Here is a 71,331-nt window from a genome sequence, read left to right as displayed (position 1 = left end):
ATATCCTTACAACTAGTCCTAACTTCTCATTGCCTTTGGTTTGATTGGGGGTGTTTTATCTGTTTGTTTGATTGGTTTCTTTGGGTTGGTTTCTTTGTGTTTTTCTCTCTTTTGCTTGGAGTTTCTTTTCCTTTTTTAGAAATGACTGGTGAAGTTGGCACAACCAAACTCCAGAAAACGTAAAGCAGGCTTGACTTTCCAGAAATTGCTTTTGGCTGGCTTTAGCTGCATTCCCCAGGATCACGATCAGCAGTAGATATTTGCAGGTTTTGCTCTGCATCCTCAGCCTGCCCAGGTGTTGTTCAGTGTTTCAGCAGTGGAGAAGACGATGGATATTTTGCTAAACCTCCTTTCAAACAACAAAACTTGGGTTAGCACGACAGAAAAGAAGAAAAGAAAATCTTTGCCCGTTAGAACAGAGCCAGAGTCCCACCATTTCCCCCTCCACTTTTCTTTCTTTTCTACATTTAGAGGTAAACCTTCCATCTCCAAAAGCTTCCATCTCTCACTTCCTGATGTAGCCATTTGCTACCCTTTAGCCTTGACTGCCACGCATCGGACTGCTGTCCGTGTGGGGCTGGGGATGCTCAGCCTGGAAAGAGAAGGGGGCTGGCGAGGCCTCCCTGCAGCTCTAGGAAAGATGGGCACAGAGAGGAGAAGCCTTTCAAATGCAGGAGTGAGCTTGAAGTTGGATCTAATGAAGCTGCTCTTTTCCACTCCGGCTGCTGGGCCACTGGCCCGGGCTGTGCACAGAGGCTGGGGATGCTCCATCCTTGGCAACATCCAAGGCCAGCTGGGAGCGGGGCTCTGAGCAACCTATTCTGGGCGAAGATTGCTCCGCTTGGAACAAGATGGTCTTTAGGGTCCCTTCCAAGCCCAAGCACCCAGGGATTCCATCATTCATTCTACGGTCTCCGTTGTCCACTTCAGCCTGGGCCTCAACTCCTGGCGGTGATGTCACAGTGCACGCTCCAGCTAGAACTTCCAGCATCCAGCAACGGCCACAACACAACCCTTGGCTCCTTGTGCCAGCACGCTCTTCATTCACCCTGCTCCAAGCCTACCCCTGTCACCTTGTTGCCACCTGCTCCCTGATTCCCCCAGCAGTCCCCAAAGCTCCCCATCGCTTGGATTTTGCTCTCCATCCCTGCAGGATGTCTGCATTTGTTCCAAAAGAGCTATGGTACTATTCCACGGAGGCGGACACCCCGCAGCTGCCTGGCTGGGCTGGAGCTCTGTGGGACAGGGTGGGAAATTTTGCTACCTCTGCAGGCTAGCACAGACGGAGAGGAGACGGACGTCGATACACAGACTGATAGAGAAGAAGCCATGGAAGTGGACGGAGAAAATAGTGGAGAGGAAGACATGGATGTGGATATGTACGAGACAGAGGAAGAGATGGAGGTGGAAACGAAAGATTCTATTGAAGAGATGGATATTGATCTAAAAGACAAGGAGGAAGACATGGTCTTGGGATGAAGACCGATGCCAGCAGCAGAACAGGCAGGTGCTCCCCACAGGCAGAGTGGGGCCCCTGCTGCCAGCCTGGGGCCGGGCTGGGCACTTCCTGCTCAGGGACACGCTAGCCCATGCACTGGATTCTGCTGGCCATCCCTGGCCCGGCCTGGGCTTGCTGTGGGCCACACAAGCCCTGTTCCAGTGCCTGGGCCACAGCCCCCAGCCAGGCTCCCTTCTGGCAGCAGAGTCCCACTGGGCCAGTGTCCCAGCCCGGCAGCACATGCAACACCCTTCCGTGCCTGACTGCACTGACCGTGCTACTTGTTTTTCTTCCAGGACTTAGGGACATCACAGACACAGATGCCACCCTGCTGTACATACGTCTTACAGTTGTTGTGTTCAGGATAGAGGTTTTAGAGTTTGTTTAAGTTGCCTGTAAATACGTTTCATAGAGTTTTGTTAGATCTGTTCTCAGGTAAATAGGTTCTATAGTTTGTTGTTGTTGTTGTTGTTACCAATATTCTTACAGTGTAAATATGTGGTGTAGTTCATTCTTGTTCCTTTTCTTCTACAGATAAACAGTCTTTGATTTTCACACCCCAGTTCTCTTTGCATTTTCTTCGGGCACATTTGCAAAGCTGTGGCTTGTTTCGGGAACAATGTTTGCAGGACTCTAAAAAGAGAATCAAAACCGCTCTGCCACACTCTCAGCTGCTGCTGCTGCCCCAAAGAGCACTGGCTGGCTTTGCTCACACAATCACAGTTGTGGTGGCATTTCTACCACACCACTGGACAGCGATGTTTTCCCTCTTCTCCTGGAAATACCTACAGCACTTGTGGGTAGCAAGGCAAACATGAGCCTCTTTTAGTGGCCCTTGAAATTGGACATGTGAAATGAGGCACACAAAGCCACAGGCCAGCTGAACCTGGCATCTCTGAATGGGTCTTTACATTCTTCCCAGGAAGATGAATGGCAATCACTATTTTGGCAGGGAGGAAAGTGCATCAGCTAGCAATTTGCTGTAGAAAATGTGCTTTCTGCTCCTCTCACAGCCAAAACTCCTAGCCATTTCTTGGAAGTCCTTCTTAGATAAGGACCGTGTTCAACTGAGTGACAGTGAAGCCAAATGGCAATGCCGCAACCAATTGTCCTGTACACAATCTCCTTCATCCACGTGGAAGGTTACTCACGGGCACACAAGAGGACGGAAGAAACCCAAATGCATCGTTGGACATAATAAAGTCAGACGGGTTGAGGGATGAAGAAATCTTGCAGAGATATGGAAAGCTGCCCTGAAAACCCAGTTCGGGGAGAGCCTGAGCTCTTTTGTGCTTCTAGGCCTGAAGATGCTCAGCACCTTTCCCAGATGCTCAGCAGGCAGTAGGATTGTGCCTGAATCTGGCTCTGGAAATGCCAGTGCCTCGACTGAGAGCTGTGGCAGAGTCTTTCAGCAGAGCAAACAGCAGCCTGGAGGGTGGGCAGTGCTGCATCTGGACCACTGCATGCTCATCCTTCACCACAATGCAGAGCTGCCATGGATCACTTTTTCCATTTCTCCTGTTGGATATGTTTTGGAGAAGTTGTTCTAGGTGGCTTTGGATGGTGATCCAAGTAGGAAGCAGCCATTCGCCTGCTGTGATATCCTTACAACTAGTCCTAACTTCTCATTGCCTTTGGTTTGATTGGGGGTGTTTTATCTGTTTGTTTGATTGGTTTCTTTGGGTTGGTTTCTTTGTGTTTTTCTCTCTTTTGCTTGGAGTTTCTTTTCCTTTTTTAGAAATGACTGGTGAAGTTGGCACAACCAAACTCCAGAAAACGTAAAGCAGGCTTGACTTTCCAGAAATTGCTTTTGGCTGGCTTTAGCTGCATTCCCCAGGATCACGATCAGCAGTAGATATTTGCAGGTTTTGCTCTGCATCCTCAGCCTGCCCAGGTGTTGTTCAGTGTTTCAGCAGTGGAGAAGACGATGGATATTTTGCTAAACCTCCTTTCAAACAACAAAACTTGGGTTAGCACGACAGAAAAGAAGAAAAGAAAATCTTTGCCAGTTAGAACAGAGCCAGAGTCCCACCATTTCCCCCTCCACTTTTCTTTCTTTTCTACATTTAGAGGTAAACCTTCCATCTCCAAAAGCTTCCATCTCTCACTTCCTGATGTAGCCATTTGCTACCCTTTAGCCTTGACTGCCACGCATCGGACTGCTGTCCGTGTGGGGCTGGGGATGCTCAGCCTGGAAAGAGAAGGGGGCTGGCGAGGCCTCCCTGCAGCTCTAGGAAAGATGGGCACAGAGAGGAGAAGCCTTTCAAATGCAGGAGTGAGCTTGAAGTTGGATCTAATGAAGCTGCTCTTTTCCACTCCGGCTGCTGGGCCACTGGCCCGGGCTGTGCACAGAGGCTGGGGATGCTCCATCCTTGGCAACATCCAAGGCCAGCTGGGAGCGGGGCTCTGAGCAACCTATTCTGGGCGAAGATTGCTCCGCTTGGAACAAGATGGTCTTTAGGGTCCCTTCCAAGCCCAAGCACCCAGGGATTCCATCATTCATTCTACGGTCTCCGTTGTCCACTTCAGCCTGGGCCTCAACTCCTGGCGGTGATGTCACAGTGCACGCTCCAGCTAGAACTTCCAGCATCCAGCAACGGCCACAACACAACCCTTGGCTCCTTGTGCCAGCACGCTCTTCATTCACCCTGCTCCAAGCCTACCCCTGTCACCTTGTTGCCACCTGCTCCCTGATTCCCCCAGCAGTCCCCAAAGCTCCCCATCGCTTGGATTTTGCTCTCCATCCCTGCAGGATGTCTGCATTTGTTCCAAAAGAGCTATGGTACTATTCCACGGAGGCGGACACCCCGCAGCTGCCTGGCTGGGCTGGAGCTCTGTGGGACAGGGTGGGAAATTTTGCTACCTCTGCAGGCTAGCACAGACGGAGAGGAGACGGACGTCGATACACAGACTGATAGAGAAGAAGCCATGGAAGTGGACGGAGAAAATAGTGGAGAGGAAGACATGGATGTGGATATGTACGAGACAGAGGAAGAGATGGAGGTGGAAACGAAAGATTCTATTGAAGAGATGGATATTGATCTAAAAGACAAGGAGGAAGACATGGTCTTGGGATGAAGACCGATGCCAGCAGCAGAACAGGCAGGTGCTCCCCACAGGCAGAGTGGGGCCCCTGCTGCCAGCCTGGGGCCGGGCTGGGCACTTCCTGCTCAGGGACACGCTAGCCCATGCACTGGATTCTGCTGGCCATCCCTGGCCTGGCCTGGGCTTGCTGTGGGCCACACAAGCCCTGTTCCAGTGCCTGGGCCACAGCCCCCAGCCAGGCTCCCTTCTGGCAGCAGAGTCCCACTGGGCCAGTGTCCCAGCCCGGCAGCACATGGAACACCCTTCCGTGCCTGACTGCACTGACCGTGCTACTTGTTTTTCTTCCAGGACTTAGGGACATCACAGACACAGATGCCACCCTGCTGTACATACGTCTTACAGTTGTTGTGTTCAGGATAGAGGTTTTAGAGTTTGTTTAAGTTGCCTGTAAATACGTTTCATAGAGTTTTGTTAGATCTGTTCTCAGGTAAATAGGTTCTATAGTTTGTTGTTGTTGTTGTTGTTACCAATATTCTTACAGTGTAAATATGTGGTGTAGTTCATTCTTGTTCCTTTTCTTCTACAGATAAACAGTCTTTGATTTTCACACCCCAGTTCTCTTTGCATTTTCTTCGGGCACATTTGCAAAGCTGTGGCTTGTTTCGGGAACAATGTTTGCAGGACTCTAAAAAGAGAATCAAAACCGCTCTGCCACACTCTCAGCTGCTGCTGCTGCCCCAAAGAGCACTGGCTGGCTTTGCTCACACAATCACAGTTGTGGTGGCATTTCTACCACACCACTGGACAGCGATGTTTTCCCTCTTCTCCTGGAAATACCTACAGCACTTGTGGGTAGCAAGGCAAACATGAGCCTCTTTTAGTGGCCCTTGAAATTGGACATGTGAAATGAGGCACACAAAGCCACAGGCCAGCTGAACCTGGCATCTCTGAATGGGTCTTTACATTCTTCCCAGGAAGATGAATGGCAATCACTATTTTGGCAGGGAGGAAAGTGCATCAGCTAGCAATTTGCTGTAGAAAATGTGCTTTCTGCTCCTCTCACAGCCAAAACTCCTAGCCATTTCTTGGAAGTCCTTCTTAGATAAGGACCGTGTTCAACTGAGTGACAGTGAAGCCAAATGGCAATGCCGCAACCAATTGTCCTGTACACAATCTCCTTCATCCACGTGGAAGGTTACTCACGGGCACACAAGAGGACGGAAGAAACCCAAATGCATCGTTGGACATAATAAAGTCAGACGGGTTGAGGGATGAAGAAATCTTGCAGAGATATGGAAAGCTGCCCTGAAAACCCAGTTCGGGGAGAGCCTGAGCTCTTTTGTGCTTCTAGGCCTGAAGATGCTCAGCACCTTTCCCAGATGCTCAGCAGGCAGTAGGATTGTGCCTGAATCTGGCTCTGGAAATGCCAGTGCCTCGACTGAGAGCTGTGGCAGAGTCTTTCAGCAGAGCAAACAGCAGCCTGGAGGGTGGGCAGTGCTGCATCTGGACCACTGCATGCTCATCCTTCACCACAATGCAGAGCTGCCATGGATCACTTTTTCCATTTCTCCTGTTGGATATGTTTTGGAGAAGTTGTTCTAGGTGGCTTTGGATGGTGATCCAAGTAGGAAGCAGCCATTCGCCTGCTGTGATATCCTTACAACTAGTCCTAACTTCTCATTGCCTTTGGTTTGATTGGGGGTGTTTTATCTGTTTGTTTGATTGGTTTCTTTGGGTTGGTTTCTTTGTGTTTTTCTCTCTTTTGCTTGGAGTTTCTTTTCCTTTTTTAGAAATGACTGGTGAAGTTGGCACAAGCAAACTCCAGAAAACGTAAAGCAGGCTTGACTTTCCAGAAATTGCTTTTGGCTGGCTTTAGCTGCATTCCCCAGGATCACGATCAGCAGTAGATATTTGCAGGTTTTGCTCTGCATCCTCAGCCTGCCCAGGTGTTGTTCAGTGTTTCAGCAGTGGAGAAGACGATGGATATTTTGCTAAACCTCCTTTCAAACAACAAAACTTGGGTTAGCACGACAGAAAAGAAGAAAAGAAAATCTTTGCCAGTTAGAACAGAGCCAGAGTCCCACCATTTCCCCCTCCACTTTTCTTTCTTTTCTACATTTAGAGGTAAACCTTCCATCTCCAAAAGCTTCCATCTCTCACTTCCTGATGTAGCCATTTGCTACCCTTTAGCCTTGACTGCCACGCATCGGACTGCTGTCCGTGTGGGGCTGGGGATGCTCAGCCTGGAAAGAGAAGGGGGCTGGCGAGGCCTCCCTGCAGCTCTAGGAAAGATGGGCACAGAGAGGAGAAGCCTTTCAAATGCAGGAGTGAGCTTGAAGTTGGATCTAATGAAGCTGCTCTTTTCCACTCCGGCTGCTGGGCCACTGGCCCGGGCTGTGCACAGAGGCTGGGGATGCTCCATCCTTGGCAACATCCAAGGCCAGCTGGGAGCGGGGCTCTGAGCAACCTATTCTGGGCGAAGATTGCTCCGCTTGGAACAAGATGGTCTTTAGGGTCCCTTCCAAGCCCAAGCACCCAGGGATTCCATCATTCATTCTACGGTCTCCGTTGTCCACTTCAGCCTGGGCCTGAACTCCTGGCGGTGATGTCACAGTGCACGCTCCAGCTAGAACTTCCAGCATCCAGCAACGGCCACAACACAACCCTTGGCTCCTTGTGCCAGCACGCTCTTCATTCACCCTGCTCCAAGCCTACCCCTGTCACCTTGTTGCCACCTGCTCCCTGATTCCCCCAGCAGTCCCCAAAGCTCCCCATCGCTTGGATTTTGCTCTCCATCCCTGCAGGATGTCTGCATTTGTTCCAAAAGAGCTATGGTACTATTCCACGGAGGCGGACACCCCGCAGCTGCCTGGCTGGGCTGGAGCTCTGTGGGACAGGGTGGGAAATTTTGCTACCTCTGCAGGCTAGCACAGACGGAGAGGAGACGGACGTCGATACACAGACTGATAGAGAAGAAGCCATGGAAGTGGACGGAGAAAATAGTGGAGAGGAAGACATGGATGTGGATATGTACGAGACAGAGGAAGAGATGGAGGTGGAAACGAAAGATTCTATTGAAGAGATGGATATTGATCTAAAAGACAAGGAGGAAGACATGGTCTTGGGATGAAGACCGATGCCAGCAGCAGAACAGGCAGGTGCTCCCCACAGGCAGAGTGGGGCCCCTGCTGCCAGCCTGGGGCCGGGCTGGGCACTTCCTGCTCAGGGACACGCTAGCCCATGCACTGGATTCTGCTGGCCATCCCTGGCCTGGCCTGGGCTTGCTGTGGGCCACACAAGCCCTGTTCCAGTGCCTGGGCCACAGCCCCCAGCCAGGCTCCCTTCTGGCAGCAGAGTCCCACTGGGCCAGTGTCCCAGCCCGGCAGCACATGGAACACCCTTCCGTGCCTGACTGCACTGACCGTGCTACTTGTTTTTCTTCCAGGACTTAGGGACATCACAGACACAGATGCCACCCTGCTGTACATACGTCTTACAGTTGTTGTGTTCAGGATAGAGGTTTTAGAGTTTGTTTAAGTTGCCTGTAAATACGTTTCATAGAGTTTTGTTAGATCTGTTCTCAGGTAAATAGGTTCTATAGTTTGTTGTTGTTGTTGTTGTTACCAATATTCTTACAGTGTAAATATGTGGTGTAGTTCATTCTTGTTCCTTTTCTTCTACAGATAAACAGTCTTTGATTTTCACACCCCAGTTCTCTTTGCATTTTCTTCGGGCACATTTGCAAAGCTGTGGCTTGTTTCGGGAACAATGTTTGCAGGACTCTAAAAAGAGAATCAAAACCGCTCTGCCACACTCTCAGCTGCTGCTGCTGCCCCAAAGAGCACTGGCTGGCTTTGCTCACACAATCACAGTTGTGGTGGCATTTCTACCACACCACTGGACAGCGATGTTTTCCCTCTTCTCCTGGAAATACCTACAGCACTTGTGGGTAGCAAGGCAAACATGAGCCTCTTTTAGTGGCCCTTGAAATTGGACATGTGAAATGAGGCACACAAAGCCACAGGCCAGCTGAACCTGGCATCTCTGAATGGGTCTTTACATTCTTCCCAGGAAGATGAATGGCAATCACTATTTTGGCAGGGAGGAAAGTGCATCAGCTAGCAATTTGCTGTAGAAAATGTGCTTTCTGCTCCTCTCACAGCCAAAACTCCTAGCCATTTCTTGGAAGTCCTTCTTAGATAAGGACCGTGTTCAACTGAGTGACAGTGAAGCCAAATGGCAATGCCGCAACCAATTGTCCTGTACACAATCTCCTTCATCCACGTGGAAGGTTACTCACGGGCACACAAGAGGACGGAAGAAACCCAAATGCATCGTTGGACATAATAAAGTCAGACGGGTTGAGGGATGAAGAAATCTTGCAGAGATATGGAAAGCTGCCCTGAAAACCCAGTTCGGGGAGAGCCTGAGCTCTTTTGTGCTTCTAGGCCTGAAGATGCTCAGCAGCTTTCCCAGATGCTCAGCAGGCAGTAGGATTGTGCCTGAATCTGGCTCTGGAAATGCCAGTGCCTCGACTGAGAGCTGTGGCAGAGTCTTTCAGCAGAGCAAACAGCAGCCTGGAGGGTGGGCAGTGCTGCATCTGGACCACTGCATGCTCATCCTTCACCACAATGCAGAGCTGCCATGGATCACTTTTTCCATTTGTCCTGTTGGATATGTTTTGGAGAAGTTGTTCTAGGTGGTTTTGGATGGTGATCCAAGTAGGAAGCAGCCATTCGCCTGCTGTGATATCCTTACAACTAGTCCTAACTTCTCATTGCCTTTGGTTTGATTGGGGGTGTTTTATCTGTTTGTTTGATTGGTTTCTTTGGGTTGGTTTCTTTGTGTTTTTCTCTCTTTTGCTTGGAGTTTCTTTTCCTTTTTTAGAAATGACTGGTGAAGTTGGCACAACCAAACTCCAGAAAACGTAAAGCAGGCTTGACTTTCCAGAAATTGCTTTTGGCTGGCTTTAGCTGCATTCCCCAGGATCACGATCAGCAGTAGATATTTGCAGGTTTTGCTCTGCATCCTCAGCCTGCCCAGGTGTTGTTCAGTGTTTCAGCAGTGGAGAAGACGATGGATATTTTGCTAAACCTCCTTTCAAACAACAAAACTTGGGTTAGCACGACAGAAAAGAAGAAAAGAAAATCTTTGCCAGTTAGAACAGAGCCAGAGTCCCACCATTTCCCCCTCCACTTCTCTTTCTTTTCTACATTTAGAGGTAAAGCTTCCATCTCCAAAAGCTTCCATCTCTCACTTCCTGATGTAGCCATTTGCTACCCTTTAGCCTTGACTGCCACGCATCGGACTGCTGTCCGTGTGGGGCTGGGGATGCTCAGCCTGGAAAGAGAAGGGGGCTGGCGAGGCCTCCCTGCAGCTCTAGGAAAGATGGGCACAGAGAGGAGAAGCCTTTCAAATGCAGGAGTGAGCTTGAAGTTGGATCTAATGAAGCTGCTCTTTTCCACTCCGGCTGCTGGGCCACTGGCCCGGGCTGTGCACAGAGGCTGGGGATGCTCCATCCTTGGCAACATCCAAGGCCAGCTGGGAGCGGGGCTCTGAGCAACCTATTCTGGGCGAAGATTGCTCCGCTTGGAACAAGATGGTCTTTAGGGTCCCTTCCAAGCCCAAGCACCCAGGGATTCCATCATTCATTCTACGGTCTCCGTTGTCCACTTCAGCCTGGGCCTGAACTCCTGGCGGTGATGTCACAGTGCACGCTCCAGCTAGAACTTCCAGCATCCAGCAACGGCCACAACACAACCCTTGGCTCCTTGTGCCAGCACGCTCTTCATTCACCCTGCTCCAAGCCTACCCCTGTCACCTTGTTGCCACCTGCTCCCTGATTCCCCCAGCAGTCCCCAAAGCTCCCCATCGCTTGGATTTTGCTCTCCATCCCTGCAGGATGTCTGCATTTGTTCCAAAAGAGCTATGGTACTATTCCACGGAGGCGGACACCCCGCAGCTGCCTGGCTGGGCTGGAGCTCTGTGGGACAGGGTGGGAAATTTTGCTACCTCTGCAGGCTAGCACAGACGGAGAGGAGACGGACGTCGATACACAGACTGATAGAGAAGAAGCCATGGAAGTGGACGGAGAAAATAGTGGAGAGGAAGACATGGATGTGGATATGTACGAGACAGAGGAAGAGATGGAGGTGGAAACGAAAGATTCTATTGAAGAGATGGATATTGATCTAAAAGACAAGGAGGAAGACATGGTCTTGGGATGAAGACCGATGCCAGCAGCAGAACAGGCAGGTGCTCCCCACAGGCAGAGTGGGGCCCCTGCTGCCAGCCTGGGGCCGGGCTGGGCACTTCCTGCTCAGGGACACGCTAGCCCATGCACTGGATTCTGCTGGCCATCCCTGGCCCGGCCTGGGCTTGCTGTGGGCCACACAAGCCCTGTTCCAGTGCCTGGGCCACAGCCCCCAGCCAGGCTCCCTTCTGGCAGCAGAGTCCCACTGGGCCAGTGTCCCAGCCCGGCAGCACATGCAACACCCTTCCGTGCCTGACTGCACTGACCGTGCTACTTGTTTTTCTTCCAGGACTTAGGGACATCACAGACACAGATGCCACCCTGCTGTACATACGTCTTACAGTTGTTGTGTTCAGGATAGAGGTTTTAGAGTTTGTTTAAGTTGCCTGTAAATACGTTTCATAGAGTTTTGTTAGATCTGTTCTCAGGTAAATAGGTTCTATAGTTTGTTGTTGTTGTTGTTGTTACCAATATTCTTACAGTGTAAATATGTGGTGTAGTTCATTCTTGTTCCTTTTCTTCTACAGATAAACAGTCTTTGATTTTCACACCCCAGTTCTCTTTGCATTTTCTTCGGGCACATTTGCAAAGCTGTGGCTTGTTTCGGGAACAATGTTTGCAGGACTCTAAAAAGAGAATCAAAACCGCTCTGCCACACTCTCAGCTGCTGCTGCTGCCCCAAAGAGCACTGGCTGGCTTTGCTCACACAATCACAGTTGTGGTGGCATTTCTACCACACCACAGGACAGCGATGTTTTCCCTCTTCTCCTGGAAATACCTACAGCACTTGTGGGTAGCAAGGCAAACATGAGCCTCTTTTAGTGGCCCTTGAAATTGGACATGTGAAATGAGGCACACAAAGCCACAGGCCAGCTGAACCTGGCATCTCTGAATGGGTCTTTACATTCTTCCCAGGAAGATGAATGGCAATCACTATTTTGGCAGGGAGGAAAGTGCATCAGCTAGCAATTTGCTGTAGAAAATGTGCTTTCTGCTCCTCTCACAGCCAAAACTCCTAGCCATTTCTTGGAAGTCCTTCTTAGATAAGGACCGTGTTCAACTGAGTGACAGTGAAGCCAAATGGCAATGCCGCAACCAATTGTCCTGTACACAATCTCCTTCATCCACGTGGAAGGTTACTCACGGGCACACAAGAGGACGGAAGAAACCCAAATGCATCGTTGGACATAATAAAGTCAGACGGGTTGAGGGATGAAGAAATCTTGCAGAGATATGGAAAGCTGCCCTGAAAACCCAGTTCGGGGAGAGCCTGAGCTCTTTTGTGCTTCTAGGCCTGAAGATGCTCAGCAGCTTTCCCAGATGCTCAGCAGGCAGTAGGATTGTGCCTGAATCTGGCTCTGGAAATGCCAGTGCCTCGACTGAGAGCTGTGGCAGAGTCTTTCAGCAGAGCAAACAGCAGCCTGGAGGGTGGGCAGTGCTGCATCTGGACCACTGCATGCTCATCCTTCACCACAATGCAGAGCTGCCATGGATCACTTTTTCCATTTGTCCTGTTGGATATGTTTTGGAGAAGTTGTTCTAGGTGGTTTTGGATGGTGATCCAAGTAGGAAGCAGCCATTCGCCTGCTGTGATATCCTTACAACTAGTCCTAACTTCTCATTGCCTTTGGTTTGATTGGGGGTGTTTTATCTGTTTGTTTGATTGGTTTCTTTGGGTTGGTTTCTTTGTGTTTTTCTCTCTTTTGCTTGGAGTTTCTTTTCCTTTTTTAGAAATGACTGGTGAAGTTGGCACAACCAAACTCCAGAAAACGTAAAGCAGGCTTGACTTTCCAGAAATTGCTTTTGGCTGGCTTTAGCTGCATTCCCCAGGATCACGATCAGCAGTAGATATTTGCAGGTTTTGCTCTGCATCCTCAGCCTGCCCAGGTGTTGTTCAGTGTTTCAGCAGTGGAGAAGACGATGGATATTTTGCTAAACCTCCTTTCAAACAACAAAACTTGGGTTAGCACGACAGAAAAGAAGAAAAGAAAATCTTTGCCAGTTAGAACAGAGCCAGAGTCCCACCATTTCCCCCTCCACTTTTCTTTCTTTTCTACATTTAGAGGTAAAGCTTCCATCTCCAAAAGCTTCCATCTCTCACTTCCTGATGTAGCCATTTGCTACCCTTTAGCCTTGACTGCCACGCATCGGACTGCTGTCCGTGTGGGGCTGGGGATGCTCAGCCTGGAAAGAGAAGGGGGCTGGCGAGGCCTCCCTGCAGCTCTAGGAAAGATGGGCACAGAGAGGAGAAGCCTTTCAAATGCAGGAGTGAGCTTGAAGTTGGATCTAATGAAGCTGCTCTTTTCCACTCCGGCTGCTGGGCCACTGGCCCGGGCTGTGCACAGAGGCTGGGGATGCTCCATCCTTGGCAACATCCAAGGCCAGCTGGGAGCGGGGCTCTGAGCAACCTATTCTGGGCGAAGATTGCTCCGCTTGGAACAAGATGGTCTTTAGGGTCCCTTCCAAGCCCAAGCACCCAGGGATTCCATCATTCATTCTACGGTCTCCGTTGTCCACTTCAGCCTGGGCCTCAACTCCTGGCGGTGATGTCACAGTGCACGCTCCAGCTAGAACTTCCAGCATCCAGCAACGGCCACAACACAACCCTTGGCTCCTTGTGCCAGCACGCTCTTCATTCACCCTGCTCCAAGCCTACCCCTGTCACCTTGTTGCCACCTGCTCCCTGATTCCCCCAGCAGTCCCCAAAGCTCCCCATCGCTTGGATTTTGCTCTCCATCCCTGCAGGATGTCTGCATTTGTTCCAAAAGAGCTATGGTACTATTCCACGGAGGCGGACACCCCGCAGCTGCCTGGCTGGGCTGGAGCTCTGTGGGACAGGGTGGGAAATTTTGCTACCTCTGCAGGCTAGCACAGACGGAGAGGAGACGGACGTCGATACACAGACTGATAGAGAAGAAGCCATGGAAGTGGACGGAGAAAATAGTGGAGAGGAAGACATGGATGTGGATATGTACGAGACAGAGGAAGAGATGGAGGTGGAAACGAAAGATTCTATTGAAGAGATGGATATTGATCTAAAAGACAAGGAGGAAGACATGGTCTTGGGATGAAGACCGATGCCAGCAGCAGAACAGGCAGGTGCTCCCCACAGGCAGAGTGGGGCCCCTGCTGCCAGCCTGGGGCCGGGCTGGGCACTTCCTGCTCAGGGACACGCTAGCCCATGCACTGGATTCTGCTGGCCATCCCTGGCCCGGCCTGGGCTTGCTGTGGGCCACACAAGCCCTGTTCCAGTGCCTGGGCCACAGCCCCCAGCCAGGCTCCCTTCTGGCAGCAGAGTCCCACTGGGCCAGTGTCCCAGCCCGGCAGCACATGCAACATCCTTCCGTGCCTGACTGCACTGACCGTGCTACTTGTTTTTCTTCCAGGACTTAGGGACATCACAGACACAGATGCCACCCTGCTGTACATACGTCTTACAGTTGTTGTGTTCAGGATAGAGGTTTTAGAGTTTGTTTAAGTTGCCTGTAAATACGTTTCATAGAGTTTTGTTAGATCTGTTCTCAGGTAAATAGGTTCTATAGTTTGTTGTTGTTGTTGTTGTTACCAATATTCTTACAGTGTAAATATGTGGTGTAGTTCATTCTTGTTCCTTTTCTTCTACAGATAAACAGTCTTTGATTTTCACACCCCAGTTCTCTTTGCATTTTCTTCGGGCACATTTGCAAAGCTGTGGCTTGTTTCGGGAACAATGTTTGCAGGACTCTAAAAAGAGTATCAAAACCGCTCTGCCACACTCTCAGCTGCTGCTGCTGCCCCAAAGAGCACTGGCTGGCTTTGCTCACACAATCACAGTTGTGGTGGCATTTCTACCACACCACTGGACAGCGATGTTTTCCCTCTTCTCCTGGAAATACCTACAGCACTTGTGGGTAGCAAGGCAAACATGAGCCTCTTTTAGTGGCCCTTGAAATTGGACATGTGAAATGAGGCACACAAAGCCACAGGCCAGCTGAACCTGGCATCTCTGAATGGGTCTTTACATTCTTCCCAGGAAGATGAATGGCAATCACTATTTTGGCAGGGAGGAAAGTGCATCAGCTAGCAATTTGCTGTAGAAAATGTGCTTTCTGCTCCTCTCACAGCCAAAACTCCTACCCATTTCTTGGAAGTCCTTCTTAGATAAGGACCGTGTTCAACTGAGTGACAGTGAAGCCAAATGGCAATGCCGCAATCAATTGTCCTGTACACAATCTCCTTCATCCACGTGGAAGGTTACTCACGGGCACACAAGAGGACGGAAGAAACCCAAATGCATCGTTGGACATAATAAAGTCAGACGGGTTGAGGGATGAAGAAATCTTGCAGAGATATGGAAAGCTGCCCTGAAAACCCAGTTCGGGGAGAGCCTGAGCTCTTTTGTGCTTCTAGGCCTGAAGATGCTCAGCAGCTTTCCCAGATGCTCAGCAGGCAGTAGGATTGTGCCTGAATCTGGCTCTGGAAATGCCAGTGCCTCGACTGAGAGCTGTGGCAGAGTCTTTCAGCAGAGCAAACAGCAGCCTGGAGGGTGGGCAGTGCTGCATCTGGACCACTGCATGCTCATCCTTCACCACAATGCAGAGCTGCCATGGATCACTTTTTCCATTTGTCCTGTTGGATATGTTTTGGAGAAGTTGTTCTAGGTGGCTTTGGATGGTGATCCAAGTAGGAAGCAGCCATTCGCCTGCTGTGATATCCTTACAACTAGTCCTAACTTCTCATTGCCTTTGGTTTGATTGGGGGTGTTTTATCTGTTTGTTTGATTGGTTTCTTTGGGTTGGTTTCTTTGTGTTTTTCTCTCTTTTGCTTGGAGTTTCTTTTCCTTTTTTAGAAATGACTGGTGAAGTTGGCACAACCAAACTCCAGAAAACGTAAAGCAGGCTTGACTTTCCAGAAATTGCTTTTGGCTGGCTTTAGCTGCATTCCCCAGGATCACGATCAGCAGTAGATATTTGCAGGTTTTGCTCTGCATCCTCAGCCTGCCCAGGTGTTGTTCAGTGTTTCAGCAGTGGAGAAGACGATGGATATTTTGCTAAACCTCCTTTCAAACAACAAAACTTGGGTTAGCACGACAGAAAAGAAGAAAAGAAAATCTTCGCCAGTTAGAACAGAGCCAGAGTCCCACCATTTCCCCCTCCACTTTTCTTTCTTTTCTACATTTAGAGGTAAAGCTTCCATCTCCAAAAGCTTCCATCTCTCACTTCCTGATGTAGCCATTTGCTACCCTTTAGCCTTGACTGCCACGCATCGGACTGCTGTCCGTGTGGGGCTGGGGATGCTCAGCCTGGAAAGAGAAGGGGGCTGGCGAGGCCTCCCTGCAGCTCTAGGAAAGATGGGCACAGAGAGGAGAAGCCTTTCAACTGCAGGAGTGAGCTTGAAGTTGGATCTAATGAAGCTGCTCTTTTCCACTCCGGCTGCTGGGCCACTGGCCCGGGCTGTGCACAGAGGCTGGGGATGCTCCATCCTTGGCAACATCCAAGGCCAGCTGGGAGCGGGGCTCTGAGCAACCTATTCTGGGCGAAGATTGCTCCGCTTGGAACAAGATGGTCTTTAGGGTCCCTTCCAAGCCCAAGCACCCAGGGATTCCATCATTCATTCTACGGTCTCCGTTGTCCACTTCAGCCTGGGCCTGAACTCCTGGCGGTGATGTCACAGTGCACGCTCCAGCTAGAACTTCCAGCATCCAGCAACGGCCACAACACAACCCTTGGCTCCTTGTGCCAGCACGCTCTTCATTCACCCTGCTCCAAGCCTACCCCTGTCACCTTGTTGCCACCTGCTCCCTGATTCCCCCAGCAGTCCCCAAAGCTCCCCATCGCTTGGATTTTGCTCTCCATCCCTGCAGGATGTCTGCATTTGTTCCAAAAGAGCTATGGTACTATTCCACGGAGGCGGACACCCCGCAGCTGCCTGGCTGGGCTGGAGCTCTGTGGGACAGGGTGGGAAATTTTGCTACCTCTGCAGGCTAGCACAGACGGAGAGGAGACGGACGTCGATACACAGACTGATAGAGAAGAAGCCATGGAAGTGGACGGAGAAAATAGTGGAGAGGAAGACATGGATGTGGATATGTACGAGACAGAGGAAGAGATGGAGGTGGAAACGAAAGATTCTATTGAAGAGATGGATATTGATCTAAAAGACAAGGAGGAAGACATGGTCTTGGGATGAAGACCGATGCCAGCAGCAGAACAGGCAGGTGCTCCCCACAGGCAGAGTGGGGCCCCTGCTGCCAGCCTGGGGCCGGGCTGGGCACTTCCTGCTCAGGGACACGCTAGCCCATGCACTGGATTCTGCTGGCCATCCCTGGCCTGGCCTGGGCTTGCTGTGGGCCACACAAGCCCTGTTCCAGTGCCTGGGCCACAGCCCCCAGCCAGGCTCCCTTCTGGCAGCAGAGTCCCACTGGGCCAGTGTCCCAGCCCGGCAGCACATGCAACACCCTTCCGTGCCTGACTGCACTGACTGTGCTACTTGTTTTTCTTCCAGGACTTAGGGACATCACAGACACAGATGCCACCCTGCTGTACATACGTCTTACAGTTGTTGTGTTCAGGATAGAGGTTTTAGAGTTTGTTTAAGTTGCCTGTAAATACGTTTCATAGAGTTTTGTTAGATCTGTTCTCAGGTAAATAGGTTCTATAGTTTGTTGTTGTTGTTACCAATATTCTTACAGTGTAAATATGTGGTGTAGTTCATTCTTGTTCCTTTTCTTCTACAGATAAACAGTCTTTGATTTTCACACCCCAGTTCTCTTTGCATTTTCTTCGGGCACATTTGCAAAGCTGTGGCTTGTTTCGGGAACAATGTTTGCAGGACTCTAAAAAGAGAATCAAAACCGCTCTGCCACACTCTCAGCTGCTGCTGCTGCCCCAAAAAGCACTGGCTGGCTTTGCTCACACAATCACAGTTGTGGTGGCATTTCTACCACACCACAGGACAGCGATGTTTTCCCTCTTCTCCTGGAAATACCTACAGCACTTGTGGGTAGCAAGGCAAACATGAGCCTCTTTTAGTGGCCCTTGAAATTGGACATGTGAAATGAGGCACACAAAGCCACAGGCCAGCTGAACCTGGCATCTCTGAATGGGTCTTTACATTCTTCCCAGGAAGATGAATGGCAATCATTATTTTGGCAGGGAGGAAACTGCATCAGCTAGCAATTTGCTGTAGAAAATGTGCTTTCTGCTCCTCTCACAGCCAAAACTCCTACCCATTTCTTGGAAGTCCTTCTTAGATAAGGACCGTGTTCAACTGAGTGACAGTGAAGCCAAATGGCAATGCCGCAACCAATTGTCCTGTACACAATCTCCTTCATCCACGTGGAAGGTTACTCACGGGCACACAAGAGGACGGAAGAAACCCAAATGCATCGTTGGACATAATAAAGTCAGACGTGTTGAGGGCTGAAGAAATCTTGCAGAGATATGGAAAGCTGCCCTGAAAACCCAGTTCGGGGAGAGCCTGAGCTCTTTTGTGCTTCTAGGCCTGAAGATGCTCAGCACCTTTCCCAGATGCTCAGCAGGCAGTAGGATTGTGCCTGAATCTGGCTCTGGAAATGCCAGTGCCTCGACTGAGAGCTGTGGCAGAGTCTTTCAGCAGAGCAAACAGCAGCCTGGAGGGTGGGCAGTGCTGCATCTGGACCACTGCATGCTCATCCTTCACCACAATGCAGAGCTGCCATGGATCACTTTTTCCATTTGTCCTGTTGGATATGTTTTGGAGAAGTTGTTCTAGGTGGCTTTGGATGGTAATCCAAGTAGGAAGCAGCCATTCGCCTGCTGTGATATCCTTACAACTAGTCCTAACTTCTCATTGCCTTTGGTTTGATTGGGGGTGTTTTATCTGTTTGTTTGATTGGTTTCTTTGGGTTGGTTTCTTTGTGTTTTTCTCTGTTTTGCTTGGAGTTTCTTTTCCTTTTTTAGAAATGACTGGTGAAGTTGGCACAACCAAACTCCAGAAAACGTAAAGCAGGCTTGACTTTCCAGAAATTGCTTTTGGCTGGCTTTAGCTGCATTCCCCAGGATCACGATCAGCAGTAGATATTTGCAGGTTTTGCTCTGCATCCTCAGCCTGCCCAGGTGTTGTTCAGTGTTTCAGCAGTGGAGAAGACGATGGATATTTTGCTAAACCTCCTTTCAAACAACAAAACTTGGGTTAGCACGACAGAAAAGAAGAAAAGAAAATCTTTGCCAGTTAGAACAGAGCCAGAGTCCCACCATTTCCCCCTCCACTTTTCTTTCTTTTCTACATTTAGAGGTAAAGCTTCCATCTCCAAAAGCTTCCATCTCTCACTTCCTGATGTAGCCATTTGCTACCCTTTAGCCTTGACTGCCACGCATCGGACTGCTGTCCGTGTGGGGCTGGGGATGCTCAGCCTGGAAAGAGAAGGGGGCTGGCGAGGCCTCCCTGCAGCTCTAGGAAAGATGGGCACAGAGAGGAGAAGCCTTTCAACTGCAGGAGTGAGCTTGAAGTTGGATCTAATGAAGCTGCTCTTTTCCACTCCGGCTGCTGGGGCACTGGCCCGGGCTGTGCACAGAGGCTGGGGATGCTCCATCCTTGGCAACATCCAAGGCCAGCTGGGAGCGGGGCTCTGAGCAACCTATTCTGGGCAAAGATTGCTCCGCTTGGAACAAGATGGTCTTTAGGGTCCCTTCCAAGCCCAAGCACCCAGGGATTCCATCATTCATTCTACGGTCTCCGTTGTCCACTTCAGCCTGGGCCTCAACTCCTGGCGGTGATGTCACAGTGCACGCTCCAGCTAGAACTTCCAGCATCCAGCAACGGCCACAACACAACCCTTGGCTCCTTGTGCCAGCACGCTCTTCATTCACCCTGCTCCAAGCCTACCCCTGTCACCTTGTTGCCACCTGCTCCCTGATTCCCCCAGCAGTCCCCAAAGCTCCCCATCGCTTGGATTTTGCTCTCCATCCCTGCAGGATGTCTGCATTTGTTCCAAAAGAGCTATGGTACTATTCCACGGAGGCGGACACCCCGCAGCTGCCTGGCTGGGCTGGAGCTCTGTGGGACAGGGTGGGAAATTTTGCTACCTCTGCAGGCTAGCACAGACGGAGAGGAGACGGACGTCGATACACAGACTGATAGAGAAGAAGCCATGGAAGTGGACGGAGAAAATAGTGGAGAGGAAGACATGGATGTGGATATGTACGAGACAGAGGAAGAGATGGAGGTGGAAACGAAAGATTCTATTGAAGAGATGGATATTGATCTAAAAGACAAGGAGGAAGACATGGTCTTGGGATGAAGACCGATGCCAGCAGCAGAACAGGCAGGTGCTCCCCACAGGCAGAGTGGGGCCCCTGCTGCCAGCCTGGGGCCGGGCTGGGCACTTCCTGCTCAGGGACACGCTAGCCCATGCACTGGATTCTGCTGGCCATCCCTGGCCTGGCCTGGGCTTGCTGTGGGCCACACAAGCCCTGTTCCAGTGCCTGGGCCACAGCCCCCAGCCAGGCTCCCTTCTGGCAGCAGAGTCCCACTGGGCCAGTGTCCCAGCCCGGCAGCACATGCAACACCCTTCCGTGCCTGACTGCACTGACCGTGCTACTTGTTTTTCTTCCAGGACTTAGGGACATCACAGACACAGATGCCACCCTGCTGTACATACGTCTTACAGTTGTTGTGTTCAGGATAGAGGTTTTAGAGTTTGTTTAAGTTGCCTGTAAATACGTTTCATAGAGTTTTGTTAGATCTGTTCTCAGGTAAATAGGTTCTATAGTTTGTTGTTGTTGTTGTTGTTACCAATATTCTTACAGTGTAAATATGTGGTGTAGTTCATTCTTGTTCCTTTTCTTCTACAGATAAACAGTCTTTGATTTTCACACCCCAGTTCTCTTTGCATTTTCTTCGGGCACATTTGCAAAGCTGTGGGTTGTTTCGGGAACAATGTTTGCAGGACTCTAAAAAGAGAATCAAAACCGCTCTGCCACACTCTCAGCTGCTGCTGCTGCCCCAAAAAGCACTGGCTGGCTTTGCTCACACAATCACAGTTGTGGTGGCATTTCTACCACACCACAGGACAGCGATGTTTTCCCTCTTCTCCTGGAAATACCTACAGCACTTGTGGGTAGCAAGGCAAACATGAGCCTCTTTTAGTGGCCCTTGAAATTGGACATGTGAAATGAGGCACACAAAGCCACAGGCCAGCTGAACCTGGCATCTCTGAATGGGTCTTTACATTCTTCCCAGGAAGATGAATGGCAATCACTATTTTGGCAGGGAGGAAAGTGCATCAGCTAGCAATTTGCTGTAGAAAATGTGCTTTCTGCTCCTCTCACAGCCAAAACTCCTACCCATTTCTTGGAAGTCCTTCTTAGATAAGGACCGTGTTCAACTGAGTGACAGTGAAGCCAAATGGCAATGCCGCAACCAATTGTCCTGTACACAATCTCCTTCATCCACGTGGAAGGTTACTCACGGGCACACAAGAGGACGGAAGAAACCCAAATGCATCGTTGGACATAATAAAGTCAGACGTGTTGAGGGCTGAAGAAATCTTGCAGAGATATGGAAAGCTGCCCTGAAAACCCAGTTCGGGGAGAGCCTGAGCTCTTTTGTGCTTCTAGGCCTGAAGATGCTCAGCAGCTTTCCCAGATGCTCAGCAGGCAGTAGGATTGTGCCTGAATCTGGCTCTGGAAATGCCAGTGCCTCGACTGAGAGCTGTGGCAGAGTCTTTCAGCAGAGCAAACAGCAGCCTGGAGGGTGGGCAGTGCTGCATCTGGACCACTGCATGCTCATCCTTCACCACAATGCAGAGCTGCCATGGATCACTTTTTCCATTTGTCCTGTTGGATATGTTTTGGAGAAGTTGTTCTAGGTGGCTTTGGATGGTGATCCAAGTAGGAAGCAGCCATTCGCCTGCTGTGATATCCTTACAACTAGTCCTAACTTCTCATTGCCTTTGGTTTGATTGGGGGTGTTTTATCTGTTTGTTTGATTGGTTTCTTTGGGTTGGTTTCTTTGTGTTTTTCTCTGTTTTGCTTGGAGTTTCTTTTCCTTTTTTAGAAATGACTGGTGAAGTTGGCACAACCAAACTCCAGAAAACGTAAAGCAGGCTTGACTTTCCAGAAATTGCTTTTGGCTGGCTTTAGCTGCATTCCCCAGGATCACGATCAGCAGTAGATATTTGCAGGTTTTGCTCTGCATCCTCAGCCTGCCCAGGTGTTGTTCAGTGTTTCAGCAGTGGAGAAGACGATGGATATTTTGCTAAACCTCCTTTCAAACAACAAAACTTGGGTTAGCACGACAGAAAAGAAGAAAAGAAAATCTTCGCCAGTTAGAACAGAGCCAGAGTCCCACCATTTCCCCCTCCACTTCTCTTTCTTTTCTACATTTAGAGGTAAAGCTTCCATCTCCAAAAGCTTCCATCTCTCACTTCCTGATGTAGCCATTTGCTACCCTTTAGCCTTGACTGCCACGCATCGGACTGCTGTCCGTGTGGGGCTGGGGATGCTCAGCCTGGAAAGAGAAGGGGGCTGGCGAGGCCTCCCTGCAGCTCTAGGAAAGATGGGCACAGAGAGGAGAAGCCTTTCAACTGCAGGAGTGAGCTTGAAGTTGGATCTAATGAAGCTGCTCTTTTCCACTCCGGCTGCTGGGCCACTGGCCCAGGCTGTGCACAGAGGCTGGGGATGCTCCATCCTTGGCAACATCCAAGGCCAGCTGGGAGCGGGGCTCTGAGCAACCTATTCTGGGCGAAGATTGCTCCGCTTGGAACAAGATGGTCTTTAGGGTCCCTTCCAAGCCCAAGCACCCAGGGATTCCATCATTCATTCTACGGTCTCCGTTGTCCACTTCAGCCTGGGCCTGAACTCCTGGCGGTGATGTCACAGTGCACGCTCCAGCTAGAACTTCCAGCATCCAGCAACGGCCACAACACAACCCTTGGCTCCTTGTGCCAGCACGCTCTTCATTCACCCTGCTCCAAGCCTACCCCTGTCACCTTGTTGCCACCTGCTCCCTGATTCCCCCAGCAGTCCCCAAAGCTCCCCATCGCTTGGATTTTGCTCTCCATCCCTGCAGGATGTCTGCATTTGTTCCAAAATAGGTATGGTACTATTCCACGGAGGCGGACACCCCGCAGCTGCCTGGCTGGGCTGGAGCTCTGTGGGACAGGGTGGGAAATTTTGCTACCTCTGCAGGCTGGCACAGACCGAGAGGAGGAGACGGACGTCGATACACAGACTGATAGAGAAGAAGCCATGGAAGTGGACGGAGAGGATACTGGAGAGGAAGAGGTGGATGTGGATATGTACGAGACAGAGGAAGAGATGGAGGTGGAAACGAAAGATTCTATTGAAGAGATGGATATTGATCTAAAAGACAAGGAGGAAGACATGGTCTTGGGATGAAGACCGATGCCAGCAGCAGAACAGGCAGGTGCTCCCCACAGGCAGAGTGGGTCCCCTGCTGCCAGCCTGGGGCCGGGCTGGGCACTCCCTGCTCAGGGACACGCTAGCCCATGCACTGCATTCTGCTGGCCATCCCTGGCCCGGCCTGGGCTTGCTGTGGGCCACACAAGCCCTGTTCCAGTGCCTGGGCCACAGCCCCCAGCCAGGCTCCCTTCTGGCAGCAGAGTCCCACTGGGCCAGTGTCCCAGCCCGGCAGCACATGGAACACCCTTCCGTGCCTGACTGCACTGACCGTGCTACTTGTTTTTCTTCCAGGACTTAGGGACATCACAGACACAGATGCCACCCTGCTGTACATACGTCTTACAGTTGTTGTGTTCAGGATAGAGGTTTTAGAGTTTGTTTAAGTTGCCTGTAAATACGTTTCATAGAGTTTTGTTAGATCTGTTCTCAGGTAAATAGGTTCTATAGTTTGTTGTTGTTGTTGTTGTTACCAATATTCTTACAGTGTAAATATGTGGTGTAGTTCATTCTTGTTCCTTTTCTTCTACAGATAAACAGTCTTTGATTTTCACACCCCAGTTCTCTTTGCATTTTCTTCGGGCACATTTGCAAAGCTGTGGCTTGTTTCGGGAACAATGTTTGCAGGACTCTAAAAAGAGAATCAAAACCGCTCTGCCACACTCTCAGCTGCTGCTGCTGCCCCAAAAAGCACTGGCTGGCTTTGCTCACACAATCACAGTTGTGGTGGCATTTCTACCACACCACAGGACAGCGATGTTTTCCCTCTTCTCCTGGAAATACCTACAGCACTTGTGGGTAGCAAGGCAAACATGAGCCTCTTTTAGTGGCCCTTGAAATTGGACATGTGAAATGAGGCACACAAAGCCACAGGCCAGCTGAACCTGGCAACTCTGAATGGGTCTTTACATTCTTCCCAGGAAGATGAATGGCAATCACTATTTTGGCAGGGAGGAAAGTGCATCAGCTAGCAATTTGCTGTAGAAAATGTGCTTTCTGCTCCTCTCACAGCCAAAACTCCTACCCATTTCTTGGAAGTCCTTCTTAGATAAGGACCGTGTTCAACTGAGTGACAGTGAAGCCAAATGGCAATGCCGCAATCAATTGTCCTGTACACAATCTCCTTCATCCACGTGGAAGGTTACTCACGGGCACACAAGAGGACGGAAGAAACCCAAATGCATCGTTGGACATAATAAAGTCAGACGGGTTGAGGGATGAAGAAATCTTGCAGAGATATGGAAAGCTGCCCTGAAAACCCAGTTCGGGGAGAGCCTGAGCTCTTTTGTGCTTCTAGGCCTGAAGATGCTCAGCACCTTTCCCAGATGCTCAGCAGGCAGTAGAATTGTGCCTGAATCTGGCTCTGGAAATGCCAGTGCCTCGACTGAGAGCTGTGGCAGAGTCTTTCAGCAGAGCAAACAGCAGCCTGGAGGGTGGGCAGTGCTGCATCTGGACCACTGCATGCTCATCCTTCACCACAATGCAGAGCTGCCATGGATCACTTTTTCCATTTCTCCTGTTGGATATGTTTTGGAGAAGTTGTTCTAGGTGGCTTTGGATGGTGATCCAAGTAGGAAGCAGCCATTCGCCTGCTGTGATATCCTTACAACTAGTCCTAACTTCTCATTGCCTTTGGTTTGATTGGGGGTGTTTTATCTGTTTGTTTGATTGGTTTCTTTGGGTTGGTTTCTTTGTGTTTTTCTCTGTTTTGCTTGGAGTTTCTTTTCCTTTTTTAGAAATGACTGGTGAAGTTGGCACAACCAAACTCCAGAAAACGTAAAGCAGGCTTGACTTTCCAGAAATTGCTTTTGGCTGGCTTTAGCTGCATTCCCCAGGATCACGATCAGCAGTAGATATTTGCAGGTTTTGCTCTGCATCCTCAGCCTGCCCAGGTGTTGTTCAGTGTTTCAGCAGTGGAGAAGACGATGGATATTTTGCTAAACCTCCTTTCAAACAACAAAACTTGGGTTAGCACGACAGAAAAGAAGAAAAGAAAATCTTTGCCAGTTAGAACAGAGCCAGAGTCCCACCATTTCCCCCTCCACTTTTCTTTCTTTTCTACATTTAGAGGTAAAGCTTCCATCTCCAAAAGCTTCCATCTCTCACTTCCTGATGTAGCCATTTGCTACCCTTTAGCCTTGACTGCCACGCATCGGACTGCTGTCCGTGTGGGGCTGGGGATGCTCAGCCTGGAAAGAGAAGGGGGCTGGCGAGGCCTCCCTGCAGCTCTAGGAAAGATGGGCACAGAGAGGAGAAGCCTTTCAACTGCAGGAGTGAGCTTGAAGTTGGATCTAATGAAGCTGCTCTTTTCCACTCCGGCTGCTGGGCCACTGGCCCAGGCTGTGCACAGAGGCTGGGGATGCTCCATCCTTGGCAACATCCAAGGCCAGCTGGGAGCGGGGCTCTGAGCAACCTATTCTGGGCGAAGATTGCTCCGCTTGGAACAAGATGGTCTTTAGGGTCCCTTCCAAGCCCAAGCACCCAGGGATTCCATCATTCATTCTACGGTCTCCGTTGTCCACTTCAGCCTGGGCCTGAACTCCTGGCGGTGATGTCACAGTGCACGCTCCAGCTAGAACTTCCAGCATCCAGCAACGGCCACAACACAACCCTTGGCTCCTTGTGCCAGCACGCTCTTCATTCACCCTGCTCCAAGCCTACCCCTGTCACCTTGTTGCCACCTGCTCCCTGATTCCCCCAGCAGTCCCCAAAGCTCCCCATCGCTTGGATTTTGCTCTCCATCCCTGCAGGATGTCTGCATTTGTTCCAAAATAGGTATGGTACTATTCCACGGAGGCGGACACCCCGCAGCTGCCTGGCTGGGCTGGAGCTCTGTGGGACAGGGTGGGAAATTTTGCTACCTCTGCAGGCTGGCACAGACCGAGAGGAGGAGACGGACGTCGATACACAGACTGATAGAGAAGAAGCCATGGAAGTGGACGGAGAGGATACTGGAGAGGAAGAGGTGGATGTGGATATGTACGAGAGAGAGGAAGAGATGGAGGTGGAAACGAAAGATTATATTGAAGAGATGGATATTGATCTAAAAGACAAGGAGGAAGACATGGTCTTGGGATGAAGACCGATGCCAGCAGCAGAACAGGCAGGTGCTCCCCACAGGCAGAGTGGGTCCCCTGCTGCCAGCCTGGGGCCGGGCTGGGCACTCCCTGCTCAGGGACACGCTAGCCCATGCACTGCATTCTGCTGGCCATCCCTGGCCCGGCCTGGGCTTGCTGTGGGCCACACAAGCCCTGTTCCAGTGCCTGGGCCACAGCCCCCAGCCAGGCTCCCTTCTGGCAGCAGAGTCCCACTGGGCCAGTGTCCCAGCCCGGCAGCACATGGAACACCCTTCCGTGCCTGACTGCACTGACCGTGCTACTTGTTTTTCTTCCAGGACTTAGGGACATCACAGACACAGATGCCACCCTGCTGTACATACGTCTTACAGTTGTTGTGTTCAGGATAGAGGTTTTAGAGTTTGTTTAAGTTGCCTGTAAATACGTTTCATAGAGTTTTGTTAGATCTGTTCTCAGGTAAATAGGTTCTATAGTTTGTTGTTGTTGTTGTTGTTACCAATATTCTTACAGTGTAAATATGTGGTGTAGTTCATTCTTGTTCCTTTTCTTCTACAGATAAACAGTCTTTGATTTTCACACCCCAGTTCTCTTTGCATTTTCTTCGGGCACATTTGCAAAGCTGTGGCTTGTTTCGGGAACAATGTTTGCAGGACTCTAAAAAGAGTATCAAAACCGCTCTGCCACACTCTCAGCTGCTGCTGCTGCCCCAAAAAGCACTGGCTGGCTTTGCTCACACAATCACAGTTGTGGTGGCATTTCTACCACACCACAGGACAGCGATGTTTTCCCTCTTCTCCTGGAAATACCTACAGCACTTGTGGGTAGCAAGGCAAACATGAGCCTCTTTTAGTGGCCCTTGAAATTGGACATGTGAAATGAGGCACACAAAGCCACAGGCCAGCTGAACCTGGCAACTCTGAATGGGTCTTTACATTCTTCCCAGGAAGATGAATGGCAATCACTATTTTGGCAGGGAGGAAAGTGCATCAGCTAGCAATTTGCTGTAGAAAATGTGCTTTCTGCTCCTCTCACAGCCAAAACTCCTACCCATTTCTTGGAAGTCCTTCTTAGATAAGGACCGTGTTCAACTGAGTGACAGTGAAGCCAAATGGCAATGCCGCAATCAATTGTCCTGTACACAATCTCCTTCATCCACGTGGAAGGTTACTCACGGGCACACAAGAGGACGGAAGAAACCCAAATGCATCGTTGGACATAATAAAGTCAGACGGGTTGAGGGATGAAGAAATCTTGCAGAGATATGGAAAGCTGCCCTGAAAACCCAGTTCGGGGAGAGCCTGAGCTCTTTTGTGCTTCTAGGCCTGAAGATGCTCAGCAGCTTTCCCAGATGCTCAGCAGGCAGTAGAATTGTGCCTGAATCTGGCTCTGGAAATGCCAGTGCCTCGATTGAGAGCTGTGGCAGAGTCTTTCAGCAGAGCAAACAGCAGCCTGGAGGGTGGGCAGTGCTGCATCTGGACCACTGCATGCTCATCCTTCACCACAATGCAGAGCTGCCATGGATCACTTTTTCCATTTCTCCTGTTGGATATGTTTTGGAGAAGTTGTTCTAGGTGGCTTTGGATGGTGATCCAAGTAGGAAGCAGCCATTCGCCTGCTGTGATATCCTTACAACTAGTCCTAACTTCTCATTGCCTTTGGTTTGATTGGGGGTGTTTTATCTGTTTGTTTGATTGGTTTCTTTGGGTTGGTTTCTTTGTGTTTTTCTCTGTTTTGCTTGGAGTTTCTTTTCCTTTTTTAGAAATGACTGGTGAAGTTGGCACAACCAAACTCCAGAAAACGTAAAGCAGGCTTGACTTTCCAGAAATTGCTTTTGGCTGGCTTTAGCTGCATTCCCCAGGATCACGATCAGCAGTAGATATTTGCAGGTTTTGCTCTGCATCCTCAGCCTGCCCAGGTGTTGTTCAGTGTTTCAGCAGTGGAGAAGACGATGGATATTTTGCTAAACCTCCTTTCAAACAACAAAACTTGGGTTAGCACGACAGAAAAGAAGAAAAGAAAATCTTTGCCAGTTAGAACAGAGCCAGAGTCCCACCATTTCCCCCTCCACTTTTCTTTCTTTTCTACATTTAGAGGTAAAGCTTCCATCTCCAAAAGCTTCCATCTCTCACTTCCTGATGTAGCCATTTGCTACCCTTTAGCCTTGACTGCCACGCATCGGACTGCTGTCCATGTGGGGCTGGGGATGCTCAGCCTGGAAAGAGAAGGGGGCTGGCGAGGCCTCCCTGCAGCTCTAGGAAAGATGGGCACAGAGAGGAGAAGCCTTTCAACTGCAGGAGTGAGCTTGAAGTTGGATCTAATGAAGCTGCTCTTTTCCACTCCGGCTGCTGGGGCACTGGCCCAGGCTGTGCACAGAGGCTGGGGATGCTCCATCCTTGGCAACATCCAAGGCCAGCTGGGAGCGGGGCTCTGAGCAACCTATTCTGGGCGAAGATTGCTCCGCTTGGAACAAGATGGTCTTTAGGGTCCCTTCCAAGCCCAAGCACCCAGGGATTCCATCATTCATTCTACGGTCTCCGTTGTCCACTTCAGCCTGGGCCTCAACTCCTGGCGGTGATGTCACAGTGCACGCTCCAGCTAGAACTTCCAGCATCCAGCAACGGCCACAACACAACCCTTGGCTCCTTGTGCCAGCACGCTCTTCATTCACCCTGCTCCAAGCCTACCCCTGTCACCTTGTTGCCACCTGCTCCCTGATTCCCCCAGCAGTCCCCAAAGCTCCCCATCGCTTGGATTTTGCTCTCCATCCCTGCAGGATGTCTGCATTTGTTCCAAAAGAGCTATGGTACTATTCCACGGAGGCGGACACCCCGCAGCTGCCTGGCTGGGCTGGAGCTCTGTGGGACAGGGTGGGAAATTTTGCTACCTCTGCAGGCTGGCACAGACCGAGAGGAGGAGACGGACGTCGATACACAGACTGATAGAGAAGAAGCCATGGAAGTGGACGGAGAGGATACTGGAGAGGAAGAGGTGGATGTGGATATGTACGAGAGAGAGGAAGAGATGGAGGTGGAAACGAAAGATTCTATTGAAGAGATGGATATTGATCTAAAAGACAAGGAGGAAGACATGGTCTTGGGATGAAGACCGATGCCAGCAGCAGAACAGGCAGGTGCTCCCCACAGGCAGAGTGGGTCCCCTGCTGCCAGCCTGGGGCCGGGCTGGGCACTCCCTGCTCAGGGACACGCTAGCCCATGCACTGCATTCTGCTGGCCATCCCTGGCCCGGCCTGGGCTTGCTGTGGGCCACACAAGCCCTGTTCCAGTGCCTGGGCCACAGCCCCCAGCCAGGCTCCCTTCTGGCAGCAGAGTCCCACTGGGCCAGTGTCCCAGCCCGGCAGCACATGGAACACCCTTCCGTGCCTGACTGCACTGACCGTGCTACTTGTTTTTCTTCCAGGACTTAGGGACATCACAGACACAGATGCCACCCTGCTGTACATACGTCTTACAGTTGTTGTGTTCAGGATAGAGGTTTTAGAGTTTGTTTAAGTTGCCTGTAAATACGTTTCATAGAGTTTTGTTAGATCTGTTCTCAGGTAAATAGGTTCTATAGTTTGTTGTTGTTGTTGTTGTTACCAATATTCTTACAGTGTAAATATGTGGTGTAGTTCATTCTTGTTCCTTTTCTTCTACAGATAAACAGTCTTTGATTTTCACACCCCAGTTCTCTTTGCATTTTCTTCGGGCACATTTGCAAAGCTGTGGCTTGTTTCGGGAACAATGTTTGCAGGACTCTAAAAAGAGTATCAAAACCGCTCTGCCACACTCTCAGCTGCTGCTGCTGCCCCAAAAAGCACTGGCTGGCTTTGCTCACACAATCACAGTTGTGGTGGCATTTCTACCACACCACAGGACAGCGATGTTTTCCCTCTTCTCCTGGAAATACCTACAGCACTTGTGGGTAGCAAGGCAAACATGAGCCTCTTTTAGTGGCCCTTGAAATTGGACATGTGAAATGAGGCACACAAAGCCACAGGCCAGCTGAACCTGGCATCTCTGAATGGGTCTTTACATTCTTCCCAGGAAGATGAATGGCAATCACTATTTTGGCAGGGAGGAAAGTGCATCAGCTAGCAATTTGCTGTAGAAAATGTGCTTTCTGCTCCTCTCACAGCCAAAACTCCTACCCATTTCTTGGAAGTCCTTCTTAGATAAGGACCGTGTTCAACTGAGTGACAGTGAAGCCAAATGGCAATGCTGCAACCAATTGTCCTGTACACAATCTCCTTCATCCACGTGGAAGGTTACTCACGGGCACACAAGAGGACGGAAGAAACCCAAATGCATCGTTGGACATAATAAAGTCAGACGTGTTGAGGACTGAAGAAATCTTGCAGAGATATGGAAAGCTGCCCTGAAAACCCAGTTCGGGGAGAGCCTGAGCTCTTTTGTGCTTCTAGGCCTGAAGATGCTCAGCAGCTTTCCCAGATGCTCAGCAGGCAGTAGAATTGTGCCTGAATCTGGCTCTGGAAATGCCAGTGCCTCGACTGAGAGCTGTGGCAGAGTCTTTCAGCAGAGCAAACAGCAGCCTGGAGGGTGGGCAGTGCTGCATCTGGACCACTGCATGCTCATCCTTCACCACAATGCAGAGCTGCCATGGATCACTTTTTCCATTTCTCCTGTTGGATATGTTTTGGAGAAGTTGTTCTAGGTGGCTTTGGATGGTGATCCAAGTAGGAAGCAGCCATTCGCCTGCTGTGATATCCTTACAACTAGTCCTAACTTCTCATTGCCTTTGGTTTGATTGGGGGTGTTTTATCTGTTTGTTTGATTGGTTTCTTTGGGTTGGTTTCTTTGTGTTTTTCTCTGTTTTGCTTGGAGTTTCTTTTCCTTTTTTAGAAATGACTGGTGAAGTTGGCACAACCAAACTCCAGAAAACGTAAAGCAGGCTTGACTTTCCAGAAATTGCTTTTGGCTGGCTTTAGCTGCATTCCCCAGGATCACGATCAGCAGTAGATATTTGCAGGTTTTGCTCTGCATCCTCAGCCTGCCCAGGTGTTGTTCAGTGTTTCAGCAGTGGAGAAGACGATGGATATTTTGCTAAACCTCCTTTCAAACAACAAAACTTGGGTTAGCACGACAGAAAAGAAGAAAAGAAAATCTTCGCCAGTTAGAACAGAGCCAGAGTCCCACCATTTCCCCCTCCACTTTTCTTTCTTTTCTACATTTAGAGGTAAACCTTCCATCTCCAAAAGCTTCCATCTCTCACTTCCTGATGTAGCCATTTGCTAGCCTTTAGCCTTGACTGCCACGCATCGGACTGCTGTCCGTGTGGGGCTGGGGATGCTCAGCCTGGAAAGAGAAGGGGGCTGGCGAGGCCTCCCTGCAGCTCTAGGAAAGATGGGCACAGAGAGGAGAAGCCTTTCAACTGCAGGAGTGAGCTTGAAGTTGGATCTAATGAAGCTGCTCTTTTCCACTCTGGCTGCTGGGGCACTGGCCCAGGCTGTGCACAGAGGCTGGGGATGCTCCATCCTTGGCAACATCCAAGGCCAGCTGGGAGCGGGGCTCTGAGCAACCTATTCTGGGCGAAGATTGCTCCGCTTGGAACAAGATGGTCTTTAGGGTCCCTTCCAAGCCCAAGCACCCAGGGATTCCATCATTCATTCTACGGTCTCCGTTGTCCACTTCAGCCTGGGCCTCAACTCCTGGCGGTGATGTCACAGTGCACGCTCCAGCTAGAACTTCCAGCATCCAGCAACGGCCACAACACAACCCTTGGCTCCTTGTGCCAGCACGCTCTTCATTCACCCTGCTCCAAGCCTACCCCTGTCACCTTGTTGCCACCTGCTCCCTGATTCCCCCAGCAGTCCCCAAAGCTCCCCATCGCTTGGATTTTGCTCTCCATCCCTGCAGGATGTCTGCATTTGTTCCAAAAGAGCTATGGTACTATTCCACGGAGGCGGACACCCCGCAGCTGCCTGGCTGGGCTGGAGCTCTGTGGGACAGGGTGGGAAATTTTGCTACCTCTGCAGGCTGGCACAGACCGAGAGGAGGAGACGGACGTCGATACACAGACTGATAGAGAAGAAGCCATGGAAGTGGACGGAGAGGATACTGGAGAGGAAGAGGTGGATGTGGATATGTACGAGAGAGAGGAAGAGATGGAGGTGGAAACGAAAGATTATATTGAAGAGATGGATATTGATCTAAAAGACAAGGAGGAAGACATGGTCTTGGGATGAAGACCGATGCCAGCAGCAGAACAGGCAGGTGCTCCCCACAGGCAGAGTGGGTCCCCTGCTGCCAGCCTGGGGCCGGGCTGGGCACTCCCTGCTCAGGGACACGCTAGCCCATGCACTGCATTCTGCTGGCCATCCCTGGCCCGGCCTGGGCTTGCTGTGGGCCACACAAGCCCTGTTCCAGTGCCTGGGCCACAGCCCCCAGCCAGGCTCCCTTCTGGCAGCAGAGTCCCACTGGGCCAGTGTCCCAGCCCGGCAGCACATGGAACACCCTTCCGTGCCTGACTGCACTGACCGTGCTACTTGTTTTTCTTCCAGGACTTAGGGACATCACAGACACAGATGCCACCCTGCTGTACATACGTCTTACAGTTGTTGTGTTCAGGATAGAGGTTTTAGAGTTTGTTTAAGTTGCCTGTAAATACGTTTCATAGAGTTTTGTTAGATCTGTTCTCAGGTAAATAGGTTCTATAGTTTGTTGTTGTTGTTGTTGTTACCAATATTCTTACAGTGTAAATATGTGGTGTAGTTCATTCTTGTTCCTTTTCTTCTACAGATAAACAGTCTTTGATTTTCACACCCCAGTTCTCTTTGCATTTTCTTCGGGCACATTTGCAAAGCTGTGGCTTGTTTCGGGAACAATGTTTGCAGGACTCTAAAAAGAGTATCAAAACCGCTCTGCCACACTCTCAGCTGCTGCTGCTGCCCCAAAAAGCACTGGCTGGCTTTGCTCACACAATCACAGTTGTGGTGGCATTTCTACCACACCACAGGACAGCGATGTTTTCCCTCTTCTCCTGGAAATACCTACAGCACTTGTGGGTAGCAAGGCAAACATGAGCCTCTTTTAGTGGCCCTTGAAATTGGACATGTGAAATGAGGCACACAAAGCCACAGGCCAGCTGAACCTGGCAACTCTGAATGGGTCTTTACATTCTTCCCAGGAAGATGAATGGCAATCACTATTTTGGCAGGGAGGAAAGTGCATCAGCTAGCAATTTGCTGTAGAAAATGTGCTTTCTGCTCCTCTCACAGCCAAAACTCCTACCCATTTCTTGGAAGTCCTTCTTAGATAAGGACCGTGTTCAACTGAGTGACAGTGAAGCCAAATGGCAATGCCGCAATCAATTGTCCTGTACACAATCTCCTTCATCCACGTGGAAGGTTACTCACGGGCACACAAGAGGACGGAAGAAACCCAAATGCATCGTTGGACATAATAAAGTCAGACGGGTTGAGGGATGAAGAAATCTTGCAGAGATATGGAAAGCTGCCCTGAAAACCCAGTTCGGGGAGAGCCTGAGCTCTTTTGTGCTTCTAGGCCTGAAGATGCTCAGCAGCTTTCCCAGATGCTCAGCAGGCAGTAGGATTGTGCCTGAATCTGGCTCTGGAAATGCCAGTGCCTCGACTGAGAGCTGTGGCAGAGTCTTTCAGCAGAGCAAACAGCAGCCTGGAGGGTGGGCAGTGCTGCATCTGGACCACTGCATGCTCATCCTTCACCACAATGCAGAGCTGCCATGGATCACTTTTTCCATTTGTCCTGTTGGATATGTTTTGGAGAAGTTGTTCTAGGTGGCTTTGGATGGTGATCCAAGTAGGAAGCAGCCATTCGCCTGCTGTGATATCCTTACAACTAGTCCTAACTTCTCATTGCCTTTGGTTTGATTGGGGGTGTTTTATCTGTTTGTTTGATTGGTTTCTTTGGGTTGGTTTCTTTGTGTTTTTCTCTCTTTTGCTTGGAGTTTCTTTTCCTTTTTTAGAAATGACTGGTGAAGTTGGCACAACCAAACTCCAGAAAACGTAAAGCAGGCTTGACTTTCCAGAAATTGCTTTTGGCTGGCTTTAGCTGCATTCCCCAGGATCACGATCAGCAGTAGATATTTGCAGGTTTTGCTCTGCATCCTCAGCCTGCCCAGGTGTTGTTCAGTGTTTCAGCAGTGGAGAAGACGATGGATATTTTGCTAAACCTCCTTTCAAACAACAAAACTTGGGTTAGCACGACAGAAAAGAAGAAAAGAAAATCTTCGCCAGTTAGAACAGAGCCAGAGTCCCACCATTTCCCCCTCCACTTTTCTTTCTTTTCTACATTTAGAGGTAAACCTTCCATCTCCAAAAGCTTCCATCTCTCACTTCCTGATGTAGCCATTTGCTAGCCTTTAGCCTTGACTGCCACGCATCGGACTGCTGTCCGTGTGGGGCTGGGGATGCTCAGCCTGGAAAGAGAAGGGGGCTGGCGAGGCCTCCCTGCAGCTCTAGGAAAGATGGGCACAGAGAGGAGAAGCCTTTCAACTGCAGGAGTGAGCTTGAAGTTGGATCTAATGAAGCTGCTCTTTTCCACTCTGGCTGCTGGGGCACTGGCCCAGGCTGTGCACAGAGGCTGGGGATGCTCCATCCTTGGCAACATCCAAGGCCAGCTGGGAGCGGGGCTCTGAGCAACCTATTCTGGGCGAAGATTGCTCCGCTTGGAACAAGATGGTCTTTAGGGTCCCTTCCAAGCCCAAGCACCCAGGGATTCCATCATTCATTCTACGGTCTCCGTTGTCCACTTCAGCCTGGGCCTCAACTCCTGGCGGTGATGTCACAGTGCACGCTCCAGCTAGAACTTCCAGCATCCAGCAACGGCCACAACACAACCCTTGGCTCCTTGTGCCAGCACGCTCTTCATTCACCCTGCTCCAAGCCTACCCCTGTCACCTTGTTGCCACCTGCTCCCTGATTCCCCCAGCAGTCCCCAAAGCTCCCCATCGCTTGGATTTTGCTCTCCATCCCTGCAGGATGTCTGCATTTGTTCCAAAAGAGCTATGGTACTATTCCACGGAGGCGGACACCCCGCAGCTGCCTGGCTGGGCTGGAGCTCTGTGGGACAGGGTGGGAAATTTTGCTACCTCTGCAGGCTGGCACAGACCGAGAGGAGGAGACGGACGTCGATACACAGACTGATAGAGAAGAAGCCATGGAAGTGGACGGAGAGGATACTGGAGAGGAAGAGGTGGATGTGGATATGTACGAGAGAGAGGAAGAGATGGAGGTGGAAACGAAAGATTATATTGAAGAGATGGATATTGATCTAAAAGACAAGGAGGAAGACATGGTCTTGGGATGAAGACCGATGCCAGCAGCAGAACAGGCAGGTGCTCCCCACAGGCAGAGTGGGTCCCCTGCTGCCAGCCTGGGGCCGGGCTGGGCACTCCCTGCTCAGGGACACGCTAGCCCATGCACTGCATTCTGCTGGCCATCCCTGGCCCGGCCTGGGCTTGCTGTGGGCCACACAAGCCCTGTTCCAGTGCCTGGGCCACAGCCCCCAGCCAGGCTCCCTTCTGGCAGCAGAGTCCCACTGGGCCAGTGTCCCAGCCCGGCAGCACATGGAACACCCTTCCGTGCCTGACTGCACTGACCGTGCTACTTGTTTTTCTTCCAGGACTTAGGGACATCACAGACACAGATGCCACCCTGCTGTACATACGTCTTACAGTTGTTGTGTTCAGGATAGAGGTTTTAGAGTTTGTTTAAGTTGCCTGTAAATACGTTTCATAGAGTTTTGTTAGATCTGTTCTCAGGTAAATAGGTTCTATAGTTTGTTGTTGTTGTTGTTGTTACCAATATTCTTACAGTGTAAATATGTGGTGTAGTTCATTCTTGTTCCTTTTCTTCTACAGATAAACAGTCTTTGATTTTCACACCCCAGTTCTCTTTGCATTTTCTTCGGGCACATTTGCAAAGCTGTGGCTTGTTTCGGGAACAATGTTTGCAGGACTCTAAAAAGAGTATCAAAACCGCTCTGCCACACTCTCAGCTGCTGCTGCTGCCCCAAAAAGCACTGGCTGGCTTTGCTCACACAATCACAGTTGTGGTGGCATTTCTACCACACCACAGGACAGCGATGTTTTCCCTCTTCTCCTGGAAATACCTACAGCACTTGTGGGTAGCAAGGCAAACATGAGCCTCTTTTAGTGGCCCTTGAAATTGGACATGTGAAATGAGGCACACAAAGCCACAGGCCAGCTGAACCTGGCAACTCTGAATGGGTCTTTACATTCTTCCCAGGAAGATGAATGGCAATCACTATTTTGGCAGGGAGGAAAGTGCATCAGCTAGCAATTTGCTGTAGAAAATGTGCTTTCTGCTCCTCTCACAGCCAAAACTCCTACCCATTTCTTGGAAGTCCTTCTTAGATAAGGACCGTGTTCAACTGAGTGACAGTGAAGCCAAATGGCAATGCCGCAATCAATTGTCCTGTACACAATCTCCTTCATCCACGTGGAAGGTTACTCACGGGCACACAAGAGGACGGAAGAAACCCAAATGCATCGTTGGACATAATAAAGTCAGACGGGTTGAGGGATGAAGAAATCTTGCAGAGATATGGAAAGCTGCCCTGAAAACCCAGTTCGGGGAGAGCCTGAGCTCTTTTGTGCTTCTAGGCCTGAAGATGCTCAGCAGCTTTCCCAGATGCTCAGCAGGCAGTAGGATTGTGCCTGAATCTGGCTCTGGAAATGCCAGTGCCTCGACTGAGAGCTGTGGCAGAGTCTTTCAGCAGAGCAAACAGCAGCCTGGAGGGTGGGCAGTGCTGCATCTGGACCACTGCATGCTCATCCTTCACCACAATGCAGAGCTGCCATGGATCACTTTTTCCATTTGTCCTGTTGGATATGTTTTGGAGAAGTTGTTCTAGGTGGCTTTGGATGGTGATCCAAGTAGGAAGCAGCCATTCGCCTGCTGTGATATCCTTACAACTAGTCCTAACTTCTCATTGCCTTTGGTTTGATTGGGGGTGTTTTATCTGTTTGTTTGATTGGTTTCTTTGGGTTGGTTTCTTTGTGTTTTTCTCTCTTTTGCTTGGAGTTTCTTTTCCTTTTTTAGAAATGACTGGTGAAGTTGGCACAACCAAACTCCAGAAAACGTAAAGCAGGCTTGACTTTCCAGAAATTGCTTTTGGCTGGCTTTAGCTGCATTCCCCAGGATCACGATCAGCAGTAGATATTTGCAGGTTTTGCTCTGCATCCTCAGCCTGCCCAGGTGTTGTTCAGTGTTTCAGCAGTGGAGAAGACGATGGATATTTTGCTAAACCTCCTTTCAAACAACAAAACTTGGGTTAGCACGACAGAAAAGAAGAAAAGAAAATCTTCGCCAGTTAGAACAGAGCCAGAGTCCCACCATTTCCCCCTCCACTTCTCTTTCTTTTCTACATTTAGAGGTAAAGCTTCCATCTCCAAAAGCTTCCATCTCTCACTTCCTGATGTAGCCATTTGCTACCCTTTAGCCTTGACTGCCACGCATCGGACTGCTGTCCGTGTGGGGCTGGGGATGCTCAGCCTGGAAAGAGAAGGGGGCTGGCGAGGCCTCCCTGCAGCTCTAGGAAAGATGGGCACAGAGAGGAGAAGCCTTTCAACTGCAGGAGTGAGCTTGAAGTTGGATCTAATGAAGCTGCTCTTTTCCACTCCGGCTGCTGGGGCACTGGCCCAGGCTGTGCACAGAGGCTGGGGATGCTCCATCCTTGGCAACATCCAAGGCCAGCTGGGAGCGGGGCTCTGAGCAACCTATTCTGGGCGAAGATTGCTCCGCTTGGAACAAGATGGTCTTTAGGGTCCCTTCCAAGCCCAAGCACCCAGGGATTCCATCATTCATTCTACGGTCTCCGTTGTCCACTTCAGCCTGGGCCTCAACTCCTGGCGGTGATGTCACAGTGCACGCTCCAGCTAGAACTTCCAGCATCCAGCAACGGCCACAACACAACCCTTGGCTCCTTGTGCCAGCACGCTCTTCATTCACCCTGCTCCAAGCCTACCCCTGTCACCTTGTTGCCACCTGCTCCCTGATTCCCCCAGCAGTCCCCAAAGCTCCCCATCGCTTGGATTTTGCTCTCCATCCCTGCAGGATGTCTGCATTTGTTCCAAAATAGGTATGGTACTATTCCACGGAGGCGGACACCCTGCAGCTGCCTGGCTGGGCTGGAGCTCTGTGGGACAGGGTGGGAAATTTTGCTACCTCTGCAGGCTGGCACAGACCGAGAGGAGGAGACGGACGTCGATACACAGACTGATAGAGAAGAAGCCATGGAAGTGGACGGAGAGGATACTGGAGAGGAAGAGGTGGATGTGGATATGTACGAGACAGAGGAAGAGATGGAGGTGGAAACGAAAGATTCTATTGAAGAGATGGATATTGATCTAAAAGACAAGGAGGAAGACATGGTCTTGGGATGAAGACCGATGCCAGCAGCAGAACAGGCAGGTGCTCCCCACAGGCAGAGTGGGTCCCCTGCTGCCAGCCTGGGGCCGGGCTGGGCACTCCCTGCTCAGGGACACGCTAGCCCATGCACTGCATTCTGCTGGCCATCCCTGGCCCGGCCTGGGCTTGCTGTGGGCCACACAAGCCCTGTTCCAGTGCCTGGGCCACAGCCCCCAGCCAGGCTCCCTTCTGGCAGCAGAGTCCCACTGGGCCAGTGTCCCAGCCCGGCAGCACATGCAACACCCTTCCGTGCCTGACTGCACTGACCGTGCTACTTGTTTTTCTTCCAGGACTTAGGGACATCACAGACACAGATGCCACCCTGCTGTACATACGTCTTACAGTTGTTGTGTTCAGGATAGAGGTTTTAGAGTTTGTTTAAGTTGCCTGTAAATACGTTTCATAGAGTTTTGTTAGATCTGTTCTCAGGTAAATAGGTTCTATAGTTTGTTGTTGTTGTTGTTGTTACCAATATTCTTACAGTGTAAATATGTGGTGTAGTTCATTCTTGTTCCTTTTCTTCTACAGATAAACAGTCTTTGATTTTCACACCCCAGTTCTCTTTGCATTTTCTTCGGGCACATTTGCAAAGCTGTGGCTTGTTTCGGGAACAATGTTTGCAGGACTCTAAAAAGAGTATCAAAACCGCTCTGCCACACTCTCAGCTGCTGCTGCTGCCCCAAAAAGCACTGGCTGGCTTTGCTCACACAATCACAGTTGTGGTGGCATTTCTACCACACCACAGGACAGCGATGTTTTCCCTCTTCTCCTGGAAATACCTACAGCACTTGTGGGTAGCAAGGCAAACATGAGCCTCTTTTAGTGGCCCTTGAAATTGGACATGTGAAATGAGGCACACAAAGCCACAGGCCAGCTGAACCTGGCAACTCTGAATGGGTCTTTACATTCTTCCCAGGAAGATGAATGGCAATCACTATTTTGGCAGGGAGGAAAGTGCATCAGCTAGCAATTTGCTGTAGAAAATGTGCTTTCTGCTCCTCTCACAGCCAAAACTCCTACCCATTTCTTGGAAGTCCTTCTTAGATAAGGACCGTGTTCAACTGAGTGACAGTGAAGCCAAATGGCAATGCCGCAATCAATTGTCCTGTACACAATCTCCTTCATCCACGTGGAAGGTTACTCACGGGCACACAAGAGGACGGAAGAAACCCAAATGCATCGTTGGACATAATAAAGTCAGACGGGTTGAGGGATGAAGAAATCTTGCAGAGATATGGAAAGCTGCCCTGAAAACCCAGTTCGGGGAGAGCCTGAGCTCTTTTGTGCTTCTAGGCCTGAAGATGCTCAGCACCTTTCCCAGATGCTCAGCAGGCAGTAGAATTGTGCCTGAATCTGGCTCTGGAAATGCCAGTGCCTCGACTGAGAGCTGTGGCAGAGTCTTTCAGCAGAGCAAACAGCAGCCTGGAGGGTGGGCAGTGCTGCATCTGGACCACTGCATGCTCATCCTTCACCACAATGCAGAGCTGCCATGGATCACTTTTTCCATTTCTCCTGTTGGATATGTTTTGGAGAAGTTGTTCTAGGTGGCTTTGGATGGTGATCCAAGTAGGAAGCAGCCATTCGCCTGCTGTGATATCCTTACAACTAGTCCTAACTTCTCATTGCCTTTGGTTTGATTGGGGGTGTTTTATCTGTTTGTTTGATTGGTTTCTTTGGGTTGGTTTCTTTGTGTTTTTCTCTCTTTTGCTTGGAGTTTCTTTTCCTTTTTTAGAAATGACTGGTGAAGTTGGCACAACCAAACTCCAGAAAACGTAAAGCAGGCTTGACTTTCCAGAAATTGCTTTTGGCTGGCTTTAGCTGCATTCCCCAGGATCACGATCAGCAGTAGATATTTGCAGGTTTTGCTCTGCATCCTCAGCCTGCCCAGGTGTTGTTCAGTGTTTCAGCAGTGGAGAAGACGATGGATATTTTGCTAAACCTCCTTTCAAACAACAAAACTTGGGTTAGCACGACAGAAAAGAAGAAAAGAAAATCTTTGCCAGTTAGAACAGAGCCAGAGTCCCACCATTTCCCCCTCCACTTTTCTTTCTTTTCTACATTTAGAGGTAAAGCTTCCATCTCCAAAAGCTTCCATCTCTCACTTCCTGATGTAGCCATTTGCTACCCTTTAGCCTTGACTGCCACGCATCGGACTGCTGTCCGTGTGGGGCTGGGGATGCTCAGCCTGGAAAGAGAAGGGGGCTGGCGAGGCCTCCCTGCAGCTCTAGGAAAGATGGGCACAGAGAGGAGAAGCCTTTCAACTGCAGGAGTGAGCTTGAAGTTGGATCTAATGAAGCTGCTCTTTTCCACTCCGGCTGCTGGGGCACTGGCCCAGGCTGTGCACAGAGGCTGGGGATGCTCCATCCTTGGCAACATCCAAGGCCAGCTGGGAGCGGGGCTCTGAGCAACCTATTCTGGGCGAAGATTGCTCCGCTTGGAACAAGATGGTCTTTAGGGTCCCTTCCAAGCCCAAGCACCCAGGGATTCCATCATTCATTCTACGGTCTCCGTTGTCCACTTCAGCCTGGGCCTCAACTCCTGGCGGTGATGTCACAGTGCACGCTCCAGCTAGAACTTCCAGCATCCAGCAACGGCCACAACACAACCCTTGGCTCCTTGTGCCAGCACGCTCTTCATTCACCCTGCTCCAAGCCTACCCCTGTCACCTTGTTGCCACCTGCTCCCTGATTCCCCCAGCAGTCCCCAAAGCTCCCCATCGCTTGGATTTTGCTCTCCATCCCTGCAGGATGTCTGCATTTGTTCCAAAAGAGCTATGGTACTATTCCACGGAGGCGGACACCCCGCAGCTGCCTGGCTGGGCTGGAGCTCTGTGGGACAGGGTGGGAAATTTTGCTACCTCTGCAGGCTGGCACAGACCGAGAGGAGGAGACGGACGTCGATACACAGACTGATAGAGAAGAAGCCATGGAAGTGGACGGAGAGGATACTGGAGAGGAAGAGGTGGATGTGGATATGTACGAGAGAGAGGAAGAGATGGAGGTGGAAACGAAAGATTCTATTGAAGAGATGGATATTGATCTAAAAGACAAGGAGGAAGACATGGTCTTGGGATGAAGACCGATGCCAGCAGCAGAACAGGCAGGTGCTCCCCACAGGCAGAGTGGGTCCCCTGCTGCCAGCCTGGGGCCGGGCTGGGCACTCCCTGCTCAGGGACACGCTAGCCCATGCACTGCATTCTGCTGGCCATCCCTGGCCCGGCCTGGGCTTGCTGTGGGCCACACAAGCCCTGTTCCAGTGCCTGGGCCACAGCCCCCAGCCAGGCTCCCTTCTGGCAGCAGAGTCCCACTGGGCCAGTGTCCCAGCCCGGCAGCACATGGAACACCCTTCCGTGCCTGACTGCACTGACCGTGCTACTTGTTTTTCTTCCAGGACTTAGGGACATCACAGACACAGATGCCACCCTGCTGTACATACGTCTTACAGTTGTTGTGTTCAGGATAGAGGTTTTAGAGTTTGTTTAAGTTGCCTGTAAATACGTTTCATAGAGTTTTGTTAGATCTGTTCTCAGGTAAATAGGTTCTATAGTTTGTTGTTGTTGTTGTTGTTACCAATATTCTTACAGTGTAAATATGTGGTGTAGTTCATTCTTGTTCCTTTTCTTCTACAGATAAACAGTCTTTGATTTTCACACCCCAGTTCTCTTTGCATTTTCTTCGGGCACATTTGCAAAGCTGTGGCTTGTTTCGGGAACAATGTTTGCAGGACTCTAAAAAGAGTATCAAAACCGCTCTGCCACACTCTCAGCTGCTGCTGCTGCCCCAAAAAGCACTGGCTGGCTTTGCTCACACAATCACAGTTGTGGTGGCATTTCTACCACACCACAGGACAGCGATGTTTTCCCTCTTCTCCTGGAAATACCTACAGCACTTGTGGGTAGCAAGGCAAACATGAGCCTCTTTTAGTGGCCCTTGAAATTGGACATGTGAAATGAGGCACACAAAGCCACAGGCCAGCTGAACCTGGCAACTCTGAATGGGTCTTTACATTCTTCCCAGGAAGATGAATGGCAATCACTATTTTGGCAGGGAGGAAAGTGCATCAGCTAGCAATTTGCTGTAGAAAATGTGCTTTCTGCTCCTCTCACAGCCAAAACTCCTACCCATTTCTTGGAAGTCCTTCTTAGATAAGGACCGTGTTCAACTGAGTGACAGTGAAGCCAAATGGCAATGCCGCAATCAATTGTCCTGTACACAATCTCCTTCATCCACGTGGAAGGTTACTCACGGGCACACAAGAGGACGGAAGAAACCCAAATGCATCGTTGGACATAATAAAGTCAGACGGGTTGAGGGATGAAGAAATCTTGCAGAGATATGGAAAGCTGCCCTGAAAACCCAGTTCGGGGAGAGCCTGAGCTCTTTTGTGCTTCTAGGCCTGAAGATGCTCAGCAGCTTTCCCAGATGCTCAGCAGGCAGTAGAATTGTGCCTGAATCTGGCTCTGGAAATGCCAGTGCCTCGATTGAGAGCTGTGGCAGAGTCTTTCAGCAGAGCAAACAGCAGCCTGGAGGGTGGGCAGTGCTGCATCTGGACCACTGCATGCTCATCCTTCACCACAATGCAGAGCTGCCATGGATCACTTTTTCCATTTCTCCTGTTGGATATGTTTTGGAGAAGTTGTTCTAGGTGGCTTTGGATGGTGATCCAAGTAGGAAGCAGCCATTCGCCTGCTGTGATATCCTTACAACTAGTCCTAACTTCTCATTGCCTTTGGTTTGATTGGGGGTGTTTTATCTGTTTGTTTGATTGGTTTCTTTGGGTTGGTTTCTTTGTGTTTTTCTCTGTTTTGCTTGGAGTTTCTTTTCCTTTTTTAGAAATGACTGGTGAAGTTGGCACAACCAAACTCCAGAAAACGTAAAGCAGGCTTGACTTTCCAGAAATTGCTTTTGGCTGGCTTTAGCTGCATTCCCCAGGATCACGATCAGCAGTAGATATTTGCAGGTTTTGCTCTGCATCCTCAGCCTGCCCAGGTGTTGTTCAGTGTTTCAGCAGTGGAGAAGACGATGGATATTTTGCTAAACCTCCTTTCAAACAACAAAACTTGGGTTAGCACGACAGAAAAGAAGAAAAGAAAATCTTTGCCAGTTAGAACAGAGCCAGAGTCCCACCATTTCCCCCTCCACTTTTCTTTCTTTTCTACATTTAGAGGTAAAGCTTCCATCTCCAAAAGCTTCCATCTCTCACTTCCTGATGTAGCCATTTGCTACCCTTTAGCCTTGACTGCCACGCATCGGACTGCTGTCCGTGTGGGGCTGGGGATGCTCAGCCTGGAAAGAGAAGGGGGCTGGCGAGGCCTCCCTGCAGCTCTAGGAAAGATGGGCACAGAGAGGAGAAGCCTTTCAACTGCAGGAGTGAGCTTGAAGTTGGATCTAATGAAGCTGCTCTTTTCCACTCCGGCTGCTGGGGCACTGGCCCAGGCTGTGCACAGAGGCTGGGGATGCTCCATCCTTGGCAACATCCAAGGCCAGCTGGGAGCGGGGCTCTGAGCAACCTATTCTGGGCGAAGATTGCTCCGCTTGGAACAAGATGGTCTTTAGGGTCCCTTCCAAGCCCAAGCACCCAGGGATTCCATCATTCATTCTACGGTCTCCGTTGTCCACTTCAGCCTGGGCCTCAACTCCTGGCGGTGATGTCACAGTGCACGCTCCAGCTAGAACTTCCAGCATCCAGCAACGGCCACAACACAACCCTTGGCTCCTTGTGCCAGCACGCTCTTCATTCACCCTGCTCCAAGCCTACCCCTGTCACCTTGTTGCCACCTGCTCCCTGATTCCCCCAGCAGTCCCCAAAGCTCCCCATCGCTTGGATTTTGCTCTCCATCCCTGCAGGATGTCTGCATTTGTTCCAAAAGAGCTATGGTACTATTCCACGGAGGCGGACACCCCGCAGCTGCCTGGCTGGGCTGGAGCTCTGTGGGACAGGGTGGGAAATTTTGCTACCTCTGCAGGCTGGCACAGACCGAGAGGAGGAGACGGACGTCGATACACAGACTGATAGAGAAGAAGCCATGGAAGTGGACGGAGAGGATACTGGAGAGGAAGAGGTGGATGTGGATATGTACGAGAGAGAGGAAGAGATGGAGGTGGAAACGAAAGATTCTATTGAAGAGATGGATATTGATCTAAAAGACAAGGAGGAAGACATGGTCTTGGGATGAAGACCGATGCCAGCAGCAGAACAGGCAGGTGCTCCCCACAGGCAGAGTGGGTCCCCTGCTGCCAGCCTGGGGCCGGGCTGGGCACTCCCTGCTCAGGGACACGCTAGCCCATGCACTGCATTCTGCTGGCCATCCCTGGCCCGGCCTGGGCTTGCTGTGGGCCACACAAGCCCTGTTCCAGTGCCTGGGCCACAGCCCCCAGCCAGGCTCCCTTCTGGCAGCAGAGTCCCACTGGGCCAGTGTCCCAGCCCGGCAGCACATGGAACACCCTTCCGTGCCTGACTGCACTGACCGTGCTACTTGTTTTTCTTCCAGGACTTAGGGACATCACAGACACAGATGCCACCCTGCTGTACATACGTCTTACAGTTGTTGTGTTCAGGATAGAGGTTTTAGAGTTTGTTTAAGTTGCCTGTAAATACGTTTCATAGAGTTTTGTTAGATCTGTTCTCAGGTAAATAGGTTCTATAGTTTGTTGTTGTTGTTGTTGTTACCAATATTCTTACAGTGTAAATATGTGGTGTAGTTCATTCTTGTTCCTTTTCTTCTACAGATAAACAGTCTTTGATTTTCACACCCCAGTTCTCTTTGCATTTTCTTCGGGCACATTTGCAAAGCTGTGGCTTGTTTCGGGAACAATGTTTGCAGGACTCTAAAAAGAGTATCAAAACCGCTCTGCCACACTCTCAGCTGCTGCTGCTGCCCCAAAAAGCACTGGCTGGCTTTGCTCACACAATCACAGTTGTGGTGGCATTTCTACCACACCACAGGACAGCGATGTTTTCCCTCTTCTCCTGGAAATACCTACAGCACTTGTGGGTAGCAAGGCAAACATGAGCCTCTTTTAGTGGCCCTTGAAATTGGACATGTGAAATGAGGCACACAAAGCCACAGGCCAGCTGAACCTGGCATCTCTGAATGGGTCTTTACATTCTTCCCAGGAAGATGAATGGCAATCACTATTTTGGCAGGGAGGAAAGTGCATCAGCTAGCAATTTGCTGTAGAAAATGTGCTTTCTGCTCCTCTCACAGCCAAAACTCCTACCCATTTCTTGGAAGTCCTTCTTAGATAAGGACCGTGTTCAACTGAGTGACAGTGAAGCCAAATGGCAATGCTGCAACCAATTGTCCTGTACACAATCTCCTTCATCCACGTGGAAGGTTACTCACGGGCACACAAGAGGACGGAAGAAACCCAAATGCATCGTTGGACATAATAAAGTCAGACGTGTTGAGGACTGAAGAAATCTTGCAGAGATATGGAAAGCTGCCCTGAAAACCCAGTTCGGGGAGAGCCTGAGCTCTTTTGTGCTTCTAGGCCTGAAGATGCTCAGCAGCTTTCCCAGATGCTCAGCAGGCAGTAGAATTGTGCCTGAATCTGGCTCTGGAAATGCCAGTGCCTCGACTGAGAGCTGTGGCAGAGTCTTTCAGCAGAGCAAACAGCAGCCTGGAGGGTGGGCAGTGCTGCATCTGGACCACTGCATGCTCATCCTTCACCACAATGCAGAGCTGCCATGGATCACTTTTTCCATTTCTCCTGTTGGATATGTTTTGGAGAAGTTGTTCTAGGTGGCTTTGGATGGTGATCCAAGTAGGAAGCAGCCATTCGCCTGCTGTGATATCCTTACAACTAGTCCTAACTTCTCATTGCCTTTGGTTTGATTGGGGGTGTTTTATCTGTTTGTTTGATTGGTTTCTTTGGGTTGGTTTCTTTGTGTTTTTCTCTGTTTTGCTTGGAGTTTCTTTTCCTTTTTTAGAAATGACTGGTGAAGTTGGCACAACCAAACTCCAGAAAACGTAAAGCAGGCTTGACTTTCCAGAAATTGCTTTTGGCTGGCTTTAGCTGCATTCCCCAGGATCACGATCAGCAGTAGATATTTGCAGGTTTTGCTCTGCATCCTCAGCCTGCCCAGGTGTTGTTCAGTGTTTCAGCAGTGGAGAAGACGATGGATATTTTGCTAAACCTCCTTTCAAACAACAAAACTTGGGTTAGCACGACAGAAAAGAAGAAAAGAAAATCTTTGCCAGTTAGAACAGAGCCAGAGTCCCACCATTTCCCCCTCCACTTTTCTTTCTTTTCTACATTTAGAGGTAAACCTTCCATCTCCAAAAGCTTCCATCTCTCACTTCCTGATGTAGCCATTTGCTAGCCTTTAGCCTTGACTGCCACGCATCGGACTGCTGTCCGTGTGGGGCTGGGGATGCTCAGCCTGGAAAGAGAAGGGGGCTGGCGAGGCCTCCCTGCAGCTCTAGGAAAGATGGGCACAGAGAGGAGAAGCCTTTCAACTGCAGGAGTGAGCTTGAAGTTGGATCTAATGAAGCTGCTCTTTTCCACTCTGGCTGCTGGGGCACTGGCCCAGGCTGTGCACAGAGGCTGGGGATGCTCCATCCTTGGCAACATCCAAGGCCAGCTGGGAGCGGGGCTCTGAGCAACCTATTCTGGGCGAAGATTGCTCCGCTTGGAACAAGATGGTCTTTAGGGTCCCTTCCAAGCCCAAGCACCCAGGGATTCCATCATTCATTCTACGGTCTCCGTTGTCCACTTCAGCCTGGGCCTCAACTCCTGGCGGTGATGTCACAGTGCACGCTCCAGCTAGAACTTCCAGCATCCAGCAACGGCCACAACACAACCCTTGGCTCCTTGTGCCAGCACGCTCTTCATTCACCCTGCTCCAAGCCTACCCCTGTCACCTTGTTGCCACCTGCTCCCTGATTCCCCCAGCAGTCCCCAAAGCTCCCCATCGCTTGGATTTTGCTCTCCATCCCTGCAGGATGTCTGCATTTGTTCCAAAAGAGCTATGGTACTATTCCACGGAGGCGGACACCCCGCAGCTGCCTGGCTGGGCTGGAGCTCTGTGGGACAGGGTGGGAAATTTTGCTACCTCTGCAGGCTGGCACAGACGGAGAGGAGGAGACGGACGTCGATACACAGACTGATAGAGAAGAAGCCATGGAAGTGGACGGAGAGGATACTGGAGAGGAAGAGGTGGATGTGGATATGTACGAGAGAGAGGAAGAGATGGAGGTGGAAACGAAAGATTATATTGAAGAGATGGATATTGATCTAAAAGACAAGGAGGAAGACATGGTCTTGGGATGAAGACCGATGCCAGCAGCAGAACAGGCAGGTGCTCCCCACAGGCAGAGTGGGTCCCCTGCTGCCAGCCTGGGGCCGGGCTGGGCACTCCCTGCTCAGGGACACGCTAGCCCATGCACTGCATTCTGCTGGCCATCCCTGGCCCGGCCTGGGCTTGCTGTGGGCCACACAAGCCCTGTTCCAGTGCCTGGGCCACAGCCCCCAGCCAGGCTCCCTTCTGGCAGCAGAGTCCCACTGGGCCAGTGTCCCAGCCCGGCAGCACATGGAACACCCTTCCGTGCCTGACTGCACTGACCGTGCTACTTGTTTTTCTTCCAGGACTTAGGGACATCACAGACACAGATGCCACCCTGCTGTACATACGTCTTACAGTTGTTGTGTTCAGGATAGAGGTTTTAGAGTTTGTTTAAGTTGCCTGTAAATACGTTTCATAGAGTTTTGTTAGATCTGTTCTCAGGTAAATAGGTTCTATAGTTTGTTGTTGTTGTTGTTGTTACCAATATTCTTACAGTGTAAATATGTGGTGTAGTTCATTCTTGTTCCTTTTCTTCTACAGATAAACAGTCTTTGATTTTCACACCCCAGTTCTCTTTGCATTTTCTTCGGGCACATTTGCAAAGCTGTGGCTTGTTTCGGGAACAATGTTTGCAGGACTCTAAAAAGAGTATCAAAACCGCTCTGCCACACTCTCAGCTGCTGCTGCTGCCCCAAAAAGCACTGGCTGGCTTTGCTCACACAATCACAGTTGTGGTGGCATTTCTACCACACCACAGGACAGCGATGTTTTCCCTCTTCTCCTGGAAATACCTACAGCACTTGTGGGTAGCAAGGCAAACATGAGCCTCTTTTAGTGGCCCTTGAAATTGGACATGTGAAATGAGGCACACAAAGCCACAGGCCAGCTGAACCTGGCATCTCTGAATGGGTCTTTACATTCTTCCCAGGAAGATGAATGGCAATCACTATTTTGGCAGGGAGGAAAGTGCATCAGCTAGCAATTTGCTGTAGAAAATGTGCTTTCTGCTCCTCTCACAGCCAAAACTCCTACCCATTTCTTGGAAGTCCTTCTTAGATAAGGACCGTGTTCAACTGAGTGACAGTGAAGCCAAATGGCAATGCCGCAATCAATTGTCCTGTACACAATCTCCTTCATCCACGTGGAAGGTTACTCACGGGCACACAAGAGGACGGAAGAAACCCAAATGCATCGTTGGACATAATAAAGTCAGACGGGTTGAGGGATGAAGAAATCTTGCAGAGATATGGAAAGCTGCCCTGAAAACCCAGTTCGGGGAGAGCCTGAGCTCTTTTGTGCTTCTAGGCCTGAAGATGCTCAGCACCTTTCCCAGATGCTCAGCAGGCAGTAGAATTGTGCCTGAATCTGGCTCTGGAAATGCCAGTGCCTCGACTGAGAGCTGTGGCAGAGTCTTTCAGCAGAGCAAACAGCAGCCTGGAGGGTGGGCAGTGCTGCATCTGGACCACTGCATGCTCATCCTTCACCACAATGCAGAGCTGCCATGGATCACTTTTTCCATTTCTCCTGTTGGATATGTTTTGGAGAAGTTGTTCTAGGTGGCTTTGGATGGTGATCCAAGTAGGAAGCAGCCATTCGCCTGCTGTGATATCCTTACAACTAGTCCTAACTTCTCATTGCCTTTGGTTTGATTGGGGGTGTTTTATCTGTTTGTTTGATTGGTTTCTTTGGGTTGGTTTCTTTGTGTTTTTCTCTGTTTTGCTTGGAGTTTCTTTTCCTTTTTTAGAAATGACTGGTGAAGTTGGCACAACCAAACTCCAGAAAACGTAAAGCAGGCTTGACTTTCCAGAAATTGCTTTTGGCTGGCTTTAGCTGCATTCCCCAGGATCACGATCAGCAGTAGATATTTGCAGGTTTTGCTCTGCATCCTCAGCCTGCCCAGGTGTTGTTCAGTGTTTCAGCAGTGGAGAAGACGATGGATATTTTGCTAAACCTCCTTTCAAACAACAAAACTTGGGTTAGCACGACAGAAAAGAAGAAAAGAAAATCTTTGCCAGTTAGAACAGAGCCAGAGTCCCACCATTTCCCCCTCCACTTTTCTTTCTTTTCTACATTTAGAGGTAAACCTTCCATCTCCAAAAGCTTCCATCTCTCACTTCCTGATGTAGCCATTTGCTAGCCTTTAGCCTTGACTGCCACGCATCGGACTGCTGTCCGTGTGGGGCTGGGGATGCTCAGCCTGGAAAGAGAAGGGGGCTGGCGAGGCCTCCCTGCAGCTCTAGGAAAGATGGGCACAGAGAGGAGAAGCCTTTCAACTGCAGGAGTGAGCTTGAAGTTGGATCTAATGAAGCTGCTCTTTTCCACTCCGGCTGCTGGGGCACTGGCCCAGGCTGTGCACAGAGGCTGGGGATGCTCCATCCTTGGCAACATCCAAGGCCAGCTGGGAGCGGGGCTCTGAGCAACCTATTCTGGGCGAAGATTGCTCCGCTTGGAACAAGATGGTCTTTAGGGTCCCTTCCAAGCCCAAGCACCCAGGGATTCCATCATTCATTCTACGGTCTCCGTTGTCCACTTCAGCCTGGGCCTCAACTCCTGGCGGTGATGTCACAGTGCACGCTCCAGCTAGAACTTCCAGCATCCAGCAACGGCCACAACACAACCCTTGGCTCCTTGTGCCAGCACGCTCTTCATTCACCCTGCTCCAAGCCTACCCCTGTCACCTTGTTGCCACCTGCTCCCTGATTCCCCCAGCAGTCCCCAAAGCTCCCCATCGCTTGGATTTTGCTCTCCATCCCTGCAGGATGTCTGCATTTGTTCCAAAAGAGCTATGGTACTATTCCACGGAGGCGGACACCCCGCAGCTGCCTGGCTGGGCTGGAGCTCTGTGGGACAGGGTGGGAAATTTTGCTACCTCTGCAGGCTGGCACAGACCGAGAGGAGGAGACGGACGTCGATACACAGACTGATAGAGAAGAAGCCATGGAAGTGGACGGAGAGGATACTGGAGAGGAAGAGGTGGATGTGGATATGTACGAGAGAGAGGAAGAGATGGAGGTGGAAACGAAAGATTCTATTGAAGAGATGGATATTGATCTAAAAGACAAGGAGGAAGACATGGTCTTGGGATGAAGACCGATGCCAGCAGCAGAACAGGCAGGTGCTCCCCACAGGCAGAGTGGGTCCCCTGCTGCCAGCCTGGGGCCGGGCTGGGCACTCCCTGCTCAGGGACACGCTAGCCCATGCACTGCATTCTGCTGGCCATCCCTGGCCCGGCCTGGGCTTGCTGTGGGCCACACAAGCCCTGTTCCAGTGCCTGGGCCACAGCCCCCAGCCAGGCTCCCTTCTGGCAGCAGAGTCCCACTGGGCCAGTGTCCCAGCCCGGCAGCACATGGAACACCCTTCCGTGCCTGACTGCACTGACCGTGCTACTTGTTTTTCTTCCAGGACTTAGGGACATCACAGACACAGATGCCACCCTGCTGTACATACGTCTTACAGTTGTTGTGTTCAGGATAGAGGTTTTAGAGTTTGTTTAAGTTGCCTGTAAATACGTTTCATAGAGTTTTGTTAGATCTGTTCTCAGGTAAATAGGTTCTATAGTTTGTTGTTGTTGTTGTTGTTACCAATATTCTTACAGTGTAAATATGTGGTGTAGTTCATTCTTGTTCCTTTTCTTCTACAGATAAACAGTCTTTGATTTTCACACCCCAGTTCTCTTTGCATTTTCTTCGGGCACATTTGCAAAGCTGTGGCTTGTTTCGGGAACAATGTTTGCAGGACTCTAAAAAGAGTATCAAAACCGCTCTGCCACACTCTCAGCTGCTGCTGCTGCCCCAAAAAGCACTGGCTGGCTTTGCTCACACAATCACAGTTGTGGTGGCATTTCTACCACACCACAGGACAGCGATGTTTTCCCTCTTCTCCTGGAAATACCTACAGCACTTGTGGGTAGCAAGGCAAACATGAGCCTCTTTTAGTGGCCCTTGAAATTGGACATGTGAAATGAGGCACACAAAGCCACAGGCCAGCTGAACCTGGCATCTCTGAATGGGTCTTTACATTCTTCCCAGGAAGATGAATGGCAATCACTATTTTGGCAGGGAGGAAAGTGCATCAGCTAGCAATTTGCTGTAGAAAATGTGCTTTCTGCTCCTCTCACAGCCAAAACTCCTACCCATTTCTTGGAAGTCCTTCTTAGATAAGGACCGTGTTCAACTGAGTGACAGTGAAGCCAAATGGCAATGCTGCAACCAATTGTCCTGTACACAATCTCCTTCATCCACGTGGAAGGTTACTCACGGGCACACAAGAGGACGGAAGAAACCCAAATGCATCGTTGGACATAATAAAGTCAGACGTGTTGAGGACTGAAGAAATCTTGCAGAGATATGGAAAGCTGCCCTGAAAACCCAGTTCGGGGAGAGCCTGAGCTCTTTTGTGCTTCTAGGCCTGAAGATGCTCAGCAGCTTTCCCAGATGCTCAGCAGGCAGTAGAATTGTGCCTGAATCTGGCTCTGGAAATGCCAGTGCCTCGACTGAGAGCTGTGGCAGAGTCTTTCAGCAGAGCAAACAGCAGCCTGGAGGGTGGGCAGTGCTGCATCTGGACCACTGCATGCTCATCCTTCACCACAATGCAGAGCTGCCATGGATCACTTTTTCCATTTCTCCTGTTGGATATGTTTTGGAGAAGTTGTTCTAGGTGGCTTTGGATGGTGATCCAAGTAGGAAGCAGCCATTCGCCTGCTGTGATATCCTTACAACTAGTCCTAACTTCTCATTGCCTTTGGTTTGATTGGGGGTGTTTTATCTGTTTGTTTGATTGGTTTCTTTGGGTTGGTTTCTTTGTGTTTTTCTCTGTTTTGCTTGGAGTTTCTTTTCCTTTTTTAGAAATGACTGGTGAAGTTGGCACAACCAAACTCCAGAAAACGTAAAGCAGGCTTGACTTTCCAGAAATTGCTTTTGGCTGGCTTTAGCTGCATTCCCCAGGATCACGATCAGCAGTAGATATTTGCAGGTTTTGCTCTGCATCCTCAGCCTGCCCAGGTGTTGTTCAGTGTTTCAGCAGTGGAGAAGACGATGGATATTTTGCTAAACCTCCTTTCAAACAACAAAACTTGGGTTAGCACGACAGAAAAGAAGAAAAGAAAATCTTTGCCAGTTAGAACAGAGCCAGAGTCCCACCATTTCCCCCTCCACTTTTCTTTCTTTTCTACATTTAGAGGTAAACCTTCCATCTCCAAAAGCTTCCATCTCTCACTTCCTGATGTAGCCATTTGCTACCCTTTAGCCTTGACTGCCACGCATCGGACTGCTGTCCGTGTGGGGCTGGGGATGCTCAGCCTGGAAAGAGAAGGGGGCTGGCGAGGCCTCCCTGCAGCTCTAGGAAAGATGGGCACAGAGAGGAGAAGCCTTTCAACTGCAGGAGTGAGCTTGAAGTTGGATCTAATGAAGCTGCTCTTTTCCACTCTGGCTGCTGGGGCACTGGCCCAGGCTGTGCACAGAGGCTGGGGATGCTCCATCCTTGGCAACATCCAAGGCCAGCTGGGAGCGGGGCTCTGAGCAACCTATTCTGGGCGAAGATTGCTCCGCTTGGAACAAGATGGTCTTTAGGGTCCCTTCCAAGCCCAAGCACCCAGGGATTCCATCATTCATTCTACGGTCTCCGTTGTCCACTTCAGCCTGGGCCTCAACTCCTGGCGGTGATGTCACAGTGCACGCTCCAGCTAGAACTTCCAGCATCCAGCAACGGCCACAACACAACCCTTGGCTCCTTGTGCCAGCACGCTCTTCATTCACCCTGCTCCAAGCCTACCCCTGTCACCTTGTTGCCACCTGCTCCCTGATTCCCCCAGCAGTCCCCAAAGCTCCCCATCGCTTGGATTTTGCTCTCCATCCCTGCAGGATGTCTGCATTTGTTCCAAAAGAGCTATGGTACTATTCCACGGAGGCGGACACCCCGCAGCTGCCTGGCTGGGCTGGAGCTCTGTGGGACAGGGTGGGAAATTTTGCTACCTCTGCAGGCTGGCACAGACCGAGAGGAGGAGACGGACGTCGATACACAGACTGATAGAGAAGAAGCCATGGAAGTGGACGGAGAGGATACTGGAGAGGAAGAGGTGGATGTGGATATGTACGAGAGAGAGGAAGAGATGGAGGTGGAAACGAAAGATTCTATTGAAGAGATGGATATTGATCTAAAAGACAAGGAGGAAGACATGGTCTTGGGATGAAGACCGATGCCAGCAGCAGAACAGGCAGGTGCTCCCCACAGGCAGAGTGGGTCCCCTGCTGCCAGCCTGGGGCCGGGCTGGGCACTCCCTGCTCAGGGACACGCTAGCCCATGCACTGCATTCTGCTGGCCATCCCTGGCCCGGCCTGGGCTTGCTGTGGGCCACACAAGCCCTGTTCCAGTGCCTGGGCCACAGCCCCCAGCCAGGCTCCCTTCTGGCAGCAGAGTCCCACTGGGCCAGTGTCCCAGCCCGGCAGCACATGCAACACCCTTCCGTGCCTGACTGCACTGACCGTGCTACTTGTTTTTCTTCCAGGACTTAGGGACATCACAGACACAGATGCCACCCTGCTGTACATACGTCTTACAGTTGTTGTGTTCAGGATAGAGGTTTTAGAGTTTGTTTAAGTTGCCTGTAAATACGTTTCATAGAGTTTTGTTAGATCTGTTCTCAGGTAAATAGGTTCTATAGTTTGTTGTTGTTGTTGTTGTTACCAATATTCTTACAGTGTAAATATGTGGTGTAGTTCATTCTTGTTCCTTTTCTTCTACAGATAAACAGTCTTTGATTTTCACACCCCAGTTCTCTTTGCATTTTCTTCGGGCACATTTGCAAAGCTGTGGCTTGTTTCGGGAACAATGTTTGCAGGACTCTAAAAAGAGTATCAAAACCGCTCTGCCACACTCTCAGCTGCTGCTGCTGCCCCAAAAAGCACTGGCTGGCTTTGCTCACACAATCACAGTTGTGGTGGCATTTCTACCACACCACAGGACAGCGATGTTTTCCCTCTTCTCCTGGAAATACCTACAGCACTTGTGGGTAGCAAGGCAAACATGAGCCTCTTTTAGTGGCCCTTGAAATTGGACATGTGAAATGAGGCACACAAAGCCACAGGCCAGCTGAACCTGGCATCTCTGAATGGGTCTTTACATTCTTCCCAGGAAGATGAATGGCAATCACTATTTTGGCAGGGAGGAAAGTGCATCAGCTAGCAATTTGCTGTAGAAAATGTGCTTTCTGCTCCTCTCACAGCCAAAACTCCTACCCATTTCTTGGAAGTCCTTCTTAGATAAGGACCGTGTTCAACTGAGTGACAGTGAAGCCAAATGGCAATGCCGCAATCAATTGTCCTGTACACAATCTCCTTCATCCACGTGGAAGGTTACTCACGGGCACACAAGAGGACGGAAGAAACCCAAATGCATCGTTGGACATAATAAAGTCAGACGGGTTGAGGGATGAAGAAATCTTGCAGAGATATGGAAAGCTGCCCTGAAAACCCAGTTCGGGGAGAGCCTGAGCTCTTTTGTGCTTCTAGGCCTGAAGATGCTCAGCACCTTTCCCAGATGCTCAGCAGGCAGTAGAATTGTGCCTGAATCTGGCTCTGGAAATGCCAGTGCCTCGACTGAGAGCTGTGGCAGAGTCTTTCAGCAGAGCAAACAGCAGCCTGGAGGGTGGGCAGTGCTGCATCTGGACCACTGCATGCTCATCCTTCACCACAATGCAGAGCTGCCATGGATCACTTTTTCCATTTCTCCTGTTGGATATGTTTTGGAGAAGTTGTTCTAGGTGGCTTTGGATGGTGATCCAAGTAGGAAGCAGCCATTCGCCTGCTGTGATATCCTTACAACTAGTCCTAACTTCTCATTGCCTTTGGTTTGATTGGGGGTGTTTTATCTGTTTGTTTGATTGGTTTCTTTGGGTTGGTTTCTTTGTGTTTTTCTCTGTTTTGCTTGGAGTTTCTTTTCCTTTTTTAGAAATGACTGGTGAAGTTGGCACAACCAAACTCCAGAAAACGTAAAGCAGGCTTGACTTTCCAGAAATTGCTTTTGGCTGGCTTTAGCTGCATTCCCCAGGATCACGATCAGCAGTAGATATTTGCAGGTTTTGCTCTGCATCCTCAGCCTGCCCAGGTGTTGTTCAGTGTTTCAGCAGTGGAGAAGACGATGGATATTTTGCTAAACCTCCTTTCAAACAACAAAACTTGGGTTAGCACGACAGAAAAGAAGAAAAGAAAATCTTTGCCAGTTAGAACAGAGCCAGAGTCCCACCATTTCCCCCTCCACTTTTCTTTCTTTTCTACATTTAGAGGTAAACCTTCCATCTCCAAAAGCTTCCATCTCTCACTTCCTGATGTAGCCATTTGCTAGCCTTTAGCCTTGACTGCCACGCATCGGACTGCTGTCCGTGTGGGGCTGGGGATGCTCAGCCTGGAAAGAGAAGGGGGCTGGCGAGGCCTCCCTGCAGCTCTAGGAAAGATGGGCACAGAGAGGAGAAGCCTTTCAACTGCAGGAGTGAGCTTGAAGTTGGATCTAATGAAGCTGCTCTTTTCCACTCCGGCTGCTGGGGCACTGGCCCAGGCTGTGCACAGAGGCTGGGGATGCTCCATCCTTGGCAACATCCAAGGCCAGCTGGGAGCGGGGCTCTGAGCAACCTATTCTGGGCGAAGATTGCTCCGCTTGGAACAAGATGGTCTTTAGGGTCCCTTCCAAGCCCAAGCACCCAGGGATTCCATCATTCATTCTACGGTCTCCGTTGTCCACTTCAGCCTGGGCCTCAACTCCTGGCGGTGATGTCACAGTGCACGCTCCAGCTAGAACTTCCAGCATCCAGCAACGGCCACAACACAACCCTTGGCTCCTTGTGCCAGCACGCTCTTCATTCACCCTGCTCCAAGCCTACCCCTGTCACCTTGTTGCCACCTGCTCCCTGATTCCCCCAGCAGTCCCCAAAGCTCCCCATCGCTTGGATTTTGCTCTCCATCCCTGCAGGATGTCTGCATTTGTTCCAAAAGAGCTATGGTACTATTCCACGGAGGCGGACACCCCGCAGCTGCCTGGCTGGGCTGGAGCTCTGTGGGACAGGGTGGGAAATTTTGCTACCTCTGCAGGCTGGCACAGACCGAGAGGAGGAGACGGACGTCGATACACAGACTGATAGAGAAGAAGCCATGGAAGTGGACGGAGAGGATACTGGAGAGGAAGAGGTGGATGTGGATATGTACGAGAGAGAGGAAGAGATGGAGGTGGAAACGAAAGATTCTATTGAAGAGATGGATATTGATCTAAAAGACAAGGAGGAAGACATGGTCTTGGGATGAAGACCGATGCCAGCAGCAGAACAGGCAGGTGCTCCCCACAGGCAGAGTGGGTCCCCTGCTGCCAGCCTGGGGCCGGGCTGGGCACTCCCTGCTCAGGGACACGCTAGCCCATGCACTGCATTCTGCTGGCCATCCCTGGCCCGGCCTGGGCTTGCTGTGGGCCACACAAGCCCTGTTCCAGTGCCTGGGCCACAGCCCCCAGCCAGGCTCCCTTCTGGCAGCAGAGTCCCACTGGGCCAGTGTCCCAGCCCGGCAGCACATGGAACACCCTTCCGTGCCTGACTGCACTGACCGTGCTACTTGTTTTTCTTCCAGGACTTAGGGACATCACAGACACAGATGCCACCCTGCTGTACATACGTCTTACAGTTGTTGTGTTCAGGATAGAGGTTTTAGAGTTTGTTTAAGTTGCCTGTAAATACGTTTCATAGAGTTTTGTTAGATCTGTTCTCAGGTAAATAGGTTCTATAGTTTGTTGTTGTTGTTGTTGTTACCAATATTCTTACAGTGTAAATATGTGGTGTAGTTCATTCTTGTTCCTTTTCTTCTACAGATAAACAGTCTTTGATTTTCACACCCCAGTTCTCTTTGCATTTTCTTCGGGCACATTTGCAAAGCTGTGGCTTGTTTCGGGAACAATGTTTGCAGGACTCTAAAAAGAGTATCAAAACCGCTCTGCCACACTCTCAGCTGCTGCTGCTGCCCCAAAAAGCACTGGCTGGCTTTGCTCACACAATCACAGTTGTGGTGGCATTTCTACCACACCACAGGACAGCGATGTTTTCCCTCTTCTCCTGGAAATACCTACAGCACTTGTGGGTAGCAAGGCAAACATGAGCCTCTTTTAGTGGCCCTTGAAATTGGACATGTGAAATGAGGCACACAAAGCCACAGGCCAGCTGAACCTGGCATCTCTGAATGGGTCTTTACATTCTTCCCAGGAAGATGAATGGCAATCACTATTTTGGCAGGGAGGAAAGTGCATCAGCTAGCAATTTGCTGTAGAAAATGTGCTTTCTGCTCCTCTCACAGCCAAAACTCCTACCCATTTCTTGGAAGTCCTTCTTAGATAAGGACCGTGTTCAACTGAGTGACAGTGAAGCCAAATGGCAATGCTGCAACCAATTGTCCTGTACACAATCTCCTTCATCCACGTGGAAGGTTACTCACGGGCACACAAGAGGACGGAAGAAACCCAAATGCATCGTTGGACATAATAAAGTCAGACGTGTTGAGGACTGAAGAAATCTTGCAGAGATATGGAAAGCTGCCCTGAAAACCCAGTTCGGGGAGAGCCTGAGCTCTTTTGTGCTTCTAGGCCTGAAGATGCTCAGCAGCTTTCCCAGATGCTCAGCAGGCAGTAGAATTGTGCCTGAATCTGGCTCTGGAAATGCCAGTGCCTCGACTGAGAGCTGTGGCAGAGTCTTTCAGCAGAGCAAACAGCAGCCTGGAGGGTGGGCAGTGCTGCATCTGGACCACTGCATGCTCATCCTTCACCACAATGCAGAGCTGCCATGGATCACTTTTTCCATTTCTCCTGTTGGATATGTTTTGGAGAAGTTGTTCTAGGTGGCTTTGGATGGTGATCCAAGTAGGAAGCAGCCATTCGCCTGCTGTGATATCCTTACAACTAGTCCTAACTTCTCATTGCCTTTGGTTTGATTGGGGGTGTTTTATCTGTTTGTTTGATTGGTTTCTTTGGGTTGGTTTCTTTGTGTTTTTCTCTGTTTTGCTTGGAGTTTCTTTTCCTTTTTTAGAAATGACTGGTGAAGTTGGCACAACCAAACTCCAGAAAACGTAAAGCAGGCTTGACTTTCCAGAAATTGCTTTTGGCTGGCTTTAGCTGCATTCCCCAGGATCACGATCAGCAGTAGATATTTGCAGGTTTTGCTCTGCATCCTCAGCCTGCCCAGGTGTTGTTCAGTGTTTCAGCAGTGGAGAAGACGATGGATATTTTGCTAAACCTCCTTTCAAACAACAAAACTTGGGTTAGCACGACAGAAAAGAAGAAAAGAAAATCTTTGCCAGTTAGAACAGAGCCAGAGTCCCACCATTTCCCCCTCCACTTTTCTTTCTTTTCTACATTTAGAGGTAAACCTTCCATCTCCAAAAGCTTCCATCTCTCACTTCCTGATGTAGCCATTTGCTACCCTTTAGCCTTGACTGCCACGCATCGGACTGCTGTCCGTGTGGGGCTGGGGATGCTCAGCCTGGAAAGAGAAGGGGGCTGGCGAGGCCTCCCTGCAGCTCTAGGAAAGATGGGCACAGAGAGGAGAAGCCTTTCAACTGCAGGAGTGAGCTTGAAGTTGGATCTAATGAAGCTGCTCTTTTCCACTCTGGCTGCTGGGGCACTGGCCCAGGCTGTGCACAGAGGCTGGGGATGCTCCATCCTTGGCAACATCCAAGGCCAGCTGGGAGCGGGGCTCTGAGCAACCTATTCTGGGCGAAGATTGCTCCGCTTGGAACAAGATGGTCTTTAGGGTCCCTTCCAAGCCCAAGCACCCAGGGATTCCATCATTCATTCTACGGTCTCCGTTGTCCACTTCAGCCTGGGCCTCAACTCCTGGCGGTGATGTCACAGTGCACGCTCCAGCTAGAACTTCCAGCATCCAGCAACGGCCACAACACAACCCTTGGCTCCTTGTGCCAGCACGCTCTTCATTCACCCTGCTCCAAGCCTACCCCTGTCACCTTGTTGCCACCTGCTCCCTGATTCCCCCAGCAGTCCCCAAAGCTCCCCATCGCTTGGATTTTGCTCTCCATCCCTGCAGGATGTCTGCATTTGTTCCAAAAGAGCTATGGTACTATTCCACGGAGGCGGACACCCCGCAGCTGCCTGGCTGGGCTGGAGCTCTGTGGGACAGGGTGGGAAATTTTGCTACCTCTGCAGGCTGGCACAGACCGAGAGGAGGAGACGGACGTCGATACACAGACTGATAGAGAAGAAGCCATGGAAGTGGACGGAGAGGATACTGGAGAGGAAGAGGTGGATGTGGATATGTACGAGAGAGAGGAAGAGATGGAGGTGGAAACGAAAGATTCTATTGAAGAGATGGATATTGATCTAAAAGACAAGGAGGAAGACATGGTCTTGGGATGAAGACCGATGCCAGCAGCAGAACAGGCAGGTGCTCCCCACAGGCAGAGTGGGTCCCCTGCTGCCAGCCTGGGGCCGGGCTGGGCACTCCCTGCTCAGGGACACGCTAGCCCATGCACTGCATTCTGCTGGCCATCCCTGGCCCGGCCTGGGCTTGCTGTGGGCCACACAAGCCCTGTTCCAGTGCCTGGGCCACAGCCCCCAGCCAGGCTCCCTTCTGGCAGCAGAGTCCCACTGGGCCAGTGTCCCAGCCCGGCAGCACATGCAACACCCTTCCGTGCCTGACTGCACTGACCGTGCTACTTGTTTTTCTTCCAGGACTTAGGGACATCACAGACACAGATGCCACCCTGCTGTACATACGTCTTACAGTTGTTGTGTTCAGGATAGAGGTTTTAGAGTTTGTTTAAGTTGCCTGTAAATACGTTTCATAGAGTTTTGTTAGATCTGTTCTCAGGTAAATAGGTTCTATAGTTTGTTGTTGTTGTTGTTGTTACCAATATTCTTACAGTGTAAATATGTGGTGTAGTTCATTCTTGTTCCTTTTCTTCTACAGATAAACAGTCTTTGATTTTCACACCCCAGTTCTCTTTGCATTTTCTTCGGGCACATTTGCAAAGCTGTGGCTTGTTTCGGGAACAATGTTTGCAGGACTCTAAAAAGAGTATCAAAACCGCTCTGCCACACTCTCAGCTGCTGCTGCTGCCCCAAAAAGCACTGGCTGGCTTTGCTCACACAATCACAGTTGTGGTGGCATTTCTACCACACCACAGGACAGCGATGTTTTCCCTCTTCTCCTGGAAATACCTACAGCACTTGTGGGTAGCAAGGCAAACATGAGCCTCTTTTAGTGGCCCTTGAAATTGGACATGTGAAATGAGGCACACAAAGCCACAGGCCAGCTGAACCTGGCATCTCTGAATGGGTCTTTACATTCTTCCCAGGAAGATGAATGGCAATCACTATTTTGGCAGGGAGGAAAGTGCATCAGCTAGCAATTTGCTGTAGAAAATGTGCTTTCTGCTCCTCTCACAGCCAAAACTCCTACCCATTTCTTGGAAGTCCTTCTTAGATAAGGACCGTGTTCAACTGAGTGACAGTGAAGCCAAATGGCAATGCTGCAACCAATTGTCCTGTACACAATCTCCTTCATCCACGTGGAAGGTTACTCACGGGCACACAAGAGGACGGAAGAAACCCAAATGCATCGTTGGACATAATAAAGTCAGACGTGTTGAGGACTGAAGAAATCTTGCAGAGATATGGAAAGCTGCCCTGAAAACCCAGTTCGGGGAGAGCCTGAGCTCTTTTGTGCTTCTAGGCCTGAAGATGCTCAGCAGCTTTCCCAGATGCTCAGCAGGCAGTAGAATTGTGCCTGAATCTGGCTCTGGAAATGCCAGTGCCTCGACTGAGAGCTGTGGCAGAGTCTTTCAGCAGAGCAAACAGCAGCCTGGAGGGTGGGCAGTGCTGCATCTGGACCACTGCATGCTCATCCTTCACCACAATGCAGAGCTGCCATGGATCACTTTTTCCATTTCTCCTGTTGGATATGTTTTGGAGAAGTTGTTCTAGGTGGCTTTGGATGGTGATCCAAGTAGGAAGCAGCCATTCGCCTGCTGTGATATCCTTACAACTAGTCCTAACTTCTCATTGCCTTTGGTTTGATTGGGGGTGTTTTATCTGTTTGTTTGATTGGTTTCTTTGGGTTGGTTTCTTTGTGTTTTTCTCTGTTTTGCTTGGAGTTTCTTTTCCTTTTTTAGAAATGACTGGTGAAGTTGGCACAACCAAACTCCAGAAAACGTAAAGCAGGCTTGACTTTCCAGAAATTGCTTTTGGCTGGCTTTAGCTGCATTCCCCAGGATCACGATCAGCAGTAGATATTTGCAGGTTTTGCTCTGCATCCTCAGCCTGCCCAGGTGTTGTTCAGTGTTTCAGCAGTGGAGAAGACGATGGATATTTTGCTAAACCTCCTTTCAAACAACAAAACTTGGGTTAGCACGACAGAAAAGAAGAAAAGAAAATCTTTGCCAGTTAGAACAGAGCCAGAGTCCCACCATTTCCCCCTCCACTTTTCTTTCTTTTCTACATTTAGAGGTAAACCTTCCATCTCCAAAAGCTTCCATCTCTCACTTCCTGATGTAGCCATTTGCTAGCCTTTAGCCTTGACTGCCACGCATCGGACTGCTGTCCGTGTGGGGCTGGGGATGCTCAGCCTGGAAAGAGAAGGGGGCTGGCGAGGCCTCCCTGCAGCTCTAGGAAAGATGGGCACAGAGAGGAGAAGCCTTTCAACTGCAGGAGTGAGCTTGAAGTTGGATCTAATGAAGCTGCTCTTTTCCACTCTGGCTGCTGGGGCACTGGCCCAGGCTGTGCACAGAGGCTGGGGATGCTCCATCCTTGGCAACATCCAAGGCCAGCTGGGAGCGGGGCTCTGAGCAACCTATTCTGGGCGAAGATTGCTCCGCTTGGAACAAGATGGTCTTTAGGGTCCCTTCCAAGCCCAAGCACCCAGGGATTCCATCATTCATTCTACGGTCTCCGTTGTCCACTTCAGCCTGGGCCTCAACTCCTGGCGGTGATGTCACAGTGCACGCTCCAGCTAGAACTTCCAGCATCCAGCAACGGCCACAACACAACCCTTGGCTCCTTGTGCCAGCACGCTCTTCATTCACCCTGCTCCAAGCCTACCCCTGTCACCTTGTTGCCACCTGCTCCCTGATTCCCCCAGCAGTCCCCAAAGCTCCCCATCGCTTGGATTTTGCTCTCCATCCCTGCAGGATGTCTGCATTTGTTCCAAAAGAGCTATGGTACTATTCCACGGAGGCGGACACCCCGCAGCTGCCTGGCTGGGCTGGAGCTCTGTGGGACAGGGTGGGAAATTTTGCTACCTCTGCAGGCTGGCACAGACCGAGAGGAGGAGACGGACGTCGATACACAGACTGATAGAGAAGAAGCCATGGAAGTGGACGGAGAGGATACTGGAGAGGAAGAGGTGGATGTGGATATGTACGAGAGAGAGGAAGAGATGGAGGTGGAAACGAAAGATTATATTGAAGAGATGGATATTGATCTAAAAGACAAGGAGGAAGACATGGTCTTGGGATGAAGACCGATGCCAGCAGCAGAACAGGCAGGTGCTCCCCACAGGCAGAGTGGGTCCCCTGCTGCCAGCCTGGGGCCGGGCTGGGCACTCCCTGCTCAGGGACACGCTAGCCCATGCACTGCATTCTGCTGGCCATCCCTGGCCCGGCCTGGGCTTGCTGTGGGCCACACAAGCCCTGTTCCAGTGCCTGGGCCACAGCCCCCAGCCAGGCTCCCTTCTGGCAGCAGAGTCCCACTGGGCCAGTGTCCCAGCCCGGCAGCACATGCAACACCCTTCCGTGCCTGACTGCACTGACCGTGCTACTTGTTTTTCTTCCAGGACTTAGGGACATCACAGACACAGATGCCACCCTGCTGTACATACGTCTTACAGTTGTTGTGTTCAGGATAGAGGTTTTAGAGTTTGTTTAAGTTGCCTGTAAATACGTTTCATAGAGTTTTGTTAGATCTGTTCTCAGGTAAATAGGTTCTATAGTTTGTTGTTGTTGTTGTTGTTACCAATATTCTTACAGTGTAAATATGTGGTGTAGTTCATTCTTGTTCCTTTTCTTCTACAGATAAACAGTCTTTGATTTTCACACCCCAGTTCTCTTTGCATTTTCTTCGGGCACATTTGCAAAGCTGTGGCTTGTTTCGGGAACAATGTTTGCAGGACTCTAAAAAGAGTATCAAAACCGCTCTGCCACACTCTCAGCTGCTGCTGCTGCCCCAAAAAGCACTGGCTGGCTTTGCTCACACAATCACAGTTGTGGTGGCATTTCTACCACACCACAGGACAGCGATGTTTTCCCTCTTCTCCTGGAAATACCTACAGCACTTGTGGGTAGCAAGGCAAACATGAGCCTCTTTTAGTGGCCCTTGAAATTGGACATGTGAAATGAGGCACACAAAGCCACAGGCCAGCTGAACCTGGCATCTCTGAATGGGTCTTTACATTCTTCCCAGGAAGATGAATGGCAATCACTATTTTGGCAGGGAGGAAAGTGCATCAGCTAGCAATTTGCTGTAGAAAATGTGCTTTCTGCTCCTCTCACAGCCAAAACTCCTACCCATTTCTTGGAAGTCCTTCTTAGATAAGGACCGTGTTCAACTGAGTGACAGTGAAGCCAAATGGCAATGCCGCAATCAATTGTCCTGTACACAATCTCCTTCATCCACGTGGAAGGTTACTCACGGGCACACAAGAGGACGGAAGAAACCCAAATGCATCGTTGGACATAATAAAGTCAGACGGGTTGAGGGATGAAGAAATCTTGCAGAGATATGGAAAGCTGCCCTGAAAACCCAGTTCGGGGAGAGCCTGAGCTCTTTTGTGCTTCTAGGCCTGAAGATGCTCAGCAGCTTTCCCAGATGCTCAGCAGGCAGTAGAATTGTGCCTGAATCTGGCTCTGGAAATGCCAGTGCCTCGACTGAGAGCTGTGGCAGAGTCTTTCAGCAGAGCAAACAGCAGCCTGGAGGGTGGGCAGTGCTGCATCTGGACCACTGCATGCTCATCCTTCACCACAATGCAGAGCTGCCATGGATCACTTTTTCCATTTCTCCTGTTGGATATGTTTTGGAGAAGTTGTTCTAGGTGGCTTTGGATGGTGATCCAAGTAGGAAGCAGCCATTCGCCTGCTGTGATATCCTTACAACTAGTCCTAACTTCTCATTGCCTTTGGTTTGATTGGGGGTGTTTTATCTGTTTGTTTGATTGGTTTCTTTGGGTTGGTTTCTTTGTGTTTTTCTCTCTTTTGCTTGGAGTTTCTTTTCCTTTTTTAGAAATGACTGGTGAAGTTGGCACAACCAAACTCCAGAAAACGTAAAGCAGGCTTGACTTTCCAGAAATTGCTTTTGGCTGGCTTTAGCTGCATTCCCCAGGATCACGATCAGCAGTAGATATTTGCAGGTTTTGCTCTGCATCCTCAGCCTGCCCAGGTGTTGTTCAGTGTTTCAGCAGTGGAGAAGACGATGGATATTTTGCTAAACCTCCTTTCAAACAACAAAACTTGGGTTAGCACGACAGAAAAGAAGAAAAGAAAATCTTTGCCAGTTAGAATAGAGCCAGAGTCCCACCATTTCCCCCTCCACTTTTCTTTCTTTTCTACATTTAGAGGTAAACCTTCCATCTCCAAAAGCTTCCATCTCTCACTTCCTGATGTAGCCATTTGCTACCCTTTAGCCTTGACTGCCACGCATCGGACTGCTGTCCGTGTGGGGCTGGGGATGCTCAGCCTGGAAAGAGAAGGGGGCTGGCGAGGCCTCCCTGCAGCTCTAGGAAAGATGGGCACAGAGAGGAGAAGCCTTTCAACTGCAGGAGTGAGCTTGAAGTTGGATCTAATGAAGCTGCTCTTTTCCACTCCGGCTGCTGGGGCACTGGCCCAGGCTGTGCACAGAGGCTGGGGATGCTCCATCCTTGGCAACATCCAAGGCCAGCTGGGAGCGGGGCTCTGAGCAACCTATTCTGGGCGAAGATTGCTCCGCTTGGAACAAGATGGTCTTTAGGGTCCCTTCCAAGCCCAAGCACCCAGGGATTCCATCATTCATTCTACGGTCTCCGTTGTCCACTTCAGCCTGGGCCTCAACTCCTGGCGGTGATGTCACAGTGCACGCTCCAGCTAGAACTTCCAGCATCCAGCAACGGCCACAACACAACCCTTGGCTCCTTGTGCCAGCACGCTCTTCATTCACCCTGCTCCAAGCCTACCCCTGTCACCTTGTTGCCACCTGCTCCCTGATTCCCCCAGCAGTCCCCAAAGCTCCCCATCGCTTGGATTTTGCTCTCCATCCCTGCAGGATGTCTGCATTTGTTCCAAAAGAGCTATGGTACTATTCCACGGAGGCGGACACCCCGCAGCTGCCTGGCTGGGCTGGAGCTCTGTGGGACAGGGTGGGAAATTTTGCTACCTCTGCAGGCTGGCACAGACGGAGAGGAGGAGACGGACGTCGATACACAGACTGATAGAGAAGAAGCCATGGAAGTGGACGGAGAGGATACTGGAGAGGAAGAGGTGGATGTGGATATGTACGAGAGAGAGGAAGAGATGGAGGTGGAAACGAAAGATTATATTGAAGAGATGGATATTGATCTAAAAGACAAGGAGGAAGACATGGTCTTGGGATGAAGACCGATGCCAGCAGCAGAACAGGCAGGTGCTCCCCACAGGCAGAGTGGGTCCCCTGCTGCCAGCCTGGGGCCGGGCTGGGCACTCCCTGCTCAGGGACACGCTAGCCCATGCACTGCATTCTGCTGGCCATCCCTGGCCCGGCCTGGGCTTGCTGTGGGCCACACAAGCCCTGTTCCAGTGCCTGGGCCACAGCCCCCAGCCAGGCTCCCTTCTGGCAGCAGAGTCCCACTGGGCCAGTGTCCCAGCCCGGCAGCACATGCAACACCCTTCCGTGCCTGACTGCACTGACCGTGCTACTTGTTTTTCTTCCAGGACTTAGGGACATCACAGACACAGATGCCACCCTGCTGTACATACGTCTTACAGTTGTTGTGTTCAGGATAGAGGTTTTAGAGTTTGTTTAAGTTGCCTGTAAATACGTTTCATAGAGTTTTGTTAGATCTGTTCTCAGGTAAATAGGTTCTATAGTTTGTTGTTGTTGTTGTTGTTACCAATATTCTTACAGTGTAAATATGTGGTGTAGTTCATTCTTGTTCCTTTTCTTCTACAGATAAACAGTCTTTGATTTTCACACCCCAGTTCTCTTTGCATTTTCTTCGGGCACATTTGCAAAGCTGTGGCTTGTTTCGGGAACAATGTTTGCAGGACTCTAAAAAGAGTATCAAAACCGCTCTGCCACACTCTCAGCTGCTGCTGCTGCCCCAAAAAGCACTGGCTGGCTTTGCTCACACAATCACAGTTGTGGTGGCATTTCTACCACACCACAGGACAGCGATGTTTTCCCTCTTCTCCTGGAAATACCTACAGCACTTGTGGGTAGCAAGGCAAACATGAGCCTCTTTTAGTGGCCCTTGAAATTGGACATGTGAAATGAGGCACACAAAGCCACAGGCCAGCTGAACCTGGCATCTCTGAATGGGTCTTTACATTCTTCCCAGGAAGATGAATGGCAATCACTATTTTGGCAGGGAGGAAAGTGCATCAGCTAGCAATTTGCTGTAGAAAATGTGCTTTCTGCTCCTCTCACAGCCAAAACTCCTACCCATTTCTTGGAAGTCCTTCTTAGATAAGGACCGTGTTCAACTGAGTGACAGTGAAGCCAAATGGCAATGCCGCAATCAATTGTCCTGTACACAATCTCCTTCATCCACGTGGAAGGTTACTCACGGGCACACAAGAGGACGGAAGAAACCCAAATGCATCGTTGGACATAATAAAGTCAGACGTGTTGAGGACTGAAGAAATCTTGCAGAGATATGGAAAGCTGCCCTGAAAACCCAGTTCGGGGAGAGCCTGAGCTCTTTTGTGCTTCTAGGCCTGAAGATGCTCAGCAGCTTTCCCAGATGCTCAGCAGGCAGTAGAATTGTGCCTGAATCTGGCTCTGGAAATGCCAGTGCCTCGACTGAGAGCTGTGGCAGAGTCTTTCAGCAGAGCAAACAGCAGCCTGGAGGGTGGGCAGTGCTGCATCTGGACCACTGCATGCTCATCCTTCACCACAATGCAGAGCTGCCATGGATCACTTTTTCCATTTCTCCTGTTGGATATGTTTTGGAGAAGTTGTTCTAGGTGGCTTTGGATGGTGATCCAAGTAGGAAGCAGCCATTCGCCTGCTGTGATATCCTTACAACTAGTCCTAACTTCTCATTGCCTTTGGTTTGATTGGGGGTGTTTTATCTGTTTGTTTGATTGGTTTCTTTGGGTTGGTTTCTTTGTGTTTTTCTCTGTTTTGCTTGGAGTTTCTTTTCCTTTTTTAGAAATGACTGGTGAAGTTGGCACAACCAAACTCCAGAAAACGTAAAGCAGGCTTGACTTTCCAGAAATTGCTTTTGGCTGGCTTTAGCTGCATTCCCCAGGATCACGATCAGCAGTAGATATTTGCAGGTTTTGCTCTGCATCCTCAGCCTGCCCAGGTGTTGTTCAGTGTTTCAGCAGTGGAGAAGACGATGGATATTTTGCTAAACCTCCTTTCAAACAACAAAACTTGGGTTAGCACGACAGAAAAGAAGAAAAGAAAATCTTTGCCAGTTAGAACAGAGCCAGAGTCCCACCATTTCCCCCTCCACTTTTCTTTCTTTTCTACATTTAGAGGTAAACCTTCCATCTCCAAAAGCTTCCATCTCTCACTTCCTGATGTAGCCATTTGCTAGCCTTTAGCCTTGACTGCCACGCATCGGACTGCTGTCCGTGTGGGGCTGGGGATGCTCAGCCTGGAAAGAGAAGGGGGCTGGCGAGGCCTCCCTGCAGCTCTAGGAAAGATGGGCACAGAGAGGAGAAGCCTTTCAACTGCAGGAGTGAGCTTGAAGTTGGATCTAATGAAGCTGCTCTTTTCCACTCTGGCTGCTGGGGCACTGGCCCAGGCTGTGCACAGAGGCTGGGGATGCTCCATCCTTGGCAACATCCAAGGCCAGCTGGGAGCGGGGCTCTGAGCAACCTATTCTGGGCGAAGATTGCTCCGCTTGGAACAAGATGGTCTTTAGGGTCCCTTCCAAGCCCAAGCACCCAGGGATTCCATCATTCATTCTACGGTCTCCGTTGTCCACTTCAGCCTGGGCCTCAACTCCTGGCGGTGATGTCACAGTGCACGCTCCAGCTAGAACTTCCAGCATCCAGCAACGGCCACAACACAACCCTTGGCTCCTTGTGCCAGCACGCTCTTCATTCACCCTGCTCCAAGCCTACCCCTGTCACCTTGTTGCCACCTGCTCCCTGATTCCCCCAGCAGTCCCCAAAGCTCCCCATCGCTTGGATTTTGCTCTCCATCCCTGCAGGATGTCTGCATTTGTTCCAAAAGAGCTATGGTACTATTCCACGGAGGCGGACACCCCGCAGCTGCCTGGCTGGGCTGGAGCTCTGTGGGACAGGGTGGGAAATTTTGCTACCTCTGCAGGCTGGCACAGACCGAGAGGAGGAGACGGACGTCGATACACAGACTGATAGAGAAGAAGCCATGGAAGTGGACGGAGAGGATACTGGAGAGGAAGAGGTGGATGTGGATATGTACGAGAGAGAGGAAGAGATGGAGGTGGAAACGAAAGATTATATTGAAGAGATGGATATTGATCTAAAAGACAAGGAGGAAGACATGGTCTTGGGATGAAGACCGATGCCAGCAGCAGAACAGGCAGGTGCTCCCCACAGGCAGAGTGGGTCCCCTGCTGCCAGCCTGGGGCCGGGCTGGGCACTCCCTGCTCAGGGACACGCTAGCCCATGCACTGCATTCTGCTGGCCATCCCTGGCCCGGCCTGGGCTTGCTGTGGGCCACACAAGCCCTGTTCCAGTGCCTGGGCCACAGCCCCCAGCCAGGCTCCCTTCTGGCAGCAGAGTCCCACTGGGCCAGTGTCCCAGCCCGGCAGCACATGCAACACCCTTCCGTGCCTGACTGCACTGACCGTGCTACTTGTTTTTCTTCCAGGACTTAGGGACATCACAGACACAGATGCCACCCTGCTGTACATACGTCTTACAGTTGTTGTGTTCAGGATAGAGGTTTTAGAGTTTGTTTAAGTTGCCTGTAAATACGTTTCATAGAGTTTTGTTAGATCTGTTCTCAGGTAAATAGGTTCTATAGTTTGTTGTTGTTGTTGTTGTTACCAATATTCTTACAGTGTAAATATGTGGTGTAGTTCATTCTTGTTCCTTTTCTTCTACAGATAAACAGTCTTTGATTTTCACACCCCAGTTCTCTTTGCATTTTCTTCGGGCACATTTGCAAAGCTGTGGCTTGTTTCGGGAACAATGTTTGCAGGACTCTAAAAAGAGTATCAAAACCGCTCTGCCACACTCTCAGCTGCTGCTGCTGCCCCAAAAAGCACTGGCTGGCTTTGCTCACACAATCACAGTTGTGGTGGCATTTCTACCACACCACAGGACAGCGATGTTTTCCCTCTTCTCCTGGAAATACCTACAGCACTTGTGGGTAGCAAGGCAAACATGAGCCTCTTTTAGTGGCCCTTGAAATTGGACATGTGAAATGAGGCACACAAAGCCACAGGCCAGCTGAACCTGGCATCTCTGAATGGGTCTTTACATTCTTCCCAGGAAGATGAATGGCAATCACTATTTTGGCAGGGAGGAAAGTGCATCAGCTAGCAATTTGCTGTAGAAAATGTGCTTTCTGCTCCTCTCACAGCCAAAACTCCTACCCATTTCTTGGAAGTCCTTCTTAGATAAGGACCGTGTTCAACTGAGTGACAGTGAAGCCAAATGGCAATGCCGCAATCAATTGTCCTGTACACAATCTCCTTCATCCACGTGGAAGGTTACTCACGGGCACACAAGAGGACGGAAGAAACCCAAATGCATCGTTGGACATAATAAAGTCAGACGGGTTGAGGGATGAAGAAATCTTGCAGAGATATGGAAAGCTGCCCTGAAAACCCAGTTCGGGGAGAGCCTGAGCTCTTTTGTGCTTCTAGGCCTGAAGATGCTCAGCAGCTTTCCCAGATGCTCAGCAGGCAGTAGAATTGTGCCTGAATCTGGCTCTGGAAATGCCAGTGCCTCGACTGAGAGCTGTGGCAGAGTCTTTCAGCAGAGCAAACAGCAGCCTGGAGGGTGGGCAGTGCTGCATCTGGACCACTGCATGCTCATCCTTCACCACAATGCAGAGCTGCCATGGATCACTTTTTCCATTTCTCCTGTTGGATATGTTTTGGAGAAGTTGTTCTAGGTGGCTTTGGATGGTGATCCAAGTAGGAAGCAGCCATTCGCCTGCTGTGATATCCTTACAACTAGTCCTAACTTCTCATTGCCTTTGGTTTGATTGGGGGTGTTTTA

Source organism: Cyanistes caeruleus, unplaced genomic scaffold (genome assembly GCF_971803275.1).
Source record: "Cyanistes caeruleus unplaced genomic scaffold, bCyaCae1.hap1.1 HAP1_SCAFFOLD_69, whole genome shotgun sequence".
Lineage (NCBI taxonomy): Eukaryota > Metazoa > Chordata > Aves > Passeriformes > Paridae > Cyanistes > Cyanistes caeruleus.
This window is presented reverse-complemented; position numbering follows the sequence as displayed.